The sequence below is a fragment of the Loxodonta africana genome, chromosome 19, assembly GCF_030014295.1.
Source record: "Loxodonta africana isolate mLoxAfr1 chromosome 19, mLoxAfr1.hap2, whole genome shotgun sequence".
NCBI classification, from domain to species: Eukaryota; Metazoa; Chordata; class Mammalia; order Proboscidea; family Elephantidae; genus Loxodonta; species Loxodonta africana.
This window is the reverse complement of record NC_087360.1, coordinates 38,859,319-38,931,407: the sequence shown is the minus strand read 5'-3', so window position 1 is coordinate 38,931,407 and position 72,089 is coordinate 38,859,319. Positions and strand designations below refer to the sequence as shown.

The following is a 72,089-nucleotide window of genomic DNA, read 5'->3' as shown; positions in this document are numbered from 1 at the left end:
GTATATTCCGAGGAGTGAGCTTTCTGGGTTGTATGGTAGTTTTTCTAACTGTTTAAGATAACGCCAGAGAGATTTCCAAAGTGGTTGTACCATTTTACATTCCCACCAGCAGTGCATAAGAGTTCCAATCTCTCCGCAGCCTCTCCAACATTTATTATTTTGTGTTTTTTGGATTAATGCCAGCCTTGTTGGAGTGAGATGGAATCTCATCGTAGTTTTAATTTGCATTTCTCTAATGGCTAATGATCGGGAGCATTTTCTCATGTATCTGTTAGCTGCCTGAATATCTTCTTTAGTGAAGTGTGTGTTCATATCCTTTGCCCACTTCTTGATTGGGTTGTTTCTCTTTTTGTGGTTGAGTTTTGACAGAATTATGTAGATTTTGGAGATCAGGCACTGGTTGGAGATGTCATAGCTGAAAATGTTTTCCCAATCTGTAGGTGGTCTTTTTACTGTTTTGTTGAAGTCTTTAGATGAGCATAGGTGTTTGATTTTTAGGAGCTCCCAGTTATCTGGTTTCTCATCGTCCTTTTTAGTAATGTTTTGTATTCTGTTTATGCCTTGTATTAGGGCTCCTAACGTTGTCCCTATTTTTTCTTCCATGATCTTTATCCTTTTAGTCTTTATATTTAGGTCTTTGATCCACTTGGAGTTAGTTTTTGTGCATGGTGTGAGGTATGGGTCCTGTTTCATTCTTTTGCAAATGGATATCCAGTTATGGCAGCACCATTTGTTAAAAAGACTATCTTTTCCCCAATTAACTGACACTGGGCCTTTGTCAAATATCAGCTGCTCATATGTGGATGGATTTATATCTGGGTTCTAAATTCTGTTCCACTGGTCTATGTGCCTGTTGTTGTACCAATACCAGGCTGTTTTGACTACTGTGGCTGTATAATAGGATCTGAAATCAGGTAGAGTGAGGCCTCACACTTTCTTCTTCTTTTTCAGTAATGCTTTACTTATCCGAGGCTTCTTTCCCTTCCATGTGAAACTGGTGATTTCTCTATCCCCTTAAAAAATGACATTGGAATTTGGATCGGAAGTGCATTATATGTATAGATGGCTTTTGGTAGAATAGACATTTTTACTATGTTAAGTCTTCCTATCCATGAGCAAGGTATGTTTTTCCACTTAAGTATGTCCTTTTGAATTTCTTGTAGTAGAGCTTTGTAGTTTTCTTTGTATAGGTCTTTTACATCCTTGGTAAGATTTATTCCTAAGTATTTTATCTTCTTGGGGGCTACTGTGAATGGTATTGATTTGGTGATTTCCTCTTCGATGTTCTTTTTGTTGATGTGGAGGAATCCAAGTGATTTTGTATGTTTATCTTATAACCTGAGACTCTGCCAAACTCTTCTATTAGTTTCAGTAGTTTTCTGGAGGATTCCTTAGGGTTTTCTGTGTATAAGATCATGTCATCTGCAAATAGAGATAATTTTACTTCCTCCTTGGCAATCCGGATGCCCTTTATTTCTTTGTCTAGCCTAATTGCTCTGGCTAGGACTTCTAGCATAATGTTGAATAAGAGCGGTGATAAAGGGCATCCTTGTCTGGTTCCCGTTCTCAAGGGAAGTGCTTTCAGGTTCTCTCCATTTAGAGTGATGTCGGCTGTTGGCTTTGCATAAAAAAAAATTGCATAGATGCCCTTTATTTTGTTGAGGAATTTTCCTTCAATTCCTATTTTGGTAAGAGTTTTTATCATAAATGGGTGTTGGACTTTGTCAAATGCCTTTTCTGCATCAATTGAAAAGACCATGTGGTTTTTGTCTTTTGTTTTATTTATGTGGTGGATTACATTAATGGTTTTTCTGATATTAAACCAGCCTTGCATAAATTGCATACCTGGTATAAATCCCACTTGATCGTGGTGAATTATTTTTTTGATATGTTGTTGAATTCTATTGGCTAGAATTTTGTTGAGGATTTTTGCATCTATGTTCATGAGGGATATAGGTCTGTAATTTTCTTTTTTTGTAATGTCTTTACCTGGTTTTGGTATCAGGGAGATGGTGACTTCATAGAATGAGTTGGGTAGTATTCCGTCATTTTCTATGCTTTGAAATACCTTTAGTAGTAGTGGTGTTATCTCTTCTCTGAAGGTTTGGTAGAACCTTGCAGTGAAGCCATCCGGGCCAGGTTTTTTTTTGTTGGGAGTTTTTGATTAGCGTTTCAATCTCTTTTTTTGTTATGGGTCTATTTAGTTGTTCTACTTCTGAATGTGTTAGTTTAGGTAGGTAGTGTTTTTCCAGGAATTCATCCATTTCTTCTAGGTTTTCGAATTTGTTAGAGTACAATTTTTCATAATAATCTGGTACGATTCTTATAATTTCAGTTGGGTCTGTTGTGATGTGGCCCTTCTCATTTCTTATTCAGGTTATTTGTTTCCTTTCCTGTATTTCTTTAGTCAGTTTAGCCAATGGTTTATTAATTTTGTTATTTTTTTCAAAGAATCAGCTTTTGGCTTTGTTACTTCTTTCAATTGTTTTTCTGTTCTTTAATTCATTTAGTTCAGCTCTAATTTTTATTATTTGTTTTCTTCTGGTGCTTGATGGATTCTTTTGTTGCTCACTTTCTATTTGTTCAAATTGTAGGGACAGTTCTCTGATTTTGGCTCTTTCTTCTTTTTGTATGTGTGGATTTATCGATATAAATTGGCCTCTGAGCACTGCTTTTGCTGTGTCTCAGAGGTTTTGATAGGAAGTATTTTCATTCTTGTTTCATTCTATGAATTTCCTTATTCCCTCCTTGATGTCTTCTATAACCCAGTCTTTTTTCAGGAGGGTATTGTTCAGTTTCCAAGTATTTGATTTCTTTTCCCTTGTTTTTCTGTTATTGATTTCTAGTTTTATTGCCTTGTGGTCTGAGAAGATGCTTTGTAATATTTCGATGTTTTGGACTCTGCAAAGGTTTGTTTTATGACCTAATATGTGGTCTATTCTAGAGAATGTTCCATGTGCGCTAGGAGAAAAAGTATACTTTGCAGCAGTTGGGTGGAGAGTTCTGTATAAGTCAATGAGGTCAAGTTGGTTGATTGTTGTAATTAGGTCTTCCGTGTCTCTATTGAGCTTCTTACTGAATGTCCTGTCCTTTTCTGAAAGTGGTGTGTTGAAGTCTCCTACTACAATTGTGGAGGTGTCTCTCTCACTTTTCAGTTCTGTCAAAATTTGATTTATGTATCTTGCAGCCCTGTCATTGGGTGCATAAATATTTAATATGGTTATGTCTTCCTGATCAATTGTCCCTTTTATCATTATGTAGTGTCCTTCTTTATCCTTTGTGGTGGATTTAAGTCTAAAGTCTATTTTGTCAGAAATTAATATTGCTACTCCTCTTCTTTTTTGCTTATTGTTTGCTTGATATATTTTTTTCCATCCTTTGAGTTTTAGTTTGTTTGTGTCTCTAAGTCTAAGGTGTGTCTCTTGTAGGCAGTATATGGACGGATCGTGTTTCTTTATCCAGTCTGAGACTCTCTGTCTCTTTATTGGTGCATTTAGTCCATTTACATTCAGCGTAATTATAGATAAATAAGTTTTTAGTGTTGTCATTTTAATGCCTTTTCATGTGTGTTGTTGACAATTTCATTTTTCCACTTACTTTTTTGTGCTGAGACTTTTTTCTTTATAAATTGTGAGATCCTCGTTTTCGTACTGTTTGACTTTATGTTTGTTGAGTCATTACGTTTTTCTTGCCTTTTATCTTGAGTTATGGAGTTGTTATACCTCTTTGTGGTTACCTTAATATTTACCCCTATTTTTCTAAGTAAAAACCTAACTTGTATTGTCCTATATCGCCTTGTATCACTCTCCATATGGCAGTTCTACGCCGCCTGTATTTAGTCCCTCTTTTTGATTATTGTGATCTTTTACATATTGACTTCCGTGATTCCGTTATGAGCAATTTTTTTTAATTAATCTTAATTTATTTTTGTGATTTCCCTATTTGAGTTGATATCAGGATGTTCTGTTTTGTGACCTTGTGTTGTGCTGGTATCTGATATTATTAGTTTTCTGACCAAACAACATCCTTTAGTATTTCTTGTAGCTTTGGTTTGGTTTTTGCAAATTCTCTAAACTTGTGTTTATCTGTAAATATGTTAATTTCGCCTTCATATTTCAGAGAGAGTTTTGCTGGAGATATGATCTTTGGCTGGCAGTTTTTCTCCTTCAGTGCTCTGTGTATGTCGTCCCATTCTCTTCTTGCCTGCATGGTTTCTGCTGAGTAGTCTGAACTTATTCTTACTGATTCTCCCTTGAATGAGACCTTTCTTTTATCCCTGACTGCTTTTAAAATTTTCTGTTTATCTTTGGTTTTGGCCAGTTTGATGATAATATGTCTTGGTGTTTTTCGTTTTGGATCAATCTTAAATGGGGTTCGATGAGCATCTTGGATAGATATCCTTTCGTGTTTCATGATGTCAGGGAAGTTTTCTGTCAGGAGATCTTAAACTATTTTCTCTGTGTTTTCTGTCCCCCCTCCCTGTTCTGGGACTCCAATCACCCGCAAGTTATCCTTCTTGATAGAGTCCCACATGATTCTTGGGGTTTCTTCGTTTTTTAAAATTCTTTTATCTGATTTGTTTTTCAGCTATGTTGGTGTTAATTCCCTGGTCCTCCAGATTTCCCAGTCTGCATTCTAATTGCTCGAGTCTGCTCCTCTGACTTCCTATTGCGTTGTCTAATTCTGTAATTTTATTGTTAGTCTTTTGGATTTCTACATGCTGTCTCTCTATGGATTCTTGCAACTTATTAATTTTTCCACTATGTTCTTGAATAATCTTTTTGAGTTCTTCAACAGTTTTATCGGTGTGTTCCTTGGCTTTTTCTGCAGTTTGCCTTATTTCATTTGTGATGTCTTGAAGCATTCTGTAAATTAGTTTTTTATATTCTGTATCTGATAATTCCAGGATTGTATCTTCATTTGGGAAAGATTTTGATTCTTTTGTTTGGGGTTTTGTAGAAGCTGTCATGGTCTGCTTCTTTATGTGGTTTGATATGGACTGCTGTCTCTGAGTCATCACTGGGAAACTAGTTTTTCCAGAAAATCCGCTAAAACAAAAATGCAGTCAGATCCCTATCAGAACTGCCTTTGGATTATAACCGCCACCTTGTTCCCTGTAAGGAAGAAAGTCCGAGATTTGGATCATATATACTTGGCTGTAGCTGGTTCTGTGTTTTTAGTCCAGTTAGGGATGGATTTTTGGTCCCTTGGTTTTTTGTGGTTCCTTCTCTCAGGCCGGAAGAATGGGTTAGGAAAAGACCAAAAGAAAAAAAGGAGGGGGAAGCAAAGCCGCTGCGGAGTCGGAGCCGTTGCCCCCCTGGCTCAGGAAATCCCAATGTTAATGAAGCCACCTGGGTAGGGTGGTGGAGGGATCAGAGAGATAGGAGAGTAGCACATCAGAATATAGCCAGAGTTGCTTGTCTTGCTTGGAATGACTATTTTATCTGAGATTCCCGAGGGGCATGTCGCCTATGTGTGCTGGCTGTGTGGAGATTCCCCCCAGGGTTCTGGCCTGCTGAAGCCACGGTCAGATCCTCCGCTGCCAGTCCAAAGCCCAGTGTCAAGGTTCCCCTGTTGGGATGCTGCACTCCCGGCTCCAAAATCAGTCGCTGCCTCCCGGGAACTTCCCTATCTGAGTTGATATCAGGATGTTCTGTACTGTGACCTTGTGTTGTGTTGATGTCTTATATTATTGATTTTCTGACCAAAGAATTTCCTTTAGCAATTCTTGTAGATTTGGTTTGGTTTTTGCAAATTCTCTAAGCTTGTGTTTTCTGTAAATGACATAATTTCAGCTTCATGTTTGAGAGAGAGTTATGCAGGATATATGGTTCTTGGCTGGCAGTGTTTCTCCTTCAGTGCTCCAGATATGTCATCCCATTGTTTTCTTTCCTGCATAGTTTCTGCCAAGTAGTCCAAACTTATTCTTATTGATTCTCCTTTGTAGGTGACTTTTCATTTATCCCTGGCTGCTTTTAAAATTTTCTCCTTATCTTTGGTTTTGGCAAGTGTGGTGATAATATGTCTTGGTGATTTTTGGGGGGGATCTATATTGTATGGGGTTCGATGGGCATCTTGGATAAATTTCCTTTTACCTTTCACGATGCCAGAGAACTTTTCTGCCAACAGATCGTAAACTATTCTCTCTGTATTTTCTGTTATCCCTCCCTGTTCTGGAGCTCCGATCACACGTGTTATTGTTCTTGATAAAATCTCACACGATTCTTAGGGTTTCTTCCTTTTTTTATTCTTTTATCTGATTTTTCTTTAAAAATGTTGGTGCCAATTGCCTTATTCTCCTTCTCCCCAACTCTGCATTCCAATTTCTTGATTCTGCTCCTCTGACTTCCTATTGAGTTGTCTAATTCTATAATTTTATTGTTCATATTTTGAGTTTCTGAATGCTGTCTCTCTATGGATTCTTGCAGCTTATTACATTTTTCACTGTGTTCTTGATTAATCTTTTTATTTCTCCAACTGCTTTATCTGTGTGTTCCTTGGCTTTTTCTGTAAATTGTCTTATTTTATTTCTGAGGCCATCCCTGATGTCTTGGGGTATTCTGTATATTAGTTTTTTATATTCTACATCTGGGAATTCCAGGAATGTATCTTCTCCTGGGAAAGGTTTTGGTTCCTTGGGGATTTGTAGAAGCATTCATGGTCTGCTTTATGTGATTTGATATTGACTGCTATCTCCAAGCCATCTATAAGTTATTGTAATGATTTGTTTTTTATTTGCTCACTGAGTCTTATCTTCTTGTTTTGTTTTGTTTCAGTACACCCAGATGGGCTACTAGAGTGCACTAACTTGATTGTTGTAGCCTTTGAATCACATATATCCTATTACCAGCTGGTTTGAGCTGTTACCAGGTATATGAGCCTATGAGTCCATTCACTGTTCTTGAATAGAATCAGCTCAGGTGTCCTGATTGTGGGTCACCTAGTGTGTGGTGTAGGCTCTCTCCTACTATCTTAGAGGAGTAGTGGTAATGGTTGTATGCACCAGTCTAGTAGCAGCATGGTGTCACACTCTGAGAAGGGCAGGGTGCTGACAGCCTTCCCCCAAGTGCCAGTGGGGTTGGAGCGTCTCTGTTCTCGAGAGAGCTCTGGTGGGTGGGTGCTTCAGCTATACCTTAGGCACAAATGTTGGTACCTCTAAATACTGGTAGGCATCACTATCCTCAGACCCCTTTAGCAGGTGGCTAGGTGGTGTGGGTGGAGCCTCAGCCCTCAGTTCCCTGCTGTGGATCAGTGAGGGCTCTGTTTAATAGGTAGAGTGGTTTCAGACCACCAAAACTTGCCTTTCCGTTGCTCAGGTAAAACAATTACACTCAAATATCTAACAGAATTGCCTTTGCATTATAGTAGCCACCTGGTTCCATGTAGGGGTGAAAGCCAAAGACTGGATGGAGCTGGTTCTGTACTGTTATTCCAGTTTAGGGAAGTCAGGAAAGGATTTTTTTTCCTGACTGTTAATTATTGCTTTTCCCAGGCCTGGAGAATGGGTTGAAACAAACAAACAAACAAAAAAACTGTAGAGCAAGTCACTCTCTGGGCCAGGGAATTCCAATGCTAATGAAGCTGGCTGGGCCAGGGAGGGGAGGGATCGGATAGATAAGAGAGAGTAGCTCATTAAAATACACAAAATCACTTATCTTGTTTGGCAAGGGCTGTTTTATCTGAGATTCCAGAGGGGTGTGTAGCCTGCTTGCTCTGGCTGGGTCCCCGCTGAGATTGCCCCAGGAGGTTAGCGCTGTGTCCAGAGCTTCCGTTGTCTCAGGAAGCCACTATCAGCCCCGCTGCACTTAGTCCAAAGCCCAGCTCCAAGGTCTCAGGTCTGGGAAGTTGCATGCCAGGCTCTGGAACCAGTCACTTCTTCTGCCTGGTCTCTCATTTCCCTGTCTGCTGCATCAGTGCACTGGCTGGGTCCCTGCCAAGAGTGCCCCAGTGACTTAGGGCTGTGTCCTGTGCTTGCCTTGTCTCAGGAAGCCATGATCATCTGCACGCTCTGGCACCAAGGCTCCATAAGGGCTCATGGCCGCGGTGCGGCATGCCAGGCTCCAGAACTGGTCACTGCTTCAGTGTGTGGTTTCTCACTCCCCTGTCATTCAGGTCAATTTCTTTGTTCTCTGCTTGATGTTCAGGGTTTGTAGATTGTCACGTATGTAATCGATTCACTTGTTTTTTCAAGTCTTTGTTGCAAGAGGGATCAGCGGAAGCTTCTGCCTAGTCAGCCATCTTGGTCCCCTTGTTTTGTTTTTGATATACCCAAATAGGCTGCTCAAGTGAGCTGTTTTGATCGTTTGTGCCTTTGAAGCTCTAATGTCCTGTTACCAGGTGGTTAGAGCTGTTACTAGGTATATGTGACCAGGAGTCTGTTTACTTTTTTTGTATGGATTCAGCTCGGGTGGCAGTGTGGTTCCGGCTTTCACCTACAGTCTTAGATAAGTAGAGGTGATTGGCGTAGGCACAGGTATATGGCTGCAGCATGGGTCACGCACTGAACAAGATGGGGGCTGACAACAACCTTTGAGTGTCTGTGAGGAAGACATGTCTATGTTCCCTAGAGTGCATAGGTGGGTGCGTTTTGCATCTGGGATATGGGCTTCTAATCCTGTTAGCTGTAAGGACTGGGAGGCACCACTTATCTTTTGACCCTCTCACAAGTGGCTAAGTGGCATGTGTGCAGCCACCTTTCTTCAGGCCTCTGATGTGGTTAGGCGAGGACCCTTCTTAATAGGCAAAATAATGTCAAACATCATGAACCTGCCTCTCCACCATATAGCTGAAAGAGTTGAAGTTAGACTTCAGGGATATACCCTTTTGTACTGTGCTAATGAGGGCCTACACTGTTGAAATGGGTCCATACATGTCTATGCAGGGGTGAAAGGGATTCAAAGTCCATGGACTACTTATGCCTATGCCTAGGCAAAGGAGCTGTTTCTGTCCTGAGTTCCCTGCTTAGGAACGCTGGCAGATTATTTTTTCCCTGTTTGTTAATTTGTTCCTTCTCCAAGGCTTGGAGAATGACTCAGGGCGTGTGATAGTTCCTACTTCCAGCCCAGGGAAACTGGCTGTCACTGACGCCAGCTTGGGACCTAGTGCAAAGCAGGGAAAACTCATTGCCATCAGGTTAATTCCAACTTATGGCAACCCTAAAGGACAGATTAGAACTGCCCCAGAGACTTTCCAAGGAGCTCCTGATAGATTTGAACTGCTGACCTTTTTGTTAGCAGCTGTAGCTCTTAACCACTACACCACCAGGTGTTTCCACAGAACAGGGACGGGTCAGGAAAATGGGAGAGATGTTTTCCCTCCAAGGGACTTTTTTTGGTCCGTGTGGTAGATTAGACGCACATACTTATCTTTTGCCGAGAGCACCACTTTTCTCTGATTCTGGAGGCTTGAGTAGACTCTTCCCTCTCAGTCTCTCCCGATGCGGAAAATGCATCCTGAATGCCACTGCTTGCCTCACTGCACTCAAACCAGTGGATCTGGCTTTCAGGGTGCTGGTTCCTGCTGAGTCAGGTCTAGCAACTCCTCACTGCTTCTGAACCATCTCTCCCTCCCCCTGTGCTCAGTCTGATTCCTCAACTTTTCCTTTGATATTCAGGGCTCCTAGATTGTCATATATGATCAATTCACTTGTTTTTTCAGGTCTTTGTTGTAAGATCACAAGAAGTGTCCGACTACATAGACATCTTGGCCCCGCCACTTGGAAGTTTTTAAACTACTGACTTAATCTCTTTATTTGTTATAAAAGCCAAAACCAAACCCATTGCTGTCAAGTTGATTCCGATCCATAGCAACCCTAAAGGACAGAGTAGAACTGCCCCATAGGGTTTCCAAGGAGTGCCTGGTGAATTCAAACTGCTGACCTTGTGGTTAGCAGCTGTAGCTCTTAACCACTTCATCACCAGTGTTTCCTATAGGTCTACTCAATTTTCTATTTCTTCTTAAATTGGTTTTGGTAGTTTGTGTATCCTTAGGAATTTTCCATTTTAATTTAGATTATCTGATTTGTTGCCATACAACTGTTCATAGTGTTTTCTTATAATCCGTTTTATTTCTGTAAGAGTGGTGGTAATGTTCCTGATTTTATTACTAAGTTTAGTGATTTGAGGCTTTTCTTTTTTTTTTTGGTCAGTCTAATAAATATTTGTCAGTTTTGTAGATCTTTTTAAAAAATTAACTTTTTTATTTTGTTGGGTTTTCCTATCCTCTATTTCGTTAGTCTCTGCTCTAATCTTTAAGGAGTCCTGGTACTCCAGTGGTTAAAGCACTTGACTGCTAATAGAAAGGTTGGTGGTTTGAATTCACCTGCCACTCTGTGGGAGAAGGATGTGGCAGCATGCTTCCGTAAAGATTACAGCCTTGGAAACCCTACGGGCAGTCCTACTCTGTAGTATAATGTAGCTACGAGTTGGAGTTGGCTCAACGACAATGAATTTGGTTTGGGTTTGACCTAATTTTTATTATTTTCTTCTTCCTGCTAGATTTGGAATCAGTTTGCTTTTATTTTTCTAGTTTCTTAAGGTGGAAAGTGATGTTATTGATCTGAGTTTTTTTTCTTCTTTTTTAATGTACCTGTTTAGAGTTCTAAATTTCATATTTAACAGTGGTTTCCTAGCAGCCCATGAGTTTAGGTATGTTGAGCTTTCACTTTCATTCATCTCAAAGTATTTTCTATTTTCCCTTGTGATTTATTCGTTGACACATTAGTTGTTTAAAAGTATGTTGTTTAATTTCCACATATTTATGAATTTTTCACATTTTGTTCTGTTAAAATGTGGAACTATGCCTCCTAGGTTTCAAAGAGTCAGATCTTCACCAACTCAGTTATGGAGCGTGGGGCTGCCATTCAGGTGTGCCAAGAGGATGAGGCCACTGCTCAAAGCTTAGAAGGCAGGGCTGCCATGTCCAAGGGGCAAAAGAATGGGGCCTGTTGGATTTGAGAAGGTGGGATCATTCCATTGTGGTTGGAGAAAATACTTCCTATTATATAAGTATTTTTAAACTTATTGAGACTTGTTTTGTTTACTAATGTGGAGAAGGCTTCACGTGTACTTGAGATGAACGTGCACTCTGTTATTGTTTAGCATAATGTTCTATATAATCTGTTAGGTTTTTATTAGTTTATAGTGTTGTTCAAGTCTTGTGTTTCCTTGTTTATCTTTCATCTAGTTATTATCACCATTATTGAGAATGACGTGTTGAAATCTAAGCTATTATTGTTCAACTGTATATTTCTCCCTTTAGTTCTATCAGTTTTTACTTCATGTATTTGGGGGCTCTCTTGTTAGCTGCATATATGTTTATCACTTTATATATTCTTGAGCGATTACCCTTTTCTCATCATCTAATGTCTTTCTTTGTCTCTTGTAACTATAAATATTTAGTAACCAAGGCTGTAGTTTTGATTCAAGGATAGACATAAAGAACAGAGTTCAGAAAGAGAACTGCAAAAAATATGGACATCTGGTACTCTCACAGGGAGTTTTGTTCCTTTTTTTTTTTTTTTTTTGATGCTGTGTTGTTGTATGGGTCATATTTCCCTGTTTCTTTGCTAGTCTCATATTTTTTGTTGTTGTAAACTGAACATTTTGGATGATATGCTCTAAGCAATAAAACTGTTAGAAAACAAGAAAATTTTGTCACATGGGTTAGGGAAAGGTTTCTTAGGGCTCAAAAAGCACAAATGATGAAAGAACAAAAGTCTTCAGCTTTTTTAAAGGCACTGTTGAGAAAATGAGAAGACAAGTCACAAACTCAGAGAACGTACAGTAAAACCTGCAAAAGCCAGGACTTGTGTAAGGCAGAAACCTGTCAGAGAAAGGAAACTCAAATATTTTCCACTAAAATGAGTGATAGGAAAGTGGTAAGACTGCACCCTGTAAAAGAGGGAAAATTTGCGAGACCCAGAAAAGCAAGGCAGTCCTGTTGAGTTCCAGCTGTCACAGGTTTCACTGCATATGCCCACACAAAAACTGCACAAATATGCTTATAGCAGGTGGGTTCATAATAGTCCTAAAATGGAAACAAATCAAATATCCATCAACTGGTGAATGGATGACTAAATTGTGGTTTTTGTTAGGTGCCAACAAGTTGATTTAGACTCATAGAGACACCATGTGACAGTCAAACTGCCTCATAGAGTTTTTTAGGCTGTAATCTTTACAAGAGCAGATTGCTAGGTCTTTCTCTTGCAGAGCCACTGAATGGGTTCAAATCACCAATCTTTCACTTAGCATCTGAGGGTTTAACTTTTGCAACGTCAGGACTCCTTATAAATTGTAAAAGATACATAGAATGTAATACTACTCATTTAAAAAAAAAAAAAAAGAAAGAAAGGGAAAAAGTAACTACTCATACATGTTACAACCTGGATGAAACGCCAAAGCATTATGGTTGTTTAACTTAGCTCTCTGATGCAGGGTTCCATTTACATGACTTTCTGGAAAAGGCAAAAATGGAGGGAAAAATCAGATCAGTCGTTACTAGCACTTGATGGTGGGGGAGGAGTTGCCTACAAAGAGGCACAACATAATCTTTTAGAAAGAAGGAAATCTTTTTTTAAATTTTTCGGTTGTACTTTAGGTGAAGGTTTACAGAGCAAACTAGACTAATTTCTCATTAAATAATTAATTAACATATTGTTTTGTGACATCGGTTGCCAACCCCACAATATGTCAACACTCTCCCCTGCTCAACCTTGGGTTCCCATTACCATCTTTCCTGTCCCCTCCTGCCTTCTCATCCTTGCCCTTGGGCTGGTGTGCCCCTTTAGTCTCATTTTGTTTTATGGGCCTATCTAATCTTTGGCTGAAGTGTGAACCTCAGAAGTGAATTCGTTACTGAGCTATAAGGGTGTCTGGGGGACACACTCTCAGGATTTCTCCAGTCTTTGTCAGACCAGTAAGTCTGTCTATTTTTTTTTGTGTGTGTGAGTTACAATTTTGTTCTGCATTTTTCTCCACCTCCATCCAGGATCCTCTATTGTGATCCCTGTCAGAGCAGTCAGTGGTGGTAGCAGAGTATCTAGTTGTGCTGGACCGAGTCCGGTGGAGGCTGTGGTAGTTGTCATCTATTAGCCCTTTGGACTAATCTTTCTCTTGTATCTTTGGTTTTCTTCATTCTCCCTTGCTCCAGAGAGGGTGAGAACAGTGGAGTATCTTAGATGACCACTCACAAGCTTCTAAGATTCCAGACACTACTCACCAAAGTAAAATGTAGAACATTTTCTTTATAAACTATGCCAATTGGGCTAGATGTTCCCTGAAACCATGGTCCCCAGAGCCCTCAGTCCAGTTATTTTGTGCCTCAGGGAGTTTGGATGTGTCTGTGGAGCTTCCATGACCTTGCCTTGCAAAAGTTATGCTGGCTTCCCCAGAGTTGTGTACTGTCTTATCAGAAGAAAATGTTTTGATTATTTTGTTGGTTAGTATATCAATGATTTTGTCCACTTTTACTTAATATACTTATATATTTTTCACGCTATTGTTTTATATTTTCATGCATCATCTTTCCTTGTCTTCTTTTGGGTTGATTACTTTCAATCACTACATTTCCATTTCCCTCTGTTAATCAATTAATTCTGAAGTTTTGTCTTTTACTTATCATGCTTGGCCTTTCTCAAGCTGAAAGAATGGAACAAAAAATTCAAGCCCTGAGCTGCAATAATGAAAGATTCTATGGGCTAAATACTGAATGATGCAGGCAGCATCAAAAGAAGATGGAATGAATAAACAGAGTCACTGTACCCAAAACAACTGGTTGACTTCTAGTCATATCAGGAGGTAGCATATGATAAAGAACCAGCAGTACTGAAGAAAGAAGTCCAAACTGCACAGAAGACATTGGCGAGTAACAAAGCTTCAGGAGTTGATGGAATACCGTTTTGAGATGTTTCAACAAACGAATGCAGCACTGGAAATACTCACTCATCTATGCCAAGAAGTTTGGAAGACAGCTATCTGGGCAACCACCTGGATCCACATTTATGCCTGTTCCAAAGAAAGATGATCCAACAGAATTCAGAAATTGTTGAACAGTATCGTTAATATCACATGGAAGTAAAATTATGCTGAAGATCATTCAAAAGTGGTTGCAGCAGTACATTGACAGGGAGCTGAAAGAAATTCAGGCCAGATTCAGAAGAGGACATGGAATGAGGGATATCATTGCTGATGTCAGATGGATCCTGGCTAAAAGCAGAGAATACCAGAAAGATGTTTACCTGTGGTTTATTGACTGTGCAAAGGCATTCGAATCTGTCAATCATATCCATAACAAATTATGGATAACATTGGGAAGAATGGGAATTCCAGAACACTTAATTGCACTCATGAGGAACTTGTACGTAGATCAAGAGGCAGTCGTTTGCACAGAACAAAGGGGTACTGCATGGTTTTAAGTCTGGAAAGGTGTGCATCAAGGTTGTATACTTTCACCATACTTATTCAGACTGGTTGCTGAGCAAATAACCCATGAATTTGGGCTATATGAAGAAGAACAGAGCATCAGGATTGGAGGAAGACTCATTAACAACCTGCGTTATGCAGATGATACAATCTTGCTTGCTGCAAGTGAAGATGACTTGAAGCACTTACTGATGAATATCAAAGGCTACAGTCTTCAGTATGGATTACACCTCAGCTTAAAGAAGACAAAAATCCTCACAACTGGACTAATAAGCAACATCATCATATGATAAGTGGAGAAAGGTATAAGTTGTCAAGGATTTCGTTTTACTTGCATCCACAATCAACACCCTTGGGAGCAACAGTCTAGAGATCAGATGACACACTGCATTGGGCAAATCTTCTGAAAAAGACTTATTTAAAGTGTTAAAAAAGCAAAGGTGTCACTTTAAAGAATAAGGTGCACCTGACCCAAGGCGTGGTGTTTTCTTTCACCTCATATCCATGTGAAATCTGGGCAGTGAATAAGGAAGATCAAAGGAGAATTGATACCTTTAAATTATGGTTTTGGTGAAGAATATTGATTATACCACGGACTGCCAAAAGAACAAATAAGTCTGTCTTTTTAGAAGTATGGAAACCCTGGTGGCATAGTGGTTAAGTGCTACGGCTACTAACCAAACAGTTGGCAGTTCAAACCCTCCAGACGCTCCTTGGAAACTCTATAGGGCAGTTCTACTCTGTCCTATAGGGTCGCTATGAGTCGGAATTGACTTGACGGCACTGGGATTTTTTGTTTGTTAGAAGTATAGCCAGAATGTTCCTTAGAAGCAAGGATTGTGAGACTTCATCTCACATACTTTGGAGATGTTATCAGGAGGGATCAGTTCCTGGAGAAGGACTTCAGGCTTGGTAAAGTACAGGATCAGTGAAAAAGAGGAATACCCTCAACAAGATGCGCTGACACAGTGGCTGCAACAATGAGCTGCAACAATGATCATGAGGATGGCACAGGGCTGGGCAGTGTTTTGTTTTGTTCTACATAGGGTTGCTGTGAGTCAAAACTGACTCAATGGCATCTAACAATGGTAGCAACATGGATATTATATATTTTCCCAATTACCCAATGGAAAACCAAAGCTAATGAATATTTTACCCTCCTCCTTTTTAAATGATGTTTAAAAACGCTTATGACCTTTACGTTGTATTATAGTTCAGTGGATGTTTATACTTTCATTGCATTTTCAAAAGCTGAAAAGATGTTATTGGGGATCTTTTTTTTTTTTTTTTTGGTCTCAAATTTAATCTTTATAATTTTATTTAGTGAACGTCTTCTATTGGTGAGCTATCTCAGGTTTTTTTTTTTTTTTTTTTGGTCTGTATGTTTATGAATATGCCCTTCCAAAGACTAATTATACATAGTCTTGCTATTCTCTTTCTATAGGCCATATGTTGGGCTTCTAAAAATTTGAGCCACTTATTAGTATAAGAAAAACATTGACAGTTTATATTGGTATTTAACAATAAATCTTAACAAAACTCCAACCTCTAAGTCTGGTATCCATCAAACCAACTAATGGGTTTTCCTCTCATTAGGAGTAAAGAATCTAGACTCTATATTTAATTTTATGGATAAGAGCCTGAGGTTAACAAAACAGGTTTCATTAGTAATGGTGTGAACAACACTTTAATTCAGAGTTGAGAGGTCATGAGACTTTCACTTTTGTGGCACTATACAAAGAAGAAATGACACATTAATTTGTAGATCCCTAATGGTATCATTTCTTGCATTAAGGCATTTTTCTAATATCTCTGGAATATTTATAAAGGTCCTCTCTAGTTCAAATATTTCTGTCCTAACAATTCGGCCTTAACAAAAGAGTTAGAAGCATACCAAACCAAACCAAACCCAGTGCCATCAAGTCAATTCTGACTCATACACACCCATAAACACACACACACACACACACATATGTGAAATCTCTCATGAAAGTAAACCAATATGTTGAATTATTAGGCTGAGTGGCCCATGCGGCAATCAGAAAGACTTAGGCAGGATGTTAAGGGCTGGTGAAAATCAAGTATGAGATGAAGATTTTAATTAAAAAGGGCAAAAAATGCCAAATGATAAAAGATTTTATTAACTGTGCATGACCAGTTAAACTATATTTGAAAGGAGACAGACATGAGTAAGGAGGTTATTTTTAGTCAGCAGCAGCAAGCTGATAAATACTGTTAAGGATACAACAGTGTGTCCAGTAGTTTTTGGAACACACCACTATGTAATTTTTCCTGTCTCCAGGGAATCTGCTTATTTTTCCTTGATGGCAATGGTGATATGGCCACATCTTGTTCTTCTACCTCCAGTTTACAGTATGGAGCATATTTGCAAAACAAACAAACAAAAAAAAACATGTTTCCACAAAGGTATTCCAGAGTACCATCAACCCAGGAATGTGTTTAAAAAAAACTTCATAGGGCATGACCTATCCATGTGCCAGGCAATTCTTTTTTCAGATTTATAAAATTGTACTTCCAGATTCCTGGCTGAAACAGAGGTGTTGGTGTGAGTTCTACTCTTGGCTTGCCAATAGTATACTCATGCTAAAAATAGACTTATGGAAGTAAGTCCTTGACAGTTAAATAGCAATGTGTTCTCCAGTGGTAGAAGGAAACTGCTAAGATAATAACTGGAAAAATATTTCATATTAGCTGAGTTTCAGAATTCATTGAGTTTCAGAACACATGTTCATCAGGATAATTGGAAGGGCTTTAAGCTATTTCATTGCAATGTTTAATTAATCATGTTAAGCAACATATTTATATATTTTATATTCCCAGAGATTTATGATGGTACAGAATAGGTCATTGAAATATGATATTTAAGATATTATATTCAGTTTATAAAGTTTGAACAGCGAAATTAAAACTTGTATCTGAATTTTAGATAAGTGGAATTCCTCATTGAAGATTTTCTTGTGTTTTTTGTTCAATTTTGCCCCAAATCTAGTCAAGAGTATACGAAGTTATTATGGAAAATATCAACACTCTGAGAATTAGAAAACAGACTTCGTAAGAATTGTATTATACGAGTCCTCATCACCAAACAACATTTTCTTAATCATTAAAATTATAGACTTTATTTTACACATAAGTGAAAACTAAACCCCCTTGTAAGAACTGCTCTATGATATGTAGCAGAGCTGAGCTCTTATGATATTCAAGAAAGGAAGGAATATGAGACTACGGAGGAAGATGACCTTGTAGTCAGACATTATCAAACTTCAAAAAGGCTATTTGACAGGTATAGCAGTAGCATACACTTGAAAGAGGTCATGGAGTTTTTATGGTAAAATATTTAGGTCCTATAAAGGAAACTTATTTGTCTAGGGGAGTAAAATATTGAGAATCTCTAAAGGATCACAATGTTCATAGGAATAAAGTAATCTCTAAAAATCAAAAGATTTTAACTTTTCAAATACTTAACATAAATTTCTATTGATTAGAAAGATTACTTTCATCTTCAATCTCTCTTCTTTTTGGTTTCCAGCTCTTTCCGATTATCTGAAATATAGTTAAAGTATTTACACATTATCTTGAATTATTTCTTCTTGGCTTTATTCCAATTTTATCATCTATAGCTCTCTCACCACATTTCTTTTGATTGCCACTACATTATGCCTTTGCACTTCCTTGTTCTTTCTGTGCATCTATTTAATAACAATTTTCTTTGTTAATCTTTTCGTCATTCTGTGACAATTAAAAAATCCTTTTTACATAGATGGATGCTTTCATTTTTAAAGATATTGATCGGAAATGAATAACAACAAATAGCAGCTGGGAGATTTGAAGCTAGTATTTATTTTTATTAACAAGGGGAAATAGAAGTTGGTTATAAAGGTGGTAGTATTTAATAAGGATATTCTAACTTTGCTAGATGCAAAGAACTTTCCTTTCAATACTTTTCCTGGTTTCATTTCAATCTGTGCTTAAGTGGTTCTTGATAGTCTGAGATGACAAGTGGCGTTGGAACTGGTACCAGAATCCACCAGATTCTACAGCATTTCCACCTTCTTCGGCAGGATCCAATTTCATCCTCAACTGATCTGCAGATGTCTCTTCTGCAAGTGCCAGACAGATTGAGACAATGGTTTTCAGAAGCACCCACACCACTTCTTACTGTAGAAGAGAGTCAGTGAGGTAATTAGGCCATGAATAGGTGTTAAAACCATAATATCTCTCAAATGTCAGAAGAGGAGAGTTCAGCTATGAGCATTTCTAGGTGGAGCATTTCTCGAAACTGGACAAAAGATCTATTCAAGTGCACTGTCACTCTGACCCCCAGGTTCACTCTCTTTCTTGTTTACCTATTAACTCAAGTAGTAGATAACAAATCCTTCTCTCTCTTTCCTATAAATTCTTGGCATTACTAATTAAGACTTCAAAAATACTTGGATAAAAATCAAAATGAAACGACAAAGGGATGGACAAAATATGTGTCCCAAATGTATTAATTTCTTCATTACTTTAATTCTTTATATGCATCTTCAACAAATATTTCTTGCGTCTTCTATTTGCAAGACCTTTTTCTTTGTACCTGTAATAGAACAGTGAAAATAGTATATGTGTTCATTACTCTCACAGAATCTATATGCAGTGAATAAAATATGACTGCAGAAAAATAAATTAATAATTTCCAAAAGTGGCAAGTGCTTAGAACAAAATAATACAATAATAGGCTAGATATAGTCTGGACAATGGAATTGATAAAGATTTTATGAGGACATAACATTTGAGCTGAGGCCTGAATGAAGAGAATGATAGACAATCAAATCTTTGAGTGAGAGCATTATAGGCATGTAGAAGGGCAAGAGTAAGGTCCCTTACTTAGTTTGTTTGAAGAACAGAAAGAAGACCTGTATGGATGTAACATATTTGAAAAGGAATATCTTGATAAGAAATAAGGTGAGATAACGAGGTGAGAGATTGGATCAATATCTTGTATGACTTACAGGCCATGGTAAGCTTTCAAATCTTGCAATTGCCTTACCTTAGCTCCTTTAAGGTTCTTCTTTAAAAATGTTTAGTGTTTTACTTTTTTTCATCTCTTCTTTCCCCCTCTTCATTTAGATGAAGGGAAAAGGTGAAGGTTTCAGGAACATGTGACTTTGTGAGTACTCACTGAAGAGCACTTAAGTTAATATTTCAGTCTTTCAATTTCTCCATGTTGTAATCAGATCAGAAAGAAGCAGAAATGACTTTTTCGCTTCACGCTTAGGTCTAATTTACCTACCTCAGTGGTCAACAGTATCTCAGTCATACAGTATCTTAGTCAGAAGAAAAAGTAAATGTATGGACATTCTACCTGATTCTTCAATTTGTATCTAAAAGGATAAAGGGTATTGGAAAGTTAAAAATTGGTCATTGCAACTAGACCATTATTTCCTCTATATGATATATATTTTAATAAAGTTAATTCAATGGGAAATGCTCTTTGGTAAAACTGATGATTCAGGCTGCAATCTTCAAAATAAAATGACTGTCAATGGAAGAGCTAACTTAAGCAAGAGTTAGGAATAGGGCAGGTAATGACTTCAATTTTTTCATGCCTCTAAATTGATATTTTACATAATGTTAAGGGTTTATCATCCAAGAGATGATATTAAGTTCCATTTAATAATGAGTGAAACTTATTAAGGTAATATTTTTTAGTGTCATCCCATAACTTTTGTTTTCACCTGCTTATTGAGGCCATTCCTATCTAGGAATGGTAGGAAAATATCTTTCGATTAAAACTTGGTGATGGTGTTCCTGTTTACTGTAGTAGAACGATATATACATACGATACACTCAATTGAATCATTATTTAAACATGCATTTGAAAGGAGAGAACTGAAAAGAAAATCAACATTTACATCTAATAAACACTTTTTTAAAAATATGAAGACTATTGCCTTAAAAAATGAAAATTTTGTCTGAACACGACAACTGGCAAAGCATTTCATAGTAAAGTATTAGCTTCAATCCCATAAAAAGCAGAAGGAAAAGAAGATTGCCATCAGTCCTAAGAAGAAAAGCCATGATTTGAACCTACTGCTTTTTCTCCTCTTCTTCACCGTTTCCCTTCTGTTTTGTAAAACATTAAAAACAAACAGCAGATCACAAAATCATTGAGAAGAAAAGGACAGACAACTTAGGATGGAGTAACAATTAGGCTGATTATGACAGCACTCTTCAACAGCAAAAATGAAAGCCAAAAAAAAAAAAAGTGCACCAATATCATCAGATATTTAGAGAAAATAACTGTCAATATAGATTTGGGTACACAATAATCCCACATGTCAAGAATAAGGATGACATTAAGTAATTGTCAGATAAAAACTGAAATGATTTTCCTCCAAAAATCTGTGGCAAAGCCAACAGCATATCAAAAAAATAATTCATCATGACCAAGCGAGATTCATACCAGGTATGTAGGGATGGTTCAACATCAGAAAAACAATAAATATAATCCAACACATAAATAAAACAACAAAAAATCTGTGGTGAATAAAATTCTAAATATTCATCAGGGAGAATGAATGTAACCCAGAAGTTCATGTCAAAATCATGATGAAGTACCGATTAAACTGATGGTAATAATAATACCTTTAACATGTGGGGTTAGAAAAAACACAAGTAGTGATCTCTGTTAGGATGTAAGAATTTATGAAAGAAATTGCTCTCGTCCTAACAAAAAGAATAAGCTGGATAATCTATAGATCATAGATTTTTTTAAAGCCCTTTAGAGAGCTGAGGTCTCAAAGAAACCTAATTAATTAAAATCCAAAGTGATGAGGTCCTACTACTAGAGTAGGACCCATGAATGCATTCATTCTTGGGTGAACAGCAAGAGGAGAAAGCTGCTTATGTTGGAGATAAGAAAACAGCTGAACTTTGAACAAATGAGTGAGATCTGCTTTTGTTACTGTTAAGAATCACCGGGATTTCCAGATATAAGTGACTTTATCCGCCATGCGCTACTTGGAAACTCTATGGGGCAGTTCTACTCTGTCCTATAGGGTCGCTATGAGTCGGAATCGACTCGACGGCACTGGGTTTGGGTAAGTGTTTATGAGAAAGTTAGGGAGGAGAGCAAAAGAACTAAGTGTGACCCTTCTGAAGGACTGGCATGCAGGAGTTACTGAAATGTGAGGCCAGGAGAGGAGAACTGCAAAGTCTTATGCTGAGTGCTAGGTAGTAACAGTCTACCACTGGAGGTAGTTTGGGAAAGCTGGGAGAACCTCCACCCCCTCCCTCTAAGCAGAAGTTCACAAGTAGAGGAGTCTGAGGAGACCTGATGTTTGGGCAGGCAAGGACAGGCAGGAAAGCTGAGAAAAAATCTGTAGACACTATGGCCTTTTATTGAGTGTGGAGTAATTGCTGTATGAAGTTGGACAAGGAGTCCTGAGAGAGAACCTCCTGAAATGCAAGTGTGGAGTCCTGCTGAGTTTTTGTGCAGTGTTGGAAAGGAAAGAGAAGCTCCACTGGCACACTGTTCCTTACTTACTCTGTGATAGGGGAAAACTGTACGCAGGGGAGATTTGTAGGAAAATCAGGAATTCAATTTATCATCAAGGAGTGGATGGAGGCAGAGAAGAGGACTGGAAACAGTCCTGGGGCTCTACAGTATGAAGAGATTTTGGAGAACCCTCATAGGAAACTGAGGAAGCACCTTCAGTGATGTTGGCTGAGAATAAAGTGAATGTGCTATCTTGGAAACCAAATGAAGAAAGTATATTAAGAAAGGAGTGGTCATCTGTGTCATATGGTAATGATAGGCCAAGTGAGAAATGAGATTATTGTGTCTGTGACAAAAGCAGTTTCAGTTGCTGGATGCAAGGGAAGGGAGAAATGCCTGACCAGGATAAGAGAAAATGTTGTTTTTGCTCTTAGGTGCTGCCGAGTCAGTTCTGACTCACAGTGACCCTATGTACAACAGAACAAAACACTGCCATTCTCACAATCATTGTTACACTTGAGCCCATTTTTGCAGCCACTGTGTCAATCCATCTCATTGAGGGTTTTCCTCTTTTTTGCTGACCCTCTACTTTACCAAGCACGATGTCCTTCTCCAGGGACTGATCCCACCTGATAACATGTCCAAAGTATGTGAGATGTAGTCTCACCATCTTTGCTTCTAAGAAGCATTCTGGCTGTACTTCTTCCAGGACAGATTTGTTCATTCTTTTGGCAATTCACGATATATTCAATATTCTTCGCCAACATCGTAATTCAAAGGCTTCAATTCTTCTTCAGTCTTCCAGCTTTTGCCTGCATATGAAGCAGTTGAAAACACCATGGCTTGATTCAGGAGCACCTTAGTCTTCAAGGTGACATCTTTGATTTTTAAGCTATAAACAGATCTTTTGCAGCAGATTTGCCTAATTCAATATGTCTTTTGATTTCTTGACTGCTGCTTCCACGGGTGTTGTTTGCAGATCCAAGTAAAATGAAATCCTTGACAATTTCAATCTTTTCTCTGTTTATCATGATGCTGCTTTTTGGTCCAGTTGTGAGGATTTTTGTTTTCTTTATGTTGAAGTGGAATCCATTCTGAAGGCTGTAGTCTTTGATTTTCATCAGTAAATGCTTCAAGTTCTCTTTACTTTCAGCAAGCAAGGTTGTGTCATCTGCATACTGCAGGTTGTTAATGAGTGTTTCTCCAATCCTGATGCCTGTTCTTCTTCACATAGTGCAGCTACTTGAATTATTTGCTCAGTGTACAGATTGGATAAGTATGGTGAAAGGATACAACACTGACACACACTTTCTTGACTTTAAACCACGCAGTATCCCTTTGTTCTGTTTAAACAACTGCCTCTTGATCTATGCACAAGAGAGAATGAGAAGAGAGGAATCGGAGACAAACAGTATGGGCAACCATTGTAAAGTGTTTTGCTGCAAAATGGAGCAAAGAAATGTGGTGAGAGCTGGCAAAGGAATGTTTGTGTGCTTGTGGTTATAATCCAGTGGAAAAAAGGAAGTCAATACAATTGAGGGAGGAAGACTGTTGCAGAGAGATTCCTGAGTACATAAGAGGAGATGAAATCTATTGCATAAATCTGTAATATCCTTTTACCTCCCTGATTCTCTGGAGCATCTGTTGTGATGTTAACCAATTCATCCCTCAGATGGTTATTTTAGGCCTGTTTTCATCTTTTCACAATCAATGTCACCAGGTATTTATAAATTGTATTAGTCTTTTAAAAAATTTACATATTTTGTTGTTTTGAGGATATACACAGCAAAACATACACCAGTTCAACAGTCTCTACGTGTACCATTTAGTGACATTGATTATATTCTTCAAGTTGGGCAACCACTCTCACTCTCCTTTTCTGAGTTGTTCCTTCTCATTAACATAAATTTACTGTCCCCTAAGGTTCTTATATAATCTTTTAAGTTGCTGTTGTTAATTTGATCCCATACGGGTAGTTCTTAAAAGAATATAATGCTCAAGGCAGACTATTTTTACTAGTTAAGCTAAGCTATTGTTTGGTTTTAAGAAGACTTCAGGGAATATTTTTGGTTTAAGGTTTAAACATTGTTTTAGGGAAATAGTTTCAGGGGTTCATCCAAACTTCATGGCTCCAGGAAGTCTGGAGTCTATGTGAATTTGAAATTCTGTTCTGAATTTCCCCCTTATGAGCAGGATTCTTCTATAGAAACTTTGATCGAAATGTTCAGTAATGGTAGCCAGACACCATCCAGTCTTCTGGTCTCATGGCAAAGGAAGCTGTTGTTCATGGAGGCAATAAGCCACACATGTGATATCTTCCTTTTATTTCTGACAATCCTTAATCTTCTGTCACTGCAGGCAAATGGAGACAAATTGTTGTGCTTTGGATGGGTCCTTGCAAGCTTTTAAGACCGCAGGCACTACACAATGAACTAGGAGGTACAACAGAAGCACTAAATATGTTATTAAGCCAATTAACTGGGATGGCCCATGAAATCACAATCCTAAACCTCCAAAAAACCAAATCCCGTGAGGTTTTTGGTTGTACCTAAGCAGCCTCAGCAGCTACTGTTTCCTCCCCCCACTCCACACACTTTTGTCATTGTTGTAAATTATCACACTTTTGCCAAGTCAACTTTTAGCAGGTGTACAACTTATTGACAGCAATTACAACATCAACTGCGCAACTCTATCCTTAAACAATGTGATATTTCCATCACCATTAACCCCCTTTTTTTCTCCCTCCTGCCCCTAGTAACCACTAACAAACTTTCATCTCTATACATTTGCCTTTTCTTGTATTTTTGTATAAGTGAGGTCATGCAGTATTTGTCCTTTTGTGGTTGACTTATTTCACTCAGCATAATGTCTTCTAGCTCCATCCATATTGTAACATGTATCAAAACTTCATTTCTGTTGCTGGCTGAGTAATATTCCATTGCATGTATGTACCACATATTGATTATCCATTCACCCATTGACGGACATTTAAGTTGTTTCCGCCTTTTGGCTATTGTGAATAATGCTGCAATGAATATTAGTGTTTAAGTCTCCGAGTCTCTATTTTTAAGTCTGTAGGGTATACACATAGTAGTGGAATTGCTGGGCCATATGGTAGTTCTATTTTTAGTTTTCTGAGGAACCACCACATTATCTCCCACAACAGCTGTACCATTTTGCATTCCCACCAATGATGGATAAGAGTTCCAATTTCCCCACATCCTTGCCAACACTTGCTTTCAGTTTTTTTTTTTTTTTTTTTTTTAAATCTTAGCCGTCCTAGTGGGAGTGAAATGGTATCTCATTGTGATTTTGATTTGCATCTCTCTGATGGCTAATAGTAGCCCTGGTTGCACAGTGGTTAAGAGCTCAGCTGCTAACCAAAAGATCTGCAGTTCACAACCACCATTCGCTCCTTGAAAACCCTATGGGGGCAGTTCTATTCTGTTGCTATGAGTCAGAATCTACTCAATGGCAATGGGTTTGGTTTTGATTTTTGATGGTTAATAAGTCTGAGCATCTTTTCATGTGTTTGGAGGCCATTTAAATGGCCTCTGTGGTCAAATGTATACTCAGGTCCCTTGCCTATTATATAATTTTGTTATCTGTCTTTTTGTTGTTAAGTTTTCGAGGTTTTATATGTATTTTGCTTGATAGATTCTTGTCTGATGCATGGTTTCTGGAGATATTCTCCCAGTTGATAGCTTGTCTTTTCGTTTTTTTTGTAAAGTCGCTGGATGAAAAAATGTTTTTAATTTTTATAAGATCCCATTTATTTATTTTGTCTTATGCTCTTTGTGCTCTTGTTATTATATTTGCTAATCCATTTGTTAAAAGCTAGCCCTGACAGCTTTGCCTCTGAATTTTCTTTTAAGAATTTTATGATTTCAGTTTGATCATTCAGGCCCTTAATCCATTTTGAATTTGTTTTTGTGTATGGTATAAGGAATGGATCCTGTTTCATTTTTCTGCATGTGGAAATTTAATTTTGCCAGCACCATTTATTGAAGAGACTCTTCTTTCGCCATTGAATGGACTTAGCACCCCTGTCAAAAATCAGTTGACCAAAGATGTGTGGGTTTATTTCTGGACTCTCGAGTCTATTTCATTGGTCTATGTGTCTATTGTTATATCAGTATTAGGAAGTGTGAGTCCTCCTTTGTTCTTCTCTTTCAACATTGTTTTAGCTATTCAGAGCCTCTTGCCATTACTGATAAAGTACAGGATTGTTTTTTCTATTCTGTAAAGAAGGATGTTGGAATTTTGATTGGAATTGCACTGAATCTGTAGATTGCTTTGCATAGTACTGACATCTTAACAATATTGTCTTCCAATCTATGAACATGGAACATCTTTCCATTTATTTGAGTCTTCTTCAATCTCTTTCAGCAGTTTAGTTTTCATTGTATAAGTCCTTTACGTTCCTGGTTAGATTTATTCATAGGTATTTTATTCTCCTAGATGCTATTGTAAATGGAATTGTTTCCCAAATTCCCCTTTCAGATTTCCCATTGCTAGTGTGTAGGAACCCAACTAATTTTTGTTTGTTCATCTTGTACCCTGCAACTTTACTAAATACATCTATTAGCTGTAAAGTTTTCTTGTGGACTCTTTTGGATTTCCTATATATAGGATCATATAACCTGCAAATAGTGAAAATTTTACTTATTTTCCATTTGAATAAATTTTATTTATTTTTCTTGTCTTATTGCTCTGGCTAGGAATTCTAATACAATATTGAATAAAAGTGGTGAGAGTGGGCACCCTTGTCTTGTTCCCAGTTTCAAAGGGAAAGTTCTCAGTCTTTCTCCATTAAGTATAAGGCTGACTGTAATCTTTTTTAAAAATAATTTTTATTGTGCTTTCAGTGAAAGTTTACAAATCAAGTCAGTCTGTCACATATAAGCTTACATATACCTTACTACATACTCCCATTAACTCTCACCCTAATGAGTCAGCCTGCTCGCTGCTTCCAGTCTTTCCTTTTGTGACCATTTTATCAGTTTCTAACCCTCTCTACCCTCCCATCTCCCCTCCAGACAGGAGATGCCAACACAGTCTCAAGTGTCCACCTGATACAAGTAGCTCACTCTTCATCAGTATCTCTCTCCAACCCATTGTCCAGTCCCTTCCATGTCTGATGAGTTGTCTTCAGGAATGGTTCCTGTCCTGGGCCAACAGAAGGTTTGGGGACCATGACCGCCGGGATTCTTCTAGTCTCAGTCAGACCATTAAGTCTGGTCTTTTTATGAGAGTTTGGGGTCTGCATCCCACTGATCTCCTGCTCCCTCAGGGGTTCTCTGTTGTGCTCCCTGTCTGGGCAGTCATCAGTTGTGGCCGGACACCATCTAGTTCTTCTGGTCTCAGGATGATGTAAGTCTCTGGTTCATGTGGCTCTTTCTGTCTCTTGGGCTCATAGTTATCGTGTGACCTTGGTGTTCTTCATTCTCCTTTGACCCAGGCGGGTTGAGACCAATTGATGTATCTTAGATGGCCGCAGATGCCACACTTCAAAGTGGGATGCAGAATGTTTTCATAACAGAATTTATTTTGCCAATTGACATAGAAGTCCCCTTAAGCCCTAGTCCCCAAACCCCTGCCCTTGCTCTGCTGACCTTCGAAGCATTCAGTTTATCCCGGAAACTTCTTTGCTTTTGGTCCAGTCCAGTTGAGCTGACCTTCCCTGTATTGAGTATTGTCCTTCCCTTCACCTAAAGTAGTTCTTATCTACTAACTAATCAGTAAATAACCCTCTCCCAACCTCCCTCCCTCCCCCCTCTCATAACCACAAAAGAATGTGTTCTTCTCAGTTTATACTATTTCTCAAGATCTTATAATAGTGGTCTTATACAATATTTATCTTTTTGCATCTGACTAATTTCACTCAGCATAATGCTTTCCAGGTTCCTCCATGTTATGAAATGTTTCACAGATTCCTCATTGTTCTTTATCGATGCATAGTATTCCATTGTGTGAATATACCATAATTTATTTAGCCATTCATCTGTTGATGGACACCTTGGTTGCTTCCAGCTTTTTGCTATTGTAAACAGTGCTGCAATAAACATGGGTGTGCATATATCTGTTCGTGTAAAGGCCCTTATGTCTCTAGGGTATATTCCGAGGAGTGGGATTTCTGGGTTGTATGGTAGTTCTATTTCTAACTGTTTAAGAAAATGCCAGATAGATTTCCAAAGTGGTTGTACCATTTTACATTCCCACCAGCAGTGTATAAGAGTTCCAATCTCTCCGCAGCCTCTCCAACATTTATTATTTTGTGTTTTTTGGATTAATGCCAGCCTTTTTACCACTTGTTGGAGTGAGATGGAATCTCATCGTAGTTTTAATTTGCATTTCTCTAATGGCTAGTGATCGAGAGCATTTTCTCATGTATCTGTTAGCTGCCTGAATATCTTCTTTAGTGAAGTGCGTGTTCATATCCTTTGCCCACTTTTTGATTGGGTTGTTTGTCTTTTTGTGGTTGAGTTTTAACAGAATCATACAGATTTTAGAGATCAGGCTCTGGTCGGAGATGTCATAGCTGAAAATGTTTTCCCAATCTGTAGGTGGTCTTTTTGCTCTTTCGTTGAACTCTTTAGATGAGCATAGGTGTTTGATTTTTAGGAGCTCCCAGTTATCTGGTTTCTCATCGTCCTTTTTAGTAATGTTTTGTATTCTGTTTATGCCTTGTATTAGGGCTCCTAACGTTGTCCCTATTTTTTCTTCCATGATCTTTATCCTTTTAGTCTTTATATTTAGGTCTTTGATCCACTTGGAGTTAGTTTTTGTGCATGGTGTGAGGTATGGGTCCTGTTTCATATTTTTGCAAATGGATATCCAGTTATGGCAGCACCATTTGTTAAAAAGACTATCTTTTCCCCAATTAACTGACACTGGGCCTTTGTCAAATATCAGCTGCTCATATGTGGATGGATTTATATCTGGGTTCTCAATTCTGTTCCATTGGTCTATGTGCCTGTTGTTGTACCATTACCAGGCTGTTTTGACTACTGTGGCTGTATAATAGGTTCTAAAATCAGATAGAGTGAGGTCTCCCACTTTCTTCTTCTTTTTCAGTAATGCTTTACTTATCCGGAGCCTCTTTCCCTTCCATATGAAGTTGGTGATTTGTTTCTCCATCACATTAAAAAATGTTCTTGGAATTTGGATCGGAAGTGCATTGTATGTATAGATGGCTTTCGGTAGAACAGACATTTTTACTATGTTAAGTCTTCCTATCCGTGAGCAAGTATGTTTTTTCCACTTATGTAGGTCCCTTTTAGTTTCTTGCACTAGTACTTTGTAGTTTTCTTTGTATAGGTCTTTTACATCTTTGGTAAGATTTATTCCTAAGTATTTTATCTTCTTGGGGGCTACTGTGAATGGTATTGATTTGGTGATTTCCTCTTCGATGTTCTTTTTGTTGATATAGAGGAATCCAAGTGATTTTTGTATGTTTATCTTATAACCTGAGACTCTGCCAAACTCTTCTATTAGTTTCAGTAGTTTTCTGGAGGATTCCTTAGGGTTTTCTGTGTATAAGATCATGTCATCTGCAAATAGAGATAATTTTACTTCTTCCTTGCCAATCCGGATGCCCTTTATTTCTTTGTCTAGCCTAATTGCTCTGGCTAGGACTTCTAGCATAATGTTGAATAAGAGTGGTGATAAAGGGCATCCTTGTCTGGTTCCCGTTCTCAAGTGAAATGCTTTCAGGCTCTCTCCATTTAGAGTGATGTTGGCTGTTGGCTTTGTATAGATGCCCTTTATTATTTTGAGGATTTTTCCTTCAATTCCTAATTTGCTGACAGTTTTTATCATGAATGGGTGTTGGACTTTGTCAAATGCCTTTTCTACATCAATTGATAAGATCATGTGGTTTTTGTCTTTTGTTTTATGTATATGAAGGATTACATTAATGGTTTTTCTAATATTAAACCAGCCTTGCATACCTGGTATAAATCCCACTTGGTCGTGGTGGATTATTTTTTTGATATGTTGTTGAATTCTATTGGCTAGAATTTTGTTGAGGATTTTTGCATCTATGTTCATGAGGGATATAGGTCTGTAATTTCCTTTTTTTGTGGTGTCTTTACCTGGTTTTTGGTATCAGGGACACGGTGGCTTCATAGAATGAGTTAGGGAATATTCCATCCTTTTCTATGCTTTGAAATACTTTTAGTAGTAGTGGTGTTAACTCTTCTCTGAAAGTTTGGTAGAACTCTGCAGTGAAGCCGTCCGGGCCAGGCCTTTTTTTTGTTGGGAGTTTTTGGATTACCGTTTCAGTCTCTTTTTTTTGTTATGGGTCTATTTAGTTGTTCTACTTCTGAATGTGTTAGTTTAGGTAGGTAGTGTTTTTCCAAGAATTCATCCATTTCTTTTAGGTTTGCAAATTTGTTAGAGTACAATTTTTCTTAATAATCTGATATGATTCTTTTAATTTCAGTTGGGTCTGCTGTGATATGGCCCACCTTGTTTCTTATTTGGGTTATTTGTTTCGTTTCCTGTATTTCTTTAGTCAGTCTGGCCAATGGTTTATCAATTTTGTTAATTATTTCAAAGAACCAGCTTTTGGCTTTGTTAATTCTTTCAATTGTTTTTCTGTTCTCTAATTCATTTGGTTCAGCTCTAATTTTTATTATTGTTTTCTTCTGGTGCCTGATGGATTCTTTTGTTGCTGCCTTTCTATTTGTTCAAGTTGTAGGGATGACTGTAATCTTTTCATATGCACCCTATATCATATTGAGGAATTTTCCTTCTATTCCAGTTTTCTTTACGGCTTTCGTCAGGAAAGTGTGTTTGATTTTATCAAATGTTTTTTCTACATCCGTACAGATGATTGTGTGGTTCTTTTCCTTTGTTCTACTCATGTCATGTATTACGTTGATTGATTTTCTAATGTTGAATCATCCCTGCCTTCCTGGAATAACTCCCACTTAGTCTTGGTTTATGACTCTTTCAATATGCTGTTGGATTCTGTTTGCTGGTATTTTGTTGAGGGTTGTTGCATCTGTATTCATAAGAGGTATTGGCCTGTAGTTTTCTTTTCTTGTGGTGTGTTTGTCTGATTTGGGTGTCAGGGTTATGTTTTCTGCATGTAATGAATTAGGGGGTATTCCTTCCTTCTATGTCGTTTGAAGATATTAAACGGTATTGGTTTCAATTCTTCTCTAAATGTTTAGTAGAATTCATCAGAATTTTGTGGAATTCTCTAAATGTGTGGCCGAAATCTCCTGTGAAGCCATCTGGTCCAGGACTTTTTTTTTGGGTGGGGGAGGTTTTTGATCACTGTTTCAATCTGTTCATTTGTTATGGGTCTTTTGAGACTTTCCAGTTCCTCTTGAGTCCGCTTGAATAGGTTGTGTGCTTCTAAGAATTTTTGTTTCATCTAGCTTATACAGTTTGTTGCCATGCAGTTGCTCATAATATTCTGTCATAAATCTGTTTTTATGTGGTCTGTTGTAATGTCCCCTCTATCATTTTTTATTTTGGTTATTTGCATCTTTTCTTTGTCAACCTAGCTAAAGATTTGTCAATTTTATTGATCTTTTCAAAGGACAAAATAATTTTTTAATTCTCTCTATTGTTTTTCTATTTTATTAGTGTTTTAGTAAGACAACTTTCTGTTTTGTTGACTTTCTTGAATTTTTTCATTCATTAATTTCACTGATTTATACATTTGTATTTATTATTTCTTTCCCTGTATTTTTTTAGATTTATTACAGTGTTTTTTTTCTAAAGTCTCAACATTGTTGCTTAATATTCATTAAATATTTATCATTCATCTTTTCTAATAGCTGTATTAACCCCTTGCCATTGAGTTGATTCTGACTCGGAGAGGCCCTTTAGGAAAGAGTAGAATGGCCCCACAACGTTTCCAAGGAGTGGTTGGTGGATTTAAGCTGCCGACCTTTTGGTTAGCAGCCAATCTCTTAACCAATGCTCCACCAGGGCTCCATTATCCATATTAAGGTCACTGATTTTTCTCTAAATACTTATTCACCTTTATCTTATAAGTTTTGATGTTTAGATTTTTTAGTGGAATTCATTTTTCTAATTAATATTTTGACACGTCTGCTGACATATATCTAATTTAGAAGTATACCTTTTAATTTCCAAATATCTTTTTTTAGTGATCTAGCTTAAATGAATTTGGTTCAAAGAAAATACTTTAAATGATTTCAATTTATTTTTAATTTTTTGGAAGTTTTCTGTAAATTTTATTTTCTCCTCTTTATAAGTACAAAGAAGAGGAAGCTTCTGAGTTCATATGAGACTTGACTCTAGTCAGTGAAGACATTCAGTCTCCAGTTACCCCTCTTAATTACATTGTATGCAATGCTGTTTTTTTTTTTTTTAATTGTACTTTAGATGAAGGTTTACAGAACAAACTAGTTTCTCATCAAACAGTATACATGTTGTTCTAGGACATTAGTTAACAACCCCATGACATGTCAACATTCTTCCTTCTCAACCCTGGGCTCCCTATTACCTGTGTTCCTCTTCCTCCTGCCTTCCAGTCACTGCCCCAGGGCTGGTGTACCCCCTTTAACCTTGTTTTGTTACATGGGCCTGTTCAATCTTTAGCTGAAGGGTGAACCTCAGGAGTGACCCCATTACTGAGCTGAAAGGATGTCCCGGGGCCATACTCTCAGGGTTTCTCCAGGTTGGCAAGTCTGGTCTTTCTTTTAGAGTTAGAATTTTGCTGTACATTTTTCTTCAGCTCAGTCCAGGACCCTCTTTTGTGATCCCTGTCAGAGCAGTCAGCGGTGGTAGCTGGGCACCATCTAGTTTTACTGGACTCAGTCTAGTGGAGGCCATGGTAGATGTGGTCCGTTAACCCTTTGGAGTAATCTCTCTTTTTCTTTAGTTTTCTTCATTCTTCCTCACACATATTCTTTAAAAACTGTTATGCCAGTTGAGCTAGATGTCCCTGGAGACCATTGTCCCCACAGCCCTCAGCACAACAATTCAGTCCCTCAGGGAGTTTGGATGTGTCTGTGGAGCTACCATGACCTTGCCTTGTATAGGTCGTGCTGGCTTCCCCAGTACTGTGTAATGTCTTACCCTTCCCCAGTGTTTCCACTTACCTGTTGTCTAATTAGGAAACGCTGGTGACATAGTGGTTAAGGGCTATGGCTGCTAACCAAAGGGTCGGCAGTTCGAATTAGCCAGGTGCTCCTTGGAAACTCTATGGGGCAGCTCTACTCTGTCCTATAGGGTCACTATGAGTTGAAATCGACTCGATGGCACTAAGTTTGCTTTTTTTTCATATTGTCTAATTAAGTGTTTTTCCATCTTCACTCCACCCTCGTAACCATCAAAGATTGCTCCTTTTTACAGTAGCGGTCTCATACAATATTTGTCCTTTTGTGATTGACTTACTCCACTCAGCAGATTCATCCACGTTGTGAGATGCTTTACAAATTCATCGTTTTTCTTTATCGTTGAGTAGAACTCCATTGTGTGTATGTACCACAGTGTGTTTTTCCATTCATCTGTTGATGGGCATCTAGGTTGTTTCCATCTTTTTGGTATTGTGAACAATGCTGCGATGAACATGGGTGTACATATATCTATTCTTGTGATGACTCATTTCTCTAAGGATATATTCCTAGGAGTGGGATTGCTGGGTCGTATGGTATTTCTATGTCTTGCTTTCTAAGAAAGTGCCACATTGTTTTCCAAAATGGTTGTATCATTTTGCATTCCCACCAGCAGTGCATAAGAGTTCTGATCTCCCCACAGCCTCTCCAACATTTGTTATTTCCTGTTTTATTGATTCATGCCAGTAATTCCAGGGTGAGATGGTATCTCCTTGTGGTTTTGACTTGCATGTCTCCAATGGCTAGAGATCATAAGCATTTCCTCATGTGTCTGTTGGCAGCTTGAATGCCTTCTTTGGTGAAGTGTCTGCTCATTTCCTTTGCCCATTTTTTAAATTGGACTATTTACCTTTTTGTTGCAGAGGTGTTGGATTTTCTTGTAGATTTTAGAGATTAGACCTTTGTTTGATTTGTAATAGCCAAAAAATTTTCCCCAGTCTTTAGGTTCTCTTTTTACTCTTTTGGTGAAGTCTTTTGATGAACATAGTGATTAATTTTTAGAAGATCCCAGTTACCTAGCTTACCCTCTGGAGCTTGTGTGTTATTGGTTGTGGTTTGTATCCAGTTAATAGATACAATGTTATTAGGGCCTTTAGCATTGATCCTATTTTTTTTTTTCTATGAACTTCATGGTTTTTGGCTTCACATTTAGGTCTTTGATCCATTTTGAGTTAGTTTTTGTGTATGGTGTGAGGTATGGGTACTGTTTCTTTCTTTTTTTTTTTTTTTTTGCAGATGGACCATTAAAAAACCCCATCTTTCCCCCATTTGATGGGCTTTGGACGTTTGTCCAAGATCAGGTGACCATAGGTGGATGGATTTACATCTGAGTTCTCAATTCTGTTCCATTGGCCAATGTATCTGTCATTGTACCACTATCAGGCTGTATAGTAGTTTCCGAGGTCAGGTAGTGCAAGTCCTACTTTATTCTTCTTCAATAGTGCTTTATTTATTCAGGGCTTCTTCCCTTTCCATATAAAGTTAATGATAAGTTCTTTCATCTTTTTAAAGAATGTTGTTGGTATTTGGATCGGGATTGCATTGTATTTGTAAATTGCTTTGGATAGAATTGTCATTTTCACAATGTTAAGTCTACCTATCCACGGGCATTGTATGTTTTTCCATTTACGTAGATCTCTTTTGGTTTCTTGCAGTAGTATTTTGTAGTTTTCTTTGTATAGATCTTTTACATCAGTGGTTAAATTTATTCCCAAGTATCTTATTTTTTTTAGGGGCTATTATAAATGGTATTGTTTTCATTGTTATCTTTATTGGGGTATAGGAATCCAGCTGATTTTTGTATGTTTACGTTGTATCCTGCCACTCTGCTGAATCTTTCTGTTAGTTGCTGTAGTTTTCTCCTGGAGTTTTTTGGGTTTTCTATGTATCATATCATCTGCAAATAGGGACAGTTTAACGTCTTCATTACCAATCTGGATGCCCTTTATTTCTGTTTTTTGCCTTATTGGTCTAGCTAGGACTTCCAACACAATGTTAAATATGAGTGGTGATAAAGGGCATCCTTGTCTTCTTCCTGTTCTGAAGGGGAATGTTTTCAGCCTCTCTCCATTAAGAATGATGTTGGCAGTTGTTTTTGCATAGATGGCCTTTATTATGTTGAGAAATTTTCATTCTATACCTATGTTATTAAGAGTTTTTATCAGGAATGGGTGTTGGACTTTGTCAAATGCCTTTTCAGAGTCAATTGAGATGATCATGTGATTCTTTCCTTTTACTTATGTGGTGGATTACATAGATTGATTTTCTAATGCTGAACCATTCTTGCATACTTGATATGACTCCTACTTGGTCATTTTTTTTATATGATGCTGAATTCTATTGGCTAGAGTTTTGTTGAGAACTTTTTCATCTGTATTCATGAGAGATAAAAAAACAGTATTGCGCTGTAATTTGTGTGTGTGTGTGTGGTGTCTTTGCCTGGTTTTCGTATCAGGGTTATGCTGGCTTCATAGAATGAATTTGGAAGTATCACTTCCCTTTCTATGTTCTGAAATATTTTGAGTAGTAGTGGTGTAAGCTCTTATCTGAATGTTTGGTAGAATTCACCAGTAAAGCCATCTGGACCAGGGCTTTTTTTTTTTTTTGGTTGGGAGTTTTTTTTTTTTTTTTTTTTTTTCCAATTTCTACTCCTGTTATGGGTCTGTTCAGATGATCAACATCATTTTGTGTTAGTTTGGGTAGGTAATGTGTTTCTAGAAATTTGTCCATGTCCTCTAGGTTTTCAATTTTTTTTGAGTATTGTTTTTTATAATACCGTTATGATCCTTTTTATTTCAGTTTAGTCTGCTGTAATGTCCCCCATTTCATTTCTTATTTGGGTTATTTCCCACCTCTCCTGTTTTTCTTTTGTCAGTTTGGCCAGTGCTTTGTCGATTTTGTTGATCCTTTCAAAGAACCAACTTTTAGTTTTGTTGATTCTATTGTTTTTCTATTCTCTATTTCATATATTTCTGCTCTGATCTTTATTATTTCCTTTCTTCTGGTGGCTGTGGCCTTCTTTTGCTGTTCTCTTTCTATTTGTTCAGGTTGTGTAGCTAATGTTTTGGTTTTGTCTCTTCTTTTTTGATGTGTGTTTCTATTGCTATAAGTTGACCTCTGAGGATTGCCTTTGCTGTGTCCCAAAGGTTTTTGGTATGATGTGTTTTCATTCCCTTTTAATTCTAGGAATGTTTTGATTCCACCTCTGATGTATTCTATTCCCCAGTGTTTTTTAAGCAGGGTGTTATTCAGTTTCCATGGAATTGATTTTTTCCCTTAGTCTTCCTGTTGTTAATTTCTACTTTGATGGCATTGTGGTCAGAGAAGATACTTTGTATCATCTCAATATTTTGGATTTTGTTGGGGGTTGCTCTGTGGCCTAAGATGTGGTCTATCATGGAGAATGTTCCATGTGCGTTGGAAAAGAATGTGTACTTTACAGCTGTTGGGTGGAGTGTTCTATATATGTCTGTGAGGTCAAGTTGGCTGATCATGCTCTTTAGCTGTTCAGTATCTTTGTTGAGTTTTTTTCTAGATGTTCTGTCCTTTACTGACAGTGGTATGCTGAAATCTCCTAATATTATTGTGGAACTGTCAATGTCTCTTTTCAGTGCTTTTGGAGTTTGTTTTATTCATTTTGGAGCCCTGTCATTGGGTGTGTAGATGTTCATTATGGTTAAGTCTTCATAAAAGATTGTTCCTTTAATCACTATATAGTGCCCTTCTTTGTCTTTTATGGTGGATTGTGTTTTAAAGTCTATTTTAGCTGAGGTTAGTATTGCCATTCCTGCTCTTTTTTGGTAGTTATTTGCTTGATGTATTTTTTTCCATCCTTTGATTTTTAATAAATTTACATCTTTGTTTCTAAGGTGTGTCTCTTGTAGACAGCATATTGATGGAAAAAGTTTTTTTTTTTTTTTTTTTAATCCATTCTGTCACTCTGTGTCTCTTTATGGGTGCCTTTAGGCCATTTACATTCAGCATGATTATTGATAGGTGTGAGTTTATTGCTGTCATTTTGTAGTGCTTTTTTTGTGCTGCTAACGTTTTCTTGGTTCCTCTTACTGTCCTGTGAAAAGTTCCTTTTGTTCGTGGATTTCTTTTTCATTTCATTTATTTTTGCAGATTTTGTTTTTATTGAGACTATGTTTTTCTTCTTTATTTTGATGAGTATGTTTGTTAACTTTCTTTGTGGTGACCTTGAAATTTGTGCTTATCTTTCTAAGTTTCAACCCATCTATACTTGGTATGGCCCTGCCTTTCTCTCCGTTAGAAAATTCTATACCTACACAGTTTATTCCCTCTTTCATTTTTCTGGTATTATTGTCATTTATTGATTAACCTCCCTGGTTCCCTTTGCAGTTATTTTGGTTTTGGATAGTCCTTGAGATTTCGTTTCCTATGTTGGTATCTGGCTGGTACATGATTGCATCCTATATTCAGGCTGTGGTCTGATGTCTGTTGTCAGACCAAAGTACTCCCTTTAATAATGCTTGTAAGTTTGGTTTGGTTTTTTCATATTCCCTTAATTTCTGATTTTCTGGAAATGTCCTAGTTTCACCATCACATTTGAATGAGAATTTTGCAGGATACATTATTCATAGTTGGCAATTCTTTTCTTTCAAGGTTTTATATATGTCATCCCATTGCCTTCTTGCCTGTATGGTTTCTGCTGAATAATCAGAGTTTAGTCTTATTGTTTCTCTTCTGTATGTGGCTTATTTTTTTTCTTGAGCTGCTGTCAGGATTTTTTCTTTGTCTTTGGTTTTAGCTAGTATGATGATGATATGCCTTGGTGATTTTCTTTTGGGGTCTATCCTTTATCAGGATTGTTGAGCTTCTTGGATGGTCAGCTTTTCATCGTTCATGATATTAGGGAAGTTCTCTGTCAGCAATTCTTCAATGATCCTCTCTGTGTTTTCCATTTTCTCTCCCTGTTCTAGAATTCCAGTTACTTGTTAATTTTTGCTTTTGATTGTATCCCACATAATGCTCAGCATTTCGTATTTCTTCATTCTTTTTTCTGGTTTTTCCTCAGAGTTGCATTCAAGTGTTTTTCTTCAAATTTGCTAATCCTGTCTTCCATCATTTCAAATTTGTTCCTCAGCCCTTCTATGATACTGTCCATTTCTGAATTCTTGTTGTTTACCTTTTCAATTTCTAATGGTTGTTCTTGTATGATTTCTAATTGTGAATTCGTTTTGACCTTTTGATTGTGTTTTCTTTTCCTGAATTCTTCCATTTTTTGGTCTGTATTTTGCATGAATTTGCCTTTTCCATAAATTTGCCTATTTTTTCCTCATTTTTGTCTGATTTTTGCTTCTACTTTTGGAAAGCTCTGAATATTCCAGATTCGAATTCCCTGTCAGGTAGTTCTAGTGCTTTTTCTTCTACTGGAAAGCCTCCTGGTATTTAATTTAGATGCCTACGGGAACCATCTTGTCCTTTTTAAAATATGTTTTGATATTATCTGCTGTCTTCAGGACGTTCAGTAGTTATTTTCTTAATTTCTTGATTGTAGACTTGTTTGTTTTATTTGATTATGTCAGAGGAGGTGAGTTGTGCATTCTTTGTTGTTTGCTCATCTGAAGTTGCAATACTTCTTGCCTCCTTGTCCAGTGGGCAGGGAGAGTAAGTCAGCTGTGTTGCAGCACGGCAGGTTCAGCTGAAGCGGAGGGGCTGGGATGGGTTTTTTTGGCACGTGTCAGGGCCAACAGGTAGGGCCAGGAATCAGTACTGAGTAGGTTCTGGTAGGCTCTGTCTGTGCTGCTCCGGGGTGTGATGTTCAGTGCACCCTGCAGGTAGGCAGGAAAGTGGGGGGAGGTTGTGATGTGTGGATCGTAATATTGGTATGGAAAGGAGGATAGAGAAAGAGGAGTGAAAAACAACAAAGGAAAAAATCATTAAGGGAGCTTGCTGTTGGAGTGGAGAGGTAAGAATTCAAGAAATGGAGAAAAGCAAAAAGGAAAAAAAAAGATGGAAAAAGAAAAAAAAATAAGTAGATAAAAATTTGGAAAAAAAGAAAGAAAAGCCCCCAGGGGTCCCACCAGTGTGGCTGCAAAGACTGAAGAAGTGGCTCACAGGCTGCGCAGTATAGCCTGGATAGAGGGAGTATAGATGTCACACAGCACCAAGTATTCAGAAGATGGGAAAAGAAGGTAACTATAGACAAATAAGAAATGAGGAAAGACAGAAAGGGAAGAAGAGAAAAAAAAGACATAAGAAATGCTCCCAGGGATCCCACTTATGTGGCTGCACAGATTGGGGGAGTGGCTCCTAAGCCATGCAGTGCAGTCCATCTAGAAGGCGCTACCAAGTGAGCAAAGAGAAAGAAAACAAACAAAATAGAACAAATCAAAACAAGCAAAAAAGAAAAAAAAAAAAGCCTCAGGGATCCCACCAGCATGGTGTCACAGGCTGGGGGAGTGGTTCCCCAGTGGAATGGGGCTTCCCAGCCTTTCAAGAAGAAGCAAAGATTTCACACAGAGCCAGGTGTTTGAGAGAAAGAGGAGTGAGGTGGTGGGAGGCACAGAAGAAACCAAAAGAAACAGAAAGGGGCAACACCAGCTCAGAGGCCCGGCCTGTGTGAGCTGGAGGAATCCAAGCAGCCTGGGGCAGAAGCAGTTGCCTCCCAGCCAAGAGACTGTGGCTGGCGGGAAGCAGAGGAGGCCAAGGTTGCGGGGGGCAGGAGAAGGGTGGGAGTTAGGAAAGCGTATATCACTCATTACCCGGTGGTTCTCTCCTGCTGGAAACTTCATGAAACTGCTTCCCATACTCCCTGTCTGCTGATCTGTGATGTGGATGGGGTGAATCCAAGCTGCGTGGATGCTACACTTGCCAGCTGGCTAAGCCACTGCAGTCAGCTGGGAAGCTTGGAAGTAGAGCAGCGGTAGAGAATGGGGGGTGGGAAAGCATGTATCACTGGTTACCAGGTGATCTGTCTTCTGCTGGGAGCTCCGTGAAGCTGCTTTCCCATGTTCCCTGTCCTCTGATACCCGACAGGAGTCCAAGATGGGGAATCCATGCTGCGTTAGCTGATAAGGAACTTCCACACGTATATTTCCTCACTCTCTGTACTCTGTTTCTTATTCCATTAGGTGTTTGCCTGAGTTCTTTATCTCTTCATTTGACACTTCAGGTTCCAGGAATGACGTTTGTCTCTGTTTTACTTAGTTTTTTGGGTCTTTGCTGTAGAGGGAGGTCATGGTGCTTCTGTCTATGGCAACATGTTGGTCAGAAGTGAATCTTCAAATTTTGATACTTGCTTTAAGACTGCATATATGGTCATTTTATATAAATGTTTTGGCTGCACTTTTTTTTTTTTAATGAGTATCCTGTAGTTGGATGCGGTGCTTTACGTTTATTAATAATTTTTTAGTTGTTGAGTGTGGTGTTCTAAGTTTGTTAATCATGTTGTTCAAATTTTCTTTGTGTTTACAGGTATTATTTGACTGTTTCACTTTTTAATTAGTGAGAAGAATGTATTAAAATATCTCATTATTATGGCATATATTTTCAATTTCTCTCTGAGTTCTGTAGTTTTATGTTTTGGCTTATGAGGCTGTATCATTTGGTGCATACAAGTGAAAAATTATTGTATATTTTTGTTGGATTGGATCTTTGAGCAATATGAAATGGCCTTTATTTGTAGGAAAGTTTTTGCCTTCAAGACTCTTTTTTTTTTTGATGATTAATATGCCCATGGGATATCTTTTCCATTGTTTTACACTCAACCTTTCTGAATGCTTACATTTTAGATGTGTTACTTGTACAATATAGCTGGGTTGCTTTATTTTTAAAATAATTCTGACCATCATTTCTTTGAATTAGAAAATTAATTTATTTACATTTAATATAGCCACTACTGTACTTGAGTTTAATTCTATTATCTTTTTTTGTTTTCTAAGGAGCCCTGGTGGCACAATGATTAAGTGCTCAGCTGGTAACCAAAAGTTCAGCAGTTTGAACTCACCAGTTGTTTTGTGGAAGAGAAGATATGGTGATCTTCCCCTGTAAAGTTTTCAGCCTAGGAAACACTATGGGAAAGTTCTACTCTGTCTTGTAGGGTCACCATGAGTCAGAATTGACTCAAAGTCACACAACAACAGCAAGAACAACAATATTTTGTTCCATATTTGCCTTAGCTGGTATTTGATTCATTTTTTCCTCTTTTTCTTGGACATTTTAAAACATCTCATTTTTTCTTTCTATTAGTTGGGAAAGTAAACTTTCTGTTCCTATTACTTTAATGGTTTTCACAGAATTAAATATCTGTGACATATCAAAGTCTAAAATTAATCAAAACATTTGCTCTCTTACATAATACGATTTTAGATTTTTGTAATAACCATTGAACTCCTTCCAATAATTTGCTTTTGTCCTCAAGCATTTTAATTTTACGTATATTTTTAATCCTCATCATTCTCAAATACTGTTGATGCTATTCTAAGCTTGTTCATCACAACTGTTGAAAATAGCTTAGTCTCACCCAGTAAAGCTGAAGATTCATATCAGATGAATCAATTGCATTCCAAAAACAACACCAAAAGGAACCAGGATATATGTGCAAGAATTTTTATAGTAGCATTATTTATAATAGCCAATAATGAGAAAAAAAGGAGATTTTCATCAAGATTGTGATAAAGTGTTTCATTCCTCTTACATCAACTGCAAAAAAGAGCAGTCAAAGGACTTTCATTTCCAGTTCTTATATTTAATACATTTTTCTTATCTTACTGAATTGTTATTCTACCTTATAATCTGTCAGTATTTCATTGTGTATAGGTAGTCCATTATTTCCTTAACTGTATTTTTATTGGTGAATCAGATGATCTCCAATTTTTGCTGTTACTGACGATGTGATGATTAACCTTGTACACATGTCATTATATATATGCATATATATTCTCTAAAGTAAGAGTCCTAGGTCCAAGGATGCAAAAATGAAGATTATTTTGTTTAATATATATATTGCTGATATGCTTGGTCCCATTCATGTCAGCAAGTCTTTCATGTCCCACAAACTATTTAAACTTTCTTTTTACATAATTGATAATCAGTCACTGAAAGCCTGACGTGTTGTTTCCAGATGTATGAATAGACTCCTAAACTGTGAGGTGCTTCTATTGACTCAATTATCTCTTATGAAAATGATGAGTTTGAACCTCAGAACCTTAATGACCCTCTTAGCACTAAATATTTATAATTTTGCAGAATTGTCTTTTGTATTATTGTCTCCATTTGTCAATCCCAAACATTTTCTTCTTTTAGAGCTCCCACGTTAGTATTCTAAAGTATTTTTTTATCCTTATTGCCTATTTGCCTCATTTTATGGGACTAGATTTATGTTTTGGTACCTGTTCTGTGTGACTATTATTTAAATAAGAATTCCTTTCTAGAATGTGGAACAGCAAGTTGATCTTCTCAGTGATCCCTCCCTAGGAACTGGAGCCTTCTTGCAGGTCTATGGCCTTTATATAGGGTGACCCAGTGGCCAGTTTGGCTAGGACAGTTCAAGTTTATGCCTGTTGTCCTGGCGCAGTTAGAATAGTGCTTCTTTTCATTTCCAAAAGTGACTAGTTTAGGTAAATAGTATGCATTCATACTACTTTTACAACTATGGACATACTTTTCCAATAATGAGAGTTGTGTATCATTCCTCAATGCTCTGGATTTCTTCAGAAGACAAGTGCCTAGATGACTGGGTTCCCCAAAACACTGTGTCTTTTTCACCTAGCCCTAGTTCATGCTGATAGGATTCTCTCCATCTTCTTCTGACCTAGTGAGTTGGAAGTAATGATAGATGCTGTTGCTATGCAATCTTGTCAGATCTACCTGCAAATAAACTTCCATGTCTCACCAAGGCATCTGAAGATGCAAAGTGAGGATAAAGCAGGATGTGACTGCAATAGATAGTTTGAGTAATGGTAAAGGAACTCCGAGAGAGCATGGTCTTTTTTCCCTATTCTGCCCCATTATAATACAAATGAAATTGTTGATATTGGATTTCTGAATTCTGAGGACTGATTCTAGGAGTTTTTCTGACCTGCCGTGTAGCCTTCTAAGCAGCAGAACCCACTATAATCAGCCTTCACCTTACCTGAGGGCAAGAAAATCAAAAAGAGGAGGAGAGCGAAGAGAAGCAAATGGAGTCGGATAGCCGAAGAGTCAGTCAAGAGAAGAAGCATCGACATGGTTGGAGCCTGCAGTCTCTGAGCATGGCAGGTTCAGGGCCTTTTATGAAACTCCCTGGCCTGTGGTTTGCTTTTGGTTACTAGAGCCTAACCAGAAGAGAATAGCTCAATCTCCCACGGGAAACCTCCAGGGACAAAAGTACATAAATGTGGTGATAACTCAATGGATGAAAAGGCAGGAGGTTAATTCTTTCCTTTCCTCACAGACAGGGTTTTCTAATTGGCAGCTGTTCTAAGCTATTTCTATACCCATATGCACCAATCATTGATCACAATTTGTACATGAATTGTGTATCAAGCAATGTGGTAGGGACTAGGGATATACTAGTTTCCAGCAACAAATAATCAACAATTAGATAATGGGAAATAGAAAGTTAAGTGAGTACATACAATAATATATGTAAAGGACACAAGAATCCAAAAGAGATAGTGGTTGTTTTAGTTGCTACTTCTACTAAAAAAAAATTTTTTTACTAGAGGGTTATAAATTATCATTTTAATAAATGATAAATCATCATTTATCTTGATAAAAGTGTTAAGTTGAAAGAACATTTAAACTTCTTTTTATATTTCATAGTTTTTTTAAAGATTTTATTTCTTTTTATAAATAAAATATTTACAATTTGATTAAAACCTGTTATTATAGAAAATGTAGAAAGCAGAAACGTAGGAAAAAAAATTACCTGTAATTCTACTACTAAAATTCAGTCACAACTAAGATTTTGGTATGTTTTTTCCCCAGTTTAGGTATCCTTTGCTATTTCTACAGACTATTCTCTACAATAATTGTACTCTTCCCCAACGATATCTTTTGAATACAAATCTGCTCTACTGAATATTATGGTTGGCAACTCCTAAGATGGTTCCCAACAATCTCCATCTTTTGGTGGTCATGTTCTTGAGAGTGGGCTGCATGTACTGACTAGCTTCTAATGAGCAGAACATAGCAGAAGTGATGGGATGTCACTTCTGATATTAGGTTACAAAAATATTGTACCTTTTTTTTTTTTGTTTTCCACTCTCACTCTCTTGCTAGCTTGCGTACAGGAAAATCAGCTGCCCTTTTTTATGAGCTGCCCTATGGAGAACCCTATATGGCAAGGTACTGTTCACTCTAGCCATTAGCCAGTAAGGACCTGGGGCCGCCAATTATCACATCAGTGGGCTTGGAAGCAGAATTCCTCCTGCGTGTGCCACTCTGCAGCCCCCCTTTGGTGCGCCCTGTATAATCTTCAGGTGATGCCACAGCCCTGGCCAAAAGCTTGTGGCAACCTCATGAAAGTTCTGAACCAGATACACTTAGCTAAGCCACACCACAGACATGGTGAGAAAATAAATGTTTATTGTTTTAAGCAGCTAAATTCTGGGGTATTGTGTTATGCAGCACTAGGTAACTGGAGCATGTATGCATCCATCTTGTAGCAAAAATGTTTAAATCTCTCACGAGTGCTGGTGGAAGAATGACAAAGTTATTGCAATTGTATTTCAGGTCTTTTCAGTTATATTTTATTTTATTTATTTATTTTTATTGTGCTTTAGGTGAAAGTTTGAAAACCCTGGTGGCGTAGTGGTTAAGTGCCACGGCTGCTAACCAAAGGGTCAGCAGTTTGAATCCACCAGCCACTCCTTGGAAACTCTATGGGGCAGTTCTACTCTGTCCTATAGGGTCGTTATGATTTGGAATCGACTCGACGGCACTGGGTTTGGTTTTTTGGTTTTTTAGGTGAAAGTTTACAGAGCTAATTAGTCTCTCATTAAATAACTAATACGCATACTGTTTTGTGGCATTGGTCACCAATCCCACGATGTGTCAACACTCTCCCCTTCTCCCCCCCAGGTTTTCTGTTTCCATTTGTTCAGTTTTCCTGTCCCTTCCTACCTATTCCTCTTTGCTGTTGTGCTAGTATTCCCATTTAGTCTCGTATATGTTGAACTACAATGCACATTCCTCATGTGTGTTATAGTTTGCCCTATAGACCTAGCTAATATTTAGCTGAAGTGTGAACTTTGGGAGTGACTTCATTGCTGAGTTAAAAGGGTGTCTGGGGGCCATACTTTTGGGGGTTCTCCAGTCTCTGTCAGACCAGCAAGTCTGGCTATTTGTGTGTGTGTGTGTGTGTGAATTTGAATTTTGTTCCGCATTTTCCTCCAGCTCTGTCTGGGACCCTCTATTGTGATCCTTGTCAGAGCAGACTGTGGTAGTAGCTGGACACCTTCTAGTTGTTCTGGGCTCAGTCTGGTGGAGGTTGTGGTACTTGTGGTCCATTAGTACTTTGGACTAATCTTTCCCTTGTGTCTTTGGTTTCCTTCATTCTCCTTTGATACAGATGGGATGGGACCAGTAGATGTACCCTAGATGGCCCAGGCTTTGAAGACCCCAGATGCTACGCACCAGTCAGATGGAGAACATTTTCTTTATAAACTATGTTACGCCACTTGAGCTAGATGTCCCCCAGGGCCACAGTCCCCAGCCCTCAGCACAGTACCTCTGTCCCTTAGGGTGTTTGGATACACCTGTGAAGCTCCTATGACTTTGCCTTGGTCAAGTGGTGCTGACTTCCCCAGTATTTTGTACTGTCTTACCATTCACCAAAGTTACCACTTACCTACTATCTAGTTTGTGTTTTTCCCTCCCCACCCCTTCCCTTCCTTATAACCATCAAAGAATATTTCTTTCTGTGTGCAAATCTTTTCATGAATTTTTATAATAGTGGTCTCATACAGTATTTGTCCTTTTGTGATTGACTTATTTCACTCAGCATAATGCCCTCCAGAATTATCCATGTTGTGAGATATTTCACAGGTTCATTGTTGTTGTTTATTGTTGCATAGCATTCCATTGTATGTATGTACCATAGTTTATTCAATCTTCTATTGATGGGCACTTAGCTTGTTTCTGTCTTTTTGCTATTGTGAATAATGCTGCAATGAACATGGGTGTGCATAGGTCTATTCTTGTAACAGCTCTTATTTCTCTAGGATATATTCCCAGGAGTGGGATTACTGGATCATATGGTATTTCTATTTCTAGCTTTTTTAAGGAAGCTCCATATCATTTTCCAAAATGGTTGTACCATTCTGCATTCCCACCAGCAGTGTGTAAGAGTTCCAATCTCCCCTTAACCTCTCCAATATTTGTTGTTGTTTTTTTTTTAATTATTATTCTGTCAGTAATGTCAGGGTGAGATGGTATGTCATTGTAGTTTTGATTTGCATTTCTCTAATGGCTAGTGATCTCGAGTATATCCTCATATGTCTGTTAGCCTCCTGAATGAATGTCTTCTTTGTGAATTGTCTGCTCATATCCTTTCCCCATTTTTTAATTGAATTATTTGTCTTTTTGCTGTAGAGGTGTTGAATTTTCCTGTACATTGTAGAGGTTAGACCTTTGTCAGATATGTCATAATAAAAAATTTTTTCTCAGTCTGTAGATTCTCTTTTTACTCTTTTGGGGAAAAGTTTTGATGAGTGTGTTTAATTTTTAGAAGACCCCAGTCATCTAGCTTACCTCCTGGTGTTTGTGTATAATATATTAATTTAGTTTGTATCGTATTTATACCGTATATTAGGGCTCCTAGCATTGAACCTATTTTCCCCTCCATGGTCTTTATAGTTTTCATTTTATATTTAGGTCTTCCATCCATTTTGAATTAGTTTTGTGTATGGTGTGAGGTATGGGTCCTGTTTCTTTCTTTCTTTCTTTTTTGCAGATGGACATCCAGTTTTGCCAACATCATCTGTTAAAAAGGCTGTCTTTTCCCCATTTGATGGACTTTGGGCCTTAATCAAAGATCAGGTGGCTGCAGGTAGATGGATTTACATCTGGGTTCTCGTTTCTATTCCTTTGGTAAGTGTGTCTGTCTTTGTACCAGTACCGGGTTCTTCTGACAATAGTAGCTGTATAGTAGGTTCTGAGATGAAGTAGTGTGAGGGCTCCTACTTTGTTCTTCTTCAATAATGTTCTACTTGTATGTGGTCTCTTTCCATATAAAAGTAACAATTAGTTTTTCCGTCTTCTTAAAGGGTACTGTTGGTATTCGGATCAGGATTGCATTGTGTTTGTGGATAGCTCTGTGAATAGTTGACATTTTCTCAATGTTTAGTCTACCTATGTATGAGCATGGTAAATTTTTCTATTTATGTAGGTCTCTTTTGGTTTCGTGTCGTAGTGTTTTCTTGGTATAGGTCTTTTCCATCCCTGGTTAGATACGTTCCTCAGTATTTTATTTTATTTTTTAGGGCTGTTATAAATGGTATTGCTTTCTTGATTTCCTTATCATAGTTCTCCTTACTGGTATACAAGAATCCAAGTGATTTTTGTATGTTTTTCTTGTATCCTGCTACTCTGCTAAATCTTTCTATTAGTTCCAGTAGTTTTCTTGTGGAGTCTTTAGGGTTCTCTATGTATAGTACCAGGTCCCTGGAGGTACAGTGGATAAGCCACAGCTGCTAACCAAAAGGTCAACAGTTAGAATCCACCAGTTGCTCCTTGGAAACCCTATGGGGCAGATATGCTCTGTCCTATAGGGTCGCTATGAGTGGGAATGGACTCAGCAATGCGTTTATGTTTTCAAATTTGTTGGAGTACAGTTTTCCATAGTACTCTATTATGATCCTTTTTATTTCAGTTGAGTCTTTCATAATATCCCCATTTCATTTCTTTTTTTTTGGGTTATTTACTTCATCTCCTGTTTTTCTTTTGTCAGCTTGGTCAGTGGTTTGCTGATCTTTTAAAAGAGCCAACTTTTGATTTTGTCGATTCTTTCTGTTGTTTTTCTATTCTCTGTTTTATTTATTTCTGCTCTGATCTTTATTATTTTCTTCCTTCTGGTGGCTGTGAGCTTCTTTTGCTGTTCTCTTTCTATTTGTTCGAGTTGTAGGGCTAACACTTTGGTTTTGTCCCTTTCGTCTTTTTGATGTGTGAGCCTATTGCTATACACTGACCTCTGTCTTCAAAGTTTTGGTATGGAGTGTTTTCATTTTCATTTGATTCTAGAAATTTTTTTATTTCATCTGTTACCCAGTGATTTTTCAGGAAAGTGTTATTCTGTTTTCATGTTGTTGTTGTTTTTCCCTTGCTTTTCCTGTTATTAATTTCTACTTTTACGGTGTTGCGATCACAGAAGATGCTTTGTATTATTCAATGTTTTGGATTTTATTGAGGGTTACTTTGTGGCCTAAGATGTGGCCTATTCTGGAGAATGTTCCATGTGCATTGGAAAAAAACATATACTTTGCTGTTGTTTGGTGGAGTGTTCTATGTATGTATATCTATGAGGACAAGTTCATTGATTGTGGTCTTTAGATCTTCTGTATCTTTGCTGAGTTTCTTTCTAGATGTTCTGTCCTTTTCCGAGAGTGATGTGTTGAAGTCTTCTATTATTATTGTGAATCTTCAATTTCTCTTTTCAGTGCTCTTAGAGCTTGTTTTATGTATTTTGGGATCCTGTCATTGGGTGCATTGTCATCATGGTGGGTTCCCCATTTAATCATTATATAATATCCATCCTTGTCTTTTATGATGGAATTTTACCTTAAAGTCTATTTTATCTGAGATTAATATTGCCACTCCTGCACTTTTTTGTTGCTATTTTCTTGACATTTTTTCCATCCTTTGATTTTTAATATTTTTATGTGTTTGTGTCTAAGGCATGTCTCTTGTAGGCAGCATATTGATGGGTCTTTTTTTTAAAAAATCCAATCCTTCACTCTCTGTCTCTGTACAGGTGCATACAAGCCATTTGGAAACCCTGGTGGTGTAGTGGTTAAGAGCTACAGCTGTTAACCAAAAGGTCAGCAGTTCAAATCCACCAGATGCTCCTTGAAAACCCTACCGGGCAGTTCTACTCTGTCCGTTAGGGTTGCTATGAGTTGGAAACAACTCAATAAGCCATTTACATTCAGTGTGGTTATTTTTAGGTATGAGTGTATTGCTGTCATTCTTAGTGCTTTTTTGTTGTGCTGAGGTTTTCTTGCTTCTTCTTACTCTTCTGAGTTCCATTTGTTTGTAGAGTTCCTTTTGTTTCTTTCATTTTTTAGGTTTTGTGTTTCCTGAGACTTCGTATTTTTCTTTATTTTGATGAGTAGGTTTTTTAACTTTCTTTGTGATTACCTTGAAATTTTTCCTTACCTTCCTAAGTTTGATTGAGTCTTTTATTACTTGATATCATCTTGACTTCCTCCCCATTTGAAAGTTCTTAACCTTTTCTGTGTATTCCCCCTTTTATTGTTCTGATGTTGTCATTGTTTACAGATTGACATCTCTAGTTCCCTGTTTTAAGTTTTTTAGTTTTGTTTTATCTTTGAGAGTTCATTACCTAGGTTATCTGTCTGATGCTGGCCTCTGTCCTAGATTCAGGCTGTTCTCTGATGTTGTTTGTTCTCTAATTGAAGGATTCTGTTTGGTAATTCTTTTAAGTTTGGTTTTTACAAATTCCCTTAATTTCTGTTTATCTGGAAATGTCTTAATTTCACCATCATATTTAAGAGAGGGTTTTGCAGGATATATTATTCTTGGTTGGCAATTTTTTTCTTTCAAGGTTTTATATGTCTTCCCATTGCCTTCTCACACACATGGTTTCTGCTGAGTAATCAGGGCTTAGTATTATTGTTTCCCCTTCGTACGTGATTTTTTGTTTTTCTCTAGGTGCTTTCAGGATTCTTTTTTTTCTGTCTTTGGTTTTGGTGAGTTTGATTATGACACGTCTTGTTGACTTTCTTTTGGGGTCTATCTTATATGGGGATTGTTGAGCTTTTTGGACAGTCAGATTTTCATCTTTCATGATATTAAGGAAGTTTTCTGTCAGCAAATCTTTAATGATACTCTCTGTGTTTTCCATTTTTTCCTCCATTCTGGAACTCCGATCATGCACAATTTTTTATTCTTGAGTGTATCCCATGTAGTTCTCAGGTTTTCTTCATTCTTTGCTCTGATTTTTCCTCAAGCAAAGTGGTATCCATGGGTTTGTCTTCAATTTTGCTGATCCTATCTTCCATCATTTTAAATTTGCTCCTGAAACCTTCTATTGCAATGCTTTCTGAAATTTTACTGTTTATCTTTTGGATTTCTAATTGTTCTTCTTGTATGATTTCTGATTATTTATTTTTACTTTTTATTATTTTCCTGAATTCTTGCATTGCCTCTGTGTTTTCCTTGATTTTGGTTATGTTTTGGTTGGTTTTGTCTGTGTTTTCCATGATTTTGTCTGTTTTCCTTCATCTCTTTCCTAATCTCTAGAAGAGCCCTGAATATTAGACTTCTGAGATCCCTATCAGTTAGTTCTGGTTGCTTTTCTTCTGCTGTAAAGAAATGTGGTGCTTTATTTATTTTTTTTTTCCACTTACTGGAGCCATTTTGTCCTGTTTTTTGTTTTTATATTATCTGCTTTCTCTGAAACATTCAGGTTTTATTTTCTTTATTGACGGTATGTTTGCTTGTTTTGTTCTGCTTTTTCATTTCATATGGTTACACTGGGCTAGGCATACTTTGTTTCTTGCTCCTCTGTGGACATGATACTTCTCACCACCTTGTCGAATTATACAGGGCCATTAGCTCAAATATGGTGCAGCAGGTCAGGCCCAGGAGGGGGGAAGGGGTGGAGATGTGTTGTTTGTTTGTGGCATGAACCAGGCTGGGGTTGGGGGCAGAAGCATTGTCTGGGACAGTGCAGGCCAGTTCCCCTGGAGGCCACATGTTGCAGTGCAGTAGGGCCCAAACTGGTGGAGAGGGGCCTGGGGTCTGGGCTCGCTCCCCTTGGGGCCACAGGGCATGGCAAGGTAGGGCTAGAGCCAGCAGGGAAGGGTCTGGAGGTCTGGGCCAGCTTCCCTTGGGGCCACGGGGTGCAGTGAGGCAGGACCTGAACTAGCCAGGAGGGGTCTGGGGCCTGGGCTGGATGATTTTGAGGCCACAGAATACAGTGACACATGGGCCGAGCCAGTCAGGAGGGATTGAAGATCAGGCCACTTCCTCTTGAGGCTGCAGAGTGCTCCTATGTGGGAGCCAAGCTGGCTAGGAGGAATCTGAGGCTCAGGGCTGGTTCCCCTCAGGGTCACAGAGTACAGCAATGTGTGGGCTGAGCTGGCTGGGAGGGCTCTGGGGTCTTACCAGTGGGGCTGAAGATAGAGATGGGGGGACAAAGGCAAGGGAAGAGGTGGCTAGATGCAGGAGGGCAATAAGGTTGGTTAGTACTGTCAGTCAGGGCTAGCAGAATGGGTCAATTCTTGCTTTTATTCACCAGAGGGGCGGGGGTTTTAGGAGTGTACTTCTGTGGTTACTGTATGAGAGAACCTGGGCTTCTCCTTGGTTGCAGTCAGGAAATGAGATCTTCCTTAGCCCTGTGTGTATCTGCCATACTTCTATCTCCTATTGGGAATTCTGTGGAGGCAGCTTTCTGCATGCAGGTTGTTGGCTTTATTCCAAGATGACGATGCTGAGTCATGGCTTTGGGCAGAAACTCTTCTCTGTATCTCTACTCCTTCATTGTTTTCTATCAGTTTCTTGTTCTCGGTGGCTTCTGATCTAATATTTTGTCCCTTCATTTAAGGCTCAGTGTTCCAGGATTGATGTTTGTATCTGTTTTACTTAAGTTTTGGGGTCTTTGTTGTCGAGGAATTAGTTAGTGCATCTGGCTAGTGCACCATCTTGGCTGGGCCCTTTTCAGTCATATTTTAGAAGTATTAAGCATGGCCACACACATCACCCCATCTACCTTGCAGACAATTAGGTGAGTGAGGTGTGTGTGTATGTATGTGTGTGAATGAGAGTGAAAGAGAAAAAATAAAGAAAAATTACAAAAAAAATTGTTCAGGAATATTTCCTGTGATAAATGAGCTCTTGATGTTTGTTTTAAGCTTTACACTATAGAAGGAAAAATAACTGTGAATACTCTATGACAGAGCTGTAAAAAACATTTTAGATGTTTGAGGCAAAATGATTGCTATCGATAGTAAATTAGGATATGAGCAGAAGCATCACTTTAAAAATGACACATTTACAAATGCCATCTCGCCCTATCAAAACCCATGTGATCACAAGGGAAGAAAGCAAATAAATAACATTTAAAATTTTTCCTTGTTTGTTTCAACTCATTGCTTCATACAGAGCATTCAGTGATGGCTCATGACCATTTCCTTCTGGATATTTGCCAGGAAAAGAAGACTTTCCACCATTTCATTGGGTTTGGAGGACTAACATATAGTCAATTTTTTATGTTCTGTAGAAAATAGAAATTAAATTATATCTCACATTTTCAAGATTTAGATTTGGACATACATCATCGGGATTGTGCCTCACAAATTGTTGTTTAGATTCTCTATAACCTTAATGTTCATATAATTAATCTATCAATTGTCAGTGATGAAATATAGTTTGCATTAATCTTTGCCCACTTATCTATTAGGTAACTAGACTTGTATATTGTACAGATGCATAAGATGATATAGTAGTGGTAACAGCAACAGCAGAAATGGCAGAAGTAATAGCAGTAGTTAAAACAACCAGCATCTAGTCGGTTTGAATATACTAGTATTTTCAGCAAAGGGGATTTAAAACAGGATTTGTTACACAGATATTGAAGGGCCTAAAGGGAATGCTGAGGTAGTCTTGAGATAACTGCAAGAAGCAGCTGACGTGCATCACCAGGAGAACAAAATGGAAGAAATTAGCTACTCGGAAGAGGAGTACTAGTTCTCAAGCCTCTGTGGCAGGCTTGCTGCCTAGTTGCTGTTGACATCTCAGGAGCTTCAAGGAGAGCCCTGCAGAGTTGGTACTCAGACCTAAGAAAAAGGGATATCAACTAGTTGTTGCTGGTATCTGTGTGAAGCATGATGAGATTGATTCTGGGAGTGCTACAAGAAGCTAGGCAACTGTTGTTGTTAGAGATAATTGCCATTTCTGTGGAAATAGTGACAGGAAGAAAATGTCACCTTCCTCTCTTCTCCAAATCCAAACTCCAAATATCTAGTGCCTATTATTTGGTAGAACCTAATTGCAAGTATAAATTTAGGAAAATTGGAAATCATCAGAAATGAAACGGAATGCATAAACATGGATATCCTAGGCATTAGTGAGCTGAAATGGACTGGTGTTGGCCATTTTGAATCAGACAATCATATTGTCTACTATCCTGGAAATGACAAATTGAAGAGGAATGGCATTGCATTCATCATCAAAAAGAACATTTCAAGATCTATCCTGAAGTATAATGCTGTCAGTGATAGGATAATATTCATACACCTACAAGCAAGATCAGTTAATATGACTATTATTCAAATTTATGCACCAACCACTAAGGCCAAAGATGAAGAAACTGAAGATTTTTACCAGCTTCTGCAGTCTGAAATAGGTCAAGCATTAAATCAAGAAGCATTGATAATTACTGGTGACTTGAATGTAAAAGATGGAAACAAAGAAGAAGGATTCACAGTTGGAAAATATGGCCTTGGTGATAGAAATGATGCCGGAGATCACATGACATAATTTTGCAAGACTAGCCACTTCTTCATTACAATATTTTTTTTCACCAACATAAATCTTGACTATACATGTGGACCTCACCGATGGACTACACAGGCATCAAATGGACTACACCTGTGGAAAGAGACAATGGAAAAGCTCAATATCATCAGTCACAGCAAGGCCAGGGGCTGACTGTGTAAAAGACTATCAGATGCTCATATGCAAGTTCAAGTTGAAACTGAAAAAAATTAGAATGAGTCCACATAGCCAAAGTATGACCTTGAGTTTATTCCACCAGAATTTACAGACCATCCCAAGAATAGATTGATGATTGAACACTAATGAAAGAAGAACAGAAGAGTTGTGGAATGGCATCAAGGACATCATATATGAAGAAAGCAAGAGGTCATTAAAAAAAAACAGGAAAGAAAGAACAGACCAAAATGGCTGTCAGAAGAGGCTCTGAAATTTGTTCTTAAATATAGAGTAGCTAAAGTGAAAGGAAGAAATGATGAAGTAAAAGAGCTGAACAGAAAATTTCAAAGGGTGGCTCAGGAAGACAAAGTAAAACATTTTAGTGGCTTGAGAAAAGACCTGAGTTAGAAATCCAAAAGGAAAGATCACACTTGGCATTTCTCAAGCTGAAAGAACTGAAGAAAAAATTCAAGCCTTGAGTTGCAATATTTTTGGATTCCATGGGCAAAATACTGAACAACGCAGAGAGGATCGAAAGAAGGCAGAAGGAATACACAGAACCACCATAAAAAAGAATTGATTGATGTTGAATTATTTCAGGAGGTAGCACATGATCAAGAACTGACATTACTGAGGGGAGAAGTCCAAGCTGTACTAAAGATATTGGTGAAAAACAAAGCTTCAGAAATTGATGGAATATGAATTGAGATGTTTCAACAAGTGTATGCAGCCCTGGAGGTGCTTACTTTTTTATGCCAAGAAATTTGGAAGACAGCTACCTGACCAACTGACTGGAAGAGCTCTATATTTATGCCTATTACAAAGAAAGGTGATAAAACAAAATGCAGAAATTATCCCACAATATCATTAATGTCATGCCCAAGCAAAATTTTGCTGAAGATCATTCAAAAGTGGTTGCACCAGTACATCGATAGGGAACTGCCAAAAATTCAAGCTGGGTTCAGAAGAGAACGTGGAACCAGGGATATCATTGCTGATGTCAGATGGATCCTGGCTGAAAGCAGAGAATACCAGAAAGACGTTTACCTGTTTTTTGTTGACTATGCGAAGGCATTCGACTGTGTGGATCTTAACAAATTATGGATAACATTGCTAAGAATGGGAATTCCAGAACACTTAATTGTGATCATGAGGAACCTGTACACAGCTCAAGAGGCAGTTGTTCACATAGAATGAAAGGATACTGTGTGGTTTAAAGTCAGGAAAGTGGTGTGTCAGTGTTGTATCCTTTGAACATACTTATTCAATCTGTATACAAAGCAAATAATATGAGAAGCTGGACTTTTTGAAGAAGAACAGGGCATCAGGATTGGAGGAAGACTCATTAGCAACCTGTGTTATGCAGATGACACAACCTTGCTTGCTGAAAGTGAAGAGGACTTGAAGCACTTACTGATGAAGATCAAAGACTACAGCCTTCGGTATGGATTACACCTCAACACACACACACACACAAAAAGCAACACAGAGAAAACAAAAATCCTCACAACTGGACCAATAAACAAGATTATGATAAATGGAGAAAAGATTTAAGTTGTAAAGGGTTTCATTTTACTAGAATCCACAATCAATGCCCATGGAGGAAGCAGTCTAGAGATCAGATGACACATTGCATTGGGCAAATCTGCTGAAAAAGACTTCTTTAAAGTGTTAAAAAGAAAAAGATGACACTTCAAAGAATAAGGTGTGCCTGACCCAAGCCATGGTGTTTTCTATCACCTCATATCCATGTGAAAGCTGGACAATGAACAAAAAAGATCAAAGAAGAATTAACACCTTTAAATTAAGGTTTTGGTGAAGAATATTGAATATACCGTGGACTGCCAGAAGATTGAACAAATCTGTCTCAGAAGAAGCACAGCCAGAATGCTCATTAGAAGCAAGGGTGGCAAAATTTCGTCTCACAAACTTTGGACGTCTTACCAAGAGGGACCCGTCCATGGAGAATGACATCATGCTTGGTGAATAAGAGGGTCAGTGAAAAAGTGGAAGACCCTCAATGAGATGGATTGATGCAGTGGCTGCAACAACGGGCTCAAGCATAACGATTGTGAGAATGGCACACACCCAGCAGTGTTTCGTTCTGTTGTACAGAGAGAGGGTCACTATGACTGGAAACCAACCAACTTGGGGGCACCTAACAACACCAATAAAATTGGAAGTCAATCTACAAGGATCCTGAGAAATGTCTTTTTCATAGTCCCAGTCCCAGCATCACTGAGGATAGCAGTGTGCAGTCGAGTCTATTCAGACTCAGTGACCCTATAGGACAGAATAGAACTTCGCCATAGGGTTTCCAAGGCTGTACATCTCTACAGAGATAGTCTCCTTCCGAGTGGCTGATAACTTCGACCTGCTGGCCTTTCAGTTAGGAATGCTTAACCACTGCACCACCAGGGCTCACTGAAGAAAGCATAGTAGAGGGAAATAGAAGCAAAGAGACAATGGGAACACAAGTGGTACCATAGTGGTAGTGTTTTACATTTTGAGTAGTCATGATTTTATTTGGACATGCATATATTCTCAGTGATTATGTTATAAACTCATACGTAATTTCTTTGAGAGTTTTTAAGTAATACAAAGAAACCATGTGGGAAGTGGAGATTCCGTGACAAAATTCTTGCTTTCCGTGAGGAGACCTGGGTTGATTCCTGGTCAATGCACCTCAAGTGCTGTCACCACCCATTCATCAGTGTAGAGCTGCAGGTTGCTATGATGCTGAACAAGTTCCACCAGAGCTTGCAGACTAAGATGGACTAGGATGGAAGGCCTTGTGATTTACTTCCAAAAATCAGCCAATGAAAATCCGAAGGTCCATGGGGTCGACATGAGTTGGAGACCAATTTGATGGCAGCTAACAACAACAAGAACAACCATGATCCATTGTGAACTACAAAGTATGGGACTAGGAATAAATTAAGTTAGCATCATTTGGGAAATTAGATCTGATAATCAGGTTAGAAATTTGTGAGGCACTGAAACAGAGGAAAAGCAAAAACAAAAGAGAACAACATGGTAGAATAAGAATGTTGAAAATAATGCTGCAGTGTTCAAGAATTATTTTCAGTGCTGTAGGTCCATAAATTGATGGCAGAATATTCCAAAGAATGAATATGGAAGTGGGTGGTGCCTTGTATCTATTAAGTGGACAAGACTTGGGCTTTACTAGGAAGACTACAAAATGCTCTTGAGGCAGAATACTGATTTTCTTTCGGTTTTTATCATTGTGTTAAAGCCTAGGGCAGGGTTTCTCAGTGTCAGCACTATTGTCATTTTGGGCCAGATAATTTTTTGTTTTGGGAGGACTGTCTTGTACATTGTAGGATGTTTATCTGTATTCTTGGTCTCAGTCCACTAGATGACAGAGGCAACCTCCCAGTTGTGACAACAAAATCTTCTCCAGTTAGAACCAATGGTCTACAACATCTATATCATCACTCAAGTTTTGTTTTTTAATAATCATTTGAACTAATCTTTAGAGGTTAGGTTGGAAACTAGGATTATAAGATTGCAACTGACCTTAAATTAACTCAGGAAAAAGTTTGGATTGTCTGAATGTACTAGGAGCAGAGCCAGACTGGCTTCTTTCCTGGTGCATAGTATCTGTTCACATTGTTTATACGTTCTGCATGACTGGACCTCCTACAGTTTTTATGTACTCCAGCAGTTGTGCTAGGCTTCAAAGGTACAGCGAAGTTATGTGGGTGGAAGCAATGGTTACTGTGGAAGGCTGTGTTCTGGGAGGAGGAATATAGTAAGTTTTTGTAAATAAATTCTGTCATGTCATTTAAGCTGAGACTTTGATGGAAAGAAGGCACGGGTATTAGAAGTCCTTTGTAGGCAAATGGAACATCAAAGGCCTTAGATAGAAACAGAGTCAGTGTTTTGTTTTATCTTATTTAATTTTAAGTCAGATTTATTGAGATTTAATGCTTAATGCACATACAGTAACATTTATTAACATGTAGTGTACATTTTTATGACTTTTGACAAATGCATATAGCTGTAGAAGCAATGCCACAATCAATACATAGGACAGTTCTATTACCTCCAAAAACTCCCTCATGCCCCTTCGTAGTTAGTCTTTGCTCCCATCTCCAAATCCTGGTAAACACTTATGTTTCTGTCCCTATAGTGTTGCCTTTTCCAGGATGTCATATCAATAGAATTAAACTATACATAGACTTTCGATTCTGACTTTTTTTACTTAGACCTGGGCTTCCAGAGCCTGTGACTCAGCAGGGTAATCAGTCTTTGATGTGCCAATCTCAAAATTTTCTAAGCTCCTCTCTGTTGCTTGGGACTGGCTGGTGGTGGCAGGGCCATTCCTGCAGGGCATTTGGAGTTGATAAAAAGACTCAAATGGATCCTATCCTTGTTTCTTCCCTTTAGGGTACTCTCTGACCCTTAGCCTATGTGTGGGGTCTACCAGATACTTGGAAGGGCTCTGGGACTGAAGTTTGTGGGGTCGTTCCATGACTCCACAGCTGGCCCAGGTTACAGGAGTGGAATGCCAAGAGGAACTTTCCCATCAGCCAGCACATTTTCTTTCTTGGTATTGTATGAGATTGGAACACCAGAACGGGACTTATTTGCTGTTTGGGGTAACTCATATTGATTATATATAAAGGCTCCACAAAAAATTTTGCTTTGGGACTCTTTCAGCCTAAAGCACTTCTGCACTTAGCAGTGAATTTAAGACTAAATCATGTGTTTCTGTGCAACAGTAGTTCATTTCTCTTAATTGCTGAGTAGTATTTCATTGTGTAAGTGTTTACCAGTAGAGGAGTATTTTGATTATTTCACAGTGACGGGTCATGGCTACTTACCCAGTTTCCATTCCTAAGTTTATTCAGATTCAGAAGCCCTTGAATTCTCCAAGCTTATACCATAAATGTTCCTCCAAGATTCTCCAAAGATGCCCACAGGCATTTACTAGCGTGACTGTGTTCTAAGAAATACCTAGAACACAAGAATTACAAGACAATGGCTCTGAATAGATTCTAATCCTTGGGACCTAAATGCCACTGTGGCTTACCAATCAAAGTGGGGGCTTACAGTGGTTAGGTGAGAGATGGAATATTGGCTCAGTTATGATACGCAGTTGGTAGTGATTAACTTTGTGGTTATTTCTTTGATTCCTAAAGGTGTAATTGGAACAGACATACTCAACAACTGGCAGAATCCCCACACCAGCTCACTGACCCATAGGTGGAGGTTTGTCATGGTAGCAAGGGTTAAGTTGAAGTCCCTGAAACTTCCTCTCCTTTCCAAGGTTGTAAATTAGAAACAATACTGTATTCCTGAAGGAATTCCAGAGAGTAAAGGCATCATAAAAGACTTAAAATGAGCAGCTGTGGTGAAAGCCATTATATTCCTATTTAACACACTAGTTCAGCCCATGCAGAAGTCAGATGGATTTTGGAGTATGATTGTGGACTATTGTAAACTTAATCAGGTGGTGACTTCATTGCAGCCTCTGACCCAGATGTAGTAACTTTACTGGAGCAAATCAATACAGCCCCTGAATATTGGCATGTAGCTATTTGTCTAAAGCCTTTTCCTCCATACAGTTTGCAAGAACCGCCAGGAGTAGTTTGCATTTTCAGTTAGGTATGTGTTTATTTGCATATTATAACCATTTTATTTTCTTTCTTTCTTCCTTTTAAGTTTTGTGTACAAATTGTTGGAATCCAGTCTTAAAGGGAATTGTGACCAAGTTTAAGAACTAATTCATATAACTATTAATAGTAGTTAATGACCTTGGGGACTGTGTGTCTTCTCATTTTGGAGAAAGGGTGAGAAATTCCTCACTTGTAAGCATATCTTGTTAGGTAGAATTTTTTATTTTTTTTCTGAAATGGGGATTCAGATGTGTGTCAAATAGGGCATATGAAAGCTGCATAGTCAATGCTGTGGAATTTGCCTCTCAGCTCTAAATTTACCGTTTTTTGCTCTGTGAAAATGGATCCGGGCACCTTAAAGATTTTTTCTTTGTCAACGGACACAATGTTAAACTTTGTAAGGAGATGGCATCATGTGGCCTGAGCTACCCATCATGAACAGATTGTTGCCTGACCTATACAGCCATGGAGTTGGATGTGCACAGCAACACTTCATCATGACATGGAAGTGGGCCTGAGCAAGACTTGAAGGTACAAGAAAGTTGCATGAGGAAGTGGCCCAAATGTCCATGGTTTCCACTTCTGTCACATTACCTTCCATCTCCCAGTCTGCACCTATGGCCTCAGGGGAAGGTCCTTATGATCAGTTGACTCAGGGAGAGAATACTTGTGCCTGTTTTATAGATGGTTCTGCACAAAATGCAGGTATCACTCCAAAGTGGACAGCAGCAGCACTACAGCCCCTTTTCTGGGACCTCCTTGAAGGACAGCGGTGAAGAGAAATCCTCTCAATGGGCAGAACTTCAAGTAGTGCAACTGATTGTTTCCTTTGCTTAGAAGGAGAAATGGCCAGATGAGCAATTGTTACTGATTCATGGGCTGTGGCCAGTTTGGCTGGTTGGTCAGGGACTTGGAAAAAACATGATTGGAAAATTGGAGACAAGGAGGTGTGGGGAAGAGGTATGTGGACAGACATCTCTAAATGGGCCAAAGGAGTGTAGACATTGTGTCTTATGTGAATACTTTTCAAAGGGTGACCTCAGCAGAGGAGGATAACAATCAAGTGGATAGGATGACACATTCTGTGGAACCCAGTCACCTTCTTTCCCCAGATACTTCTGTCATCGTCCAATAGGCTCATGAACAAAGTGGCCATGGCTGCAGGGATGGAGATTATTCATGGGCTCAGCAACATAAACTTCCATTCACCAAGGTCAACTTGGCTACAACCATTTCTGAGTGCCTAATCTGCCAACAGCACAGACCAATGCTGAGTCCCCGATATGGCACCATTCCTTGAGGTGATAAACCAGCAACTTGGTGGCAGATTGATTACATTGGACTGCTTCCATCATGGAAAGAACAGCATTTTGTTGTTACTGGAAGAGAGACTGTGGACACTGATTTGCTTTTCCTGCATGCAAGGTTTCTGCCAAACTACCACCCGTGGAATTACAGAATGCCTTATCCGTCGTCATGGTAACCCATAAAGCATTGCCTTGGATCAAGGGACTCACTTCACAGCAAATGAAGTGTGGCAATGGGCCATCTCGTGGAATTCACTGGTTTTACCATAATCCCCATCATCCTGAAGCAGCTTGCTTGATAGAACAATAGAATGGCGTTCTAAAGGCACAATTACAGTGCCAGCTAAGTAACAATACCTTGCAGGGTTGAGGCAATGTTCTCCAGGAGACTGTATATGCTCTAAGCCAGCATCCAATATATGGTGCTGTTTCTCCCATAGTCAGAAATCACGGGTCCACGGATTAAGGTGTGGAAATGGAAGTGTCACCACTCACTATTAACCCTAGTGAGCTACTTGCAAGATTTTTGCTTCCTGTCCCCATGACCCTGTGTTTTGCAGATCTAGAGGTCTTAGTTCCAAAGAGAGGAATGCTCCTACCTGGAGACACATCACTGATTCCATTGAACTGAAAGTTAAGAGTGCCACCTGGCCACTTTGGGCTCCTTATGCTTCTGGTTCAACAGGCAAAGAAGAGAGTTGCCATGTTGGCTGGTATGATTGATCCTGATTACGAAAAGGAAATTGGTGGTATTACATAACGAAGGCAAAGAGTTGTATGTCTGGAATGCAGGAGATCCCTTGGGACGTCTCTTAGTACTACCATGCCATGCTATTCAAGTCAATGGAAAAGTACAGCAGCTCAATTCTGACATGGCTACTAATGGCCCAGACCCTTCTGGAATGAAGATTCGGGTCACCCCACAAGGCAAAGAACCATGACCAGCTGAGGTACTTGCTGAGGGCAAAGAAAATATGTAATGGCTAATGAAAGAAGGTAATTCTAAATACCAGTTACGACCACATGACCAGTTGCAGAAACAAGGACTGCAATTGTTATGAGTATTTCCTTCTTGTATGTGTGTGTAAAATATTTTCATTTTCTTCACTTATAAAAGATGTGAACAGGGCTAGTGCATTTTTAGCTATATGCATGTTAGTTGTGTCATGTTATGTACAAGTATGACTTTATAATTGTGCTTATTCAGAGATTATGTATGGTTTAAGGAGATCCGTACAGGAGACAAATTGACAAGGGTAGACTGTTATCATTAAGGCTGTGTGTCAACTTGGCTGGGCTATGACTCTTAGTGATTTGACAGTTAAGATGTAGTTTGGCAGTCACATAATGATGTAATCACTTCCATGATGAGATCTGATATAACGTGATCACCTCTACGATGAGATCTGCTGTGAGTAGCCAATCAGTTGAAAGGGAGTTTCCTTGGGGTGCAGCCTGTATCCAATATAGGTGGACTTTCTGGCAAGGTTTGTGGCTTTTGCTCTCCTCTGAATCCTGCATTTGGCTCATCAGCCTCCGACCTCCAGTTCTTGGGCCTTAGGCTAGCAGCCTGCTGTCTTACCTGTCAATCTTGGATTTGTCAGCCTTCGCAGCCATGAGCTAACAGCCTACCATCTGACCTGTGGATCTTTGGTTCATCAGCCTCTGCTGCTACGTGAATCAGGAGAAGCCTCCAGCCTGACACCTGATGCCTCACCCAAGGACTTGAAGCTTACCAGGCTCTACAACCACGTGAGCTATTTCCTTGAGATGAATTTGTCTCTCTAATACATACATATAACCACACCAAACCCATTGCCATCGAGTCAACTCCAACTCATAGCGACCCTATAGGACAGAGTAGAACTGCCCCATAGGGTTTCCAAGGAGAGTCTGGTTAACTTGAACTGCTAACCTTTAGTCGGTCCATAGTGTGTGTGTATATATATATATATATATATATATATATATATATATATATATATATATATATATATATATATATATACACACACACACACATTGGAAACCCTGGTGCCATACTGGTCAAGCACTATGGCTGCTAACAAAAAGGTCAGCAGTTCGAATCCCCCAGGCACTCCTTGGAAACCCTATGGGACAGTTCTACTTTGTCTTATGGGGTCACTATGAGTTGGGCTTGACTCCATGGCAATGTGTTTGGTTTTTGGTTTTATATATACACATATGTATGCTTCCCTGGTTTTGCTTACTTAAAGAACTCAGCCTAAGACAAAGAGGAAAAATTAATTTTCTCCCTGATTCTGGTGTGCTTGCTCATCAAAGTTTTGCAGTAGACTTGTCTCTCCCTAGTCCAGCCATTGCAAAGCAGGCACCCGGCTGCTGTAGTGCACATGGCTTCATCAGAACTAGGTTCCTGCTGGATTGTTCAGCATTAGCCTCTTGCAGTGTATGTACCTTCTTCAGTGCTCAACTCCTGCAGTACATGGAAGCCAGACACATCCAGTGACTGGTTTTTTGTAGTGGGAAGCTTTGTAGTGGATTGCTTCTGGTAAGCTACCTCCCCATGAGCAACTTTTCCTGACATCCCAGAAGGTAGATTTCTGTACAGATTCAGGGGACAGATTTCCAAGTTCCACTGATGTAGCATTACATCAACTTTTCTGTCATCCAGTGAGCTATGCCTTCTCCAAAAAGGTCTTGATCTCTGTCATGGGAGGTGAATGCTCTTTCTAGCCTATCTCAGCACAGGGTGGTGTCTACTATCCCTGCTAATCCTATATTCTGTAGAGTTCTCTTTACTTCTTACTAGTCAATCCATCATTATTAAAAATTCCTACTGTAGCTAATAATTCTTTATAATAAACTTGTTCTAATCAAGTTACTTTGCAGTATCTCTCTCCTGATTAACTCCAGACTGATACAGCATGCACTATTTGAAATGTAATCTTGGACAATGGTCAAAAGAAAATCTGAGTTTAAATTCCAGCTCTGTCACTTACTACCTGTATGACATTTGGTAAGTTACTTAATCTGTGTGTTTCTCAGTGTTTTTATCTTTAGAATGTAGATAACTAGTATTAATTTCATAGACTTTTGGACATCAATAAGTTAGAACATTATCTGGCATATATCGATTATTTCGTAAGAGATATAGTAAAACCTGCAAAAGCCAGAACATGCATAAGGTGGAAACTTGTCAGAGAAGAAAAATGTAAATGTTTTCCACTAACGATTACTTCAGGCTAATAAATATTCTCTGAAAGCTGGAGCCTGTGAGACACGATGGAATCAAAATCATTGGCATTGCAACTCAAATATGAGAAAGTGCAGTGTAAAAGCTGGAAATAGTTCCAAGAAGAACAAGAATCAGAGATGAAGGCTCAATCTTCCTCTTCCTTTTGGATTGTTACTCTATATTCCTGTGCATTGCTACTGTTCTCTGAGTATGTCTGTTCTTTACATTTTTGTCTGTAAATCTTTTCCAGTGAGAAACAGCATCCATAAGTTTGCAAGAAGGTAAGAGATACTAATAAATTATTTTCATTAAAATCTAACAAAGCACATCTTCTCCCTTGTCTTGAGAGATTTTACTCTTCTCCTTATCTTTAATTTTTAGTTTCTTGCTTTAGCTATTTGTAATTTCGATATGCATTATTACAATTTCCAAAATCCACTTCTTCATTTCCTTGAAATTCTTTCCATCAAAATTTCTTGTTTTGCCCAAAAAATAGAGAAGCATTTACTCACTTAACACATTCAATGTGTGTACAAAAGCATTCTCATGTGTTTTTTTTTCCCCTTAAATATGCTCACTTATATTTCCAAGGAAACGCTGGTGGCATACTGGTTAAGTGCTACGGCTGTTAACCAACAGGTCAGCAGTTCGAATCTGCCAGGTGCTCCTTGGAAACTCTACGGGGCAATTCTACTCTGTCCTATAGGGTCGCTATGAGTCGGAAATGACTTGAAGGCAGTGGGTTTTTTAGTGGTATATTTTAGTGTATATTTTCTATCCCCATATGCTCATCCCTTTTCATATCTCAATGAATAGCAATATGATTTCTGCCTCCATTATATCACTTAGATTATTCTTAATTGGGTCACCAGTGACTTCATGATGACTACCTCAAAAGATTTCAGTTCCATAGTTATCCTCCTTAGCCTTTAGAAAACATTTGAAAATATAGCTCATCTCCTGATCCTTAGTCTTTCCTCTTTCGCCTTCAAGGATAAAAGTCACTTGGTTCTTTGCTTATCTCTTCCTTTACTCGTTCCCTACCTCCATTGCTGGCTCCTCCTGGTTCACTGCTTGCTGATATTGCATTTGCTCATGTTTTAAGCTTCATCCTCTCCCATTGTTTTAGCTCTCACCTACATACTGATGATGCTGCACCAGCTATTTACCAGTTTCTCTTGGCTCCAAGCCCACACTTCTTTATGCTTCTCTAATAATGCTAAGGCTGAGGCTCTACATATTGCATTTTCAAGACTCCCTTTCTAGCTCTTTTTCCTGCTTGTGTCTCTAATTAGAGGAAAAATACAGATTGAAAGGTAGGAAGAAGGGTGAAGGAGCTATACTTCTATTTCCAGTTCCTGTCAGTATTACAATAGAATGAATGATTGGCTTCAGTAATTCTTTACTGTCTTAGCAGCAGCCTTGTAATGATTCCTTAGAGGAACTAGCAGCATCCAGGCTGCATAGCCTTGGTATTCAAAGGACCAGCCACACTGTACTCCCTCACCTACTGAGCTATATGTCACCTGGTCATCAAAACCCTGCTTGACTGCATCCACTGTTTAGAGGTTTGAAATTCTCCTGCAGGAACTCCCAGCCTTATGTCTGAGTATCAGCAGTGAGGAGTTTCCCCCACAAACTGTCAATTCATACTGACCTTGCAATGCGTAACCAGAAATATGAGCACCAGATGTGCTGTGCCCCATTCTCAGAAGAGTCAGAGTGTTTGCATAGAACTTACTGCAGAAGTTCAAGCACCAGCTCCATGGAACCTCTCCTCTGAGTGCCTAGGTTCTGGTAACATCTCCGTTTCCCTTTTAGAGGTAATAGCTAACTCTTAAAGTTATTAATCTCTGTTCCTTTTAGCATTTTAGTGCCTATGTAACCAATTCCTTTTATTTAATCTCTTCTGTTTGAAATATGTTTTGTGGTTTCTCTTTTCTTCATTTGGCTTTGACTGATAACAAAACCAAAACTGTATCTCCAACATGATTGGTCAGAAATCCAAACTGATTTCTGATTGTTGTGTTAGGTGCCATCGAGTCGGTTCCAATTCATAGCCACCCTATGTACAACAGAACAAAACATTGCCTAGTCCTGCATCAACCTCACAATTATTGTTATTCTTGAGCCCATTGTTGCAGACATTGTGTCAATCCTTCTCATTGAGGGTCTTCCACTTTTTTGCTGACCCTCTACTTTATCAAGCATGATGTCCTCCTCCTGGAACTGGTCCCTCCTGATAATACGTTCAAAGTACATGAGACAAAATCTTGCCATCCTCGCGTCTAAGGAGCATTCTGGTTGTGCTTCTTCCAAGACAGATTTGTTTGTTCTTCTGGCAGTCCATGGTAGATTCAATATCTTCACCAACAGCATAATTCAAAGACATTGATTCTTTGATCTTCCTTACTCATTGTCCAGTTTTTGCACGCATATGAGGTAATTGAAAATACTATGGCTTGAGTCAGATGTACCTTAGTCCCCAAGGTGACATCTTTGCTTTTCAGTACTTTAAAGAGGTCTTTTGCAACAGATTTGCCCAATACAATATATCTTTTGAATTCTTGACTGCTGCTTCCATGGGTGTTGATTGTGGATCCAAGTAAAATGAAATCCTTGACAACTTCAACTTTTTCTCCGTTTACTGGTTCAGTTGTGAGGATTTCTGTTTTCTTGAGGTGTAATCCATACTGAAGCCTGTGGTCTTTGATCTTCATCAGTAAGTGTCTCAAGTTTTCTTCACTTTCAAAAAGCAGAGCTTTGTCATCTTCGTATCACAAGTTGTTAATGAGTCTTCCTCCAATCCTGATGCTGCCTTCTCCTTAATATACTTTATACACTTAATATACTTCAGTTTCTTGGATTATTTGTTCAGCATTGAGATTGAATAAGTATGGTGAAAGAATACAACATTTTCTGACTTTAAACCACGCAGTATCTCCTTGTACTGTTCCAAAGGCTGCCTCTTGGTCTATGTACAAGTTCCTCATGAGCATAATTAAGCATTCTGGAATTCCCATTCTTCACAATGTTGTCTGGAATTTGTTATGATCCACACACTCGAATGCCTTTGCATAGTCAATAAAACACAGGTAAACATCTTTCTGGTATTCTTTGCTTTCAGCCAAGATCCATCTGATACCAGTAACGACATCTCTGGTTCCACATCATCTTCTGAATCTGGCTTGAATTTCTGGCAGTTCCACATAGATGTACTGCTGTAGCCACTTCTGAATGATCTTCAGCAAAATTCTATTTTCCTGTGATGTTAACGATATTGTTCAAAAATTTCTGTATTCTTTTGGACCACCTTTTTTGGGAATGGGCAAAAATATGGATCTCATCCTGTAGATTGACCAGTAAGCTGTCTTCCAAATTTCTTGGCATAGACAATTGAGTACCTCCAATGCTGCATCTGTTTGTTGAAAAATCTCATTTGGTATTCTGTCAATTCCTGAAGGCTTGTTTTCTCCATTCGTTTCAGTGCAGCTTGGACTTCTCCCTTCAGCACTACCAGTTCTTGATTATACACTAACTCCTGCAATGGTTGAAGGCCACCAATTCTTTTTGGTACACTCACCCTGTGTATTCCTTCCATCTTCTTTTGATGCTTCCTGCAGTGTTCAATATTATGTCCATAGAATCCTTCAATATTACAACTCGAGGCTTGAATTATTTACTCAGTTCTTTCAGCTTGAGAAATGCTGAATGTGTTTTTCCCTTTTGGTTTTCTAACTCCAGGTCTTTGCACATGTCATACTTTGTTTTCTCGAGCTGCCCTTTGAAATCTTCTGTTCAGGTCTTTTACTTCATCATTTCTTCCATTCGCTACTCTACATTCAAGAGCAACTTTCATCCGTTTGGTCTTTTCTTTGTTTTCTACCTTTTTTTTTTTTTTTTAAATTTTTATTAAGCTTCAAGTGAACATTTACCATTCCAATCAGTCTGTCACATGTAGGTTTACATACATCTTACTCCCTTCTCCCACTTGCTCTCCCCCTATTGAGTCAGCCCTTACAGTCTCTCGTTTCGTGCCAATTTTACCTTCTTCCCTCTCTCTCTATCTTCCCATCCCCCCTCCAGTCAAGAGTTGCCAACACACTCTCCTGTGTCCACCTGATTTAATTAGCTCACTCTTCATCAGTATCTCTCTCCCCCCCACTGACCAGTCCTTTTCATGCCTGGTGATTTGTCTTCGGGGATGGTTCCTGTCCTGTGCCATCAGAAGTTCTGGGGAGCATTGTCTCTGGGATTCCTCTAGTCGCAATCATACCATTAGGTGTGGTCTTTTAATGAGAATTTGGGGTCTGCATCCCATTGGTCTCCTGCTCCCTCAGGAGTTGTCTGTTGTGTTCCCTGACAGGGCAGACATCGATTGTGGCCGGGCACCAACTAGTTCTTCTGGTCTCAGGATATTGTAGGTCTCTGGTTCAAGTGGCCCTTTCTGTCTCTTGGGTTCTTAGTTGTCGTGTGACCTTGGTGTTCTTCCTTTGCCTTTGCTCCCGGTGGGTTGAGACCAATTAATGTATTTTAGATGGCTGCTTGTTGGCATTTAGGACCCCAGGTGCCACAATTCAAAGTGGGATGCAGAGTGTTTTCATAATAGAATTGTTTTGCCCATTGATTTAGAAGTCCTCTCAAACCAAGTTCCCCAGACCCCAGTCCCTGCTTCGCTATCCTTTGAAGCTTTCATTTTATCTCGGAAACCTCTTTACTTTTAAACCTGTCCAATTAGGCTGACCTTCCATGTTTTGAGTGTTGTCTTTCCCTTCACCCAAAGCAGTTCCCATCTACAGATTGATCAATAAAAAGCCCTCTCCCTCCCTCCCTCCCTCCCTCCCCCCTTTGTAACCACAAAAGTATGTGTTCTTTTCCGTTTTTTCTATTTCTCAAGATCTTATAATAGTGGTCTTATACAATATTTGTCCTTTTGCAACTGACTCATTTCGCTCAGCATAATGCCTTCCAGATTCCTCCATGTTATGAAATGTTTCAGAGATTCGTCACTGTTCTTTATCGATGCGTAGTATTCCATTGTGTGAATATACCACAATTTATTTACCCATTCGTCCGTTGATGGACATCTTGGTTGCTTCCAGCTTTTTGCTATTGTAAACAGAGCTGCAATAAACATGGGTGTGCATATATCTGTTTGTGTGAAGGGTCTTGTATTTTTAGGGTATATTCCGAGGAGTGGGATTTCTGGGTTGTATGGTAGTTCTATTTCTAACTGTTTAAGATAACGCCAGATGGATTTCCAAAGTGGTTGTACCATTTTACAACCCCACCAGCAGTGTATGAGAGTTCCAGTCTCTCCGCAGCCTCTCCAACATTTATTATTTTGTGTTTTTTGAATTAATGCCAGTCTAGTTGGTGTCAGATGGAATCTCATCGTAGTTTTAATTTGCATTTCTCTAATGACTAATGATCGAGAGCATTTTCTCATGTATCTGTTGGCTGCCTGAATATCTTCCTTAGTGAAATGTGTGTTCATATCCTTTGCCCACTTCTTGATTGGGTTGTTTGTCTTTTTGTGGTTGAGTTTTGACAGAATCATGTAGATTTTAGAGATCAGGCGCTGGTCTGAGATGTCATAGCTGAATATTCTTTCCCAGTCTGTAGGTGGTCTTTTTACTCTTTTGGTGAAGTCTTTAGATGAGCATAGGTGTTTGATTTTTAGGAGCTCCCAGTTATCTGGTTTCTCTTCATCATTTTTGGCAATGTTTTGTATTCTGTTTATGCCCTGTATTAGGGCTCCTAGGGTAGATCCTATTTTTTCTTCCATGATTTTTATCGTTTTAGTCTTTATGTTTAGGTCTTTGATCCACTTGGAGTTAGTTTTTGTGCATGGTGTGAGGTATGGGTCCTGTTTCATTCTTTTGCAAATGGATATCCAGGTATGCCAGCACCATTTGTTAAAAAGACTATTATTTCCCCAATTGACTGACACTGGTCCTTTGTCAAATATCAGCTGCTCATAAATGGATGGATTTGTATCTGGATTCTCAATTCTGTTCCATTGGTCTATGTGCCTGTTGTTGTACCAGTACCAGGCTGTTTTGACTACTGTAGCTATATAATAGGTTCTGAAATCAGGTAGGGTGAGGCCTCCCACTTTCTTCTTCTTTTTCAGTAATGTTTTGCTTATCCGGGGGTTCTTTCCTTTCCATATGAAATTAGTGATTTGTTTCTCTATTCCCTTAAAGTATGACATTGGTATTTGGATTGGAAGTGTGTTGTATGTATAAATGGCTTTTGGTAGAATAGACATTTTTACTATGTTAAGTCTTCCTATCCATGAGCAGGGTATGTTTTTCCATTTAAGTGTGTCCTTTTGAATTTCTTGTAGCAGAGTTTTATAGTTTTCTTTGTATAGGTCTTTTACATCCTTGGTAAGATTTATTCCTAAGTATTTTATCTTCTTGGGGGCTACTGTGAATGGTATTGATTTGGTTATTTCCTCTTCGGTGTTCTTTTTGTTGATGTAGAGGAATCCAAGTGATTTTTGTATGTTTATTTTATATCCTGAGACTCTTCCAAACTCTTCTATTAGTTTCAGTAGTTTTCTGGAGGATTTCTTAGGGTTTTCCATGTATACGATCATGTCATCTGCAAATAGTGATAGCTTTACTTCCTCCTTACCAATCTGGATACCCTTTATTTCTTTGTCTAGCCTAATTGCTCTGGCTAGGACTTCAAGTACGATGTTGAATAAGAGTGGTGACAAAGGGCATCCTTGTCTGGTTCCCGTTCTCAAGGGAAATACTTTCAGGTTCTCTCCATTTAGAGTGATACTGGCCGTCGGCTTTGCATATATGCCCTTTATTATGTTGAGGAATTTTCCTTCAATTCCTATTTTGGTGAGAGTTTTTATCATAAATGGGTGTTGGACTTTGTCAAATGCCTTTTCTGCATCAATTGATAAGATCATGTGGTTTTTGTCTTTTGTTTTATTTATGTGATGGATTACATTAATGGTTTTTCTGATATTAAACCAGCCTTGCATACCTGGTATAAATCCCACTTGATCAGGGTGAATTATTTTTTTGATGTGTTGTTGGATTCTATTGGCTAGAATTTTATTAAGGATTTTTGCATCTATGTTCATGAGGGATATAGGTCTAAAATTTTCTTTTTTTGTAATGTCTTTACCTGGTTTTGGTATCAGGGAGATGGTAGCTTCATAGAATGAGTTGGGTAGTGTTCCGTCTTTTTCTATACTTTGAAATACCTTCAATAGTAATGGTGTTAAGTCTTCCCTGAAGGTTTGGTAGAACTCTGCAGTGAAGCCATCTGGGCCAGGACTTTTTTTTGTTGGGAGTTTTTTGATTACCGTTTCAATCTCTTTTTTTGTTATGGGTCTATTTAGTTGTTCTACTTCTGAATGTGTTAGTTTAGGTAAGTAGTATTGTTCCAAGAATTTATCCATTTCTTCTAGGTTTTCAAATTTGTTAGAGTACAATTTTATGTAGTAATCTGATATGATTCTTTTGATTTCATTTGGTTCTGTTGTGATGTGGTCCTTCTCGTTTCTTATTCGGGTTATTAGTTTCCTTTCCTGTTTTTCTTTAGTCAGTCTAGCCAATGGTTTATCAATTTTGTTAATTTTTTCAAAGAACCAGCTTTTGGCTTTGTTAATTCTTTCAATTGTTTTTCTGTTCTCTAATTCATTTAGTTGAGCTCTAATTTTTATTATTTGTTTTCTTCGGGTGCCTGATGGATTCTTTTGTTGCTCACTTTCTATTTGCTCAAGTTGTCGGGACAGTTCTCTGATTTTGGCTCTTTCTTCTTTTTGTATGTGTGCATTTATCGATATAAATTGGCCTCCGAGCACTGCTTTTGCTGTGTCCCAGAGGTTTTGATAGGAAGTATTTTCATTCTCGTTGCTTTCTAAGAATTTCCTTATTCCCTCCTTGATGTCTTCTATAACCCAGTCTTTTTTCAGGAGGGTATTGTTCATTTTCCAAGTATTTGATTTCTTTTCCCTAGTTTTTCTGTTATTGATTTCTAGCTTCATTGCCTTGTGGTCTGAGAAGATGCTTTGTAA

At 38.4% G+C, this 72,089-nt stretch overlaps 1 protein-coding gene across 1 annotated transcript; it reads right to left on the bottom strand.

Moving 5' to 3' along the window:
- Nucleotides 1–18,367: 18,367 nt before the first annotated feature.
- Nucleotides 18,368–43,219, bottom strand: LOC111751306 (beta-defensin 109-like). The gene is made up of 2 exons (XM_023551214.1): nucleotides 43,126–43,219; nucleotides 18,368–18,599 (listed from the first exon to the last, which is right to left on the bottom strand). Exons 1-2 carry the CDS (start codon nucleotides 43,217–43,219, stop codon nucleotides 18,394–18,396), a joined length of 300 nt encoding a protein of 99 aa, XP_023406982.1. The 3' UTR covers nucleotides 18,368–18,393.
- Between the last annotated feature and the right edge of the window lie 28,870 nt (nucleotides 43,220–72,089).

Coding starts and splice junctions, on each gene's coding strand:
- LOC111751306 (XM_023551214.1), bottom strand. CDS start 43,219: ATGTCGATGCTTCTTCTCTTGACTGACTCTTCGGCTATCCGACTCCAT. Junction 18,600..43,125: donor TTTGATTTTCTTGCCCTCAG/GTAAGGTGAAGG, acceptor TCTCTTCTACAG/TAAGAAGTGGTGTGGGTGCT.